A 72,089-nucleotide genomic window follows, 5' to 3' on the forward strand; every position below is an offset into this window, starting at 1 on the left:
GCTTTGTATTTAAGATGTGTACTGACTCATTTTCTCAGACAATCTATTTATTATAATTTGTTGACAGACATGGGAGGCAAACTAAAAATTTATAGCGTTTTCTTTTCCAGAAATCTTGCTTCATTTTAAGGCAATACTATACATATAGTAAATGTACCATTTTTTACATAACGAAAGAACAAAAAAGGCCAATCAACTCATGTAATTCATTTTAGACAAAATAATCTGAATTATCATATAATAGATATATTGAAATTGTAGAAATATGTTTCACCACTGGCGCAATAAATTTGCTACAGGTTAGCAAACTGGGCAAAAATTGGTCATAATCATAATGTTTTAATTTTTACATCTAAAGATATCTGCAATAATTTTGTAGTTAGTTCTGATATTTAGTTCTTATAAACTTTTTCAGTAATAGTTTCAAGTACATGTAAAGATTGATATTGGCGAGAAACTGACAATTAACTATAGGGTGATTTTTTAAGAGCTTGATAACTTTTTAAAAAAAAAAAACGCATAAAATTTGCAAAATCTCATCGGTTCTTTATTTGAAACGTTAGATTGGTTCATGACATTTACTTTTTGAAGATAATTTCATTTAAATGTTGACCGCGGCTGCGTCTTAGGTGGTCCATTCGGAAAGTCCAATTTTGGGCAACTTTTTCGAGCATTTCGGCCGGAATAGCCCGAATTTCTTCGGAAATGTTGTCTTCCAAAGCTGGAATAGTTGCTGGCTTATTTCTGTAGACTTTAGATTTGACGTAGCCCCACAAAAAATAGTCTAAAGGCGTTAAATCGCATGATCTTGGTGGCCAACTTACGGGTCCATTTCTTGAGATGAATTGTTGTCCGAAGTTTTCCCTCAAAATGGCCATAGAATCGCGAGCTGTGTGGCATGTAGCGCCATCTTGTTGAAACCACATGTCAACCAAGTTCAGTTCTTCCATTTTTGGCAACAAAAAGTTTGTTAGCATCGAACGATAGCGATCGCCATTCACCGTAACGTTGCGTCCAACAGCATCTTTGAAAAAATACGGTCCAATGATTCCACCAGCGTACAAACCACACCAAACAGTGCATTTTTCGGGATGCATGGGCAGTTCTTGAACGGCTTCTGGTTGCTCTTCACCCCAAATGCGGCAATTTTGCTTATTTACGTAGCCATTCAACCAGAAATGAGCCTCATCGCTGAACAAAATTTGTCGCGAAACACATTTCGAACCGAACACTGATTTGGGTAATAAAATTCAATGATTTGCAAGCGTTGCTCGTTAGTAAGTCTATTCATGATGAAATGTCAAAGCATACTGAGCATCTTTCTCTTTGACACCATGTCTGAAATCCCACGTGATCTGTCAAATACTAATGCATGAAAATCCTAACCTCAAAAAAATCACCCGTTACATGTTTAGGAATCAAGCACTGATCTTTTGGCTAGTCATTATGGATATGGTGTTGCCAAGATGGAACACAATTCCACTCCTAATGTCCAAAGCTGGTCTCTTCTGGGCGATTTCTTCGTTCAGTCGGTCTAATAGTTGACAGTACGGTAATTAAGAATTTTGCCGTAAGGGAACGGTTTATAGCGTTTTCGCATGTGTTGATATTACAGTTTTTTTTTTGCATTAACTCGTGTGCCAACCATACATCTGACTTCAGTTGTATTAATTAAATGGTTCTAAAAGATTTTTGTGCAATGTTTAGCTACTAATCATTGGAAACAGTGCTTAGATAATGGTCTGACTCGAAGACTTCAAAATTAACGCAACATAACTAAAATTGTGCCTGAGTGCATTTAACGGAATCAGTATTGGGGTCACTAGTCCCATTTCTAGCCGCCTGGCTTGCGTTTTCCCTTTAATGAAAGAAGAACTGTAAAATAGCTTATTTTTTCTTTAACCATTTTGACGCGGGCTCAAGTAGACCAAAAACTGTCGGATAAATCTTTTGTGTAACCGAACATTTTATACTTTTGCAACTCGGAAGAATCAAAGCTCAAGCAATTGTTTCAGGCGCAGATAAAACTTTATATTAAAGAGGTAAGATAGAGCTAAGTTAGGGTGCAACCGATCATTTTATCCTCCTGCAACTTGTCAAAGCCAGGGAAATACCTTAACCCTTAAATGCATGGTTTTTCCTTTTTAAATACCAAGTGTGTATTTTTTAAGTGGCGCGCCAAGCTGTCAAATTATTAAAATTAAAAAGTGAAATGTCATATCATGAAAGTTTGCATTCCAAAGTCAACACAGATATTTTTAGCACCTAATAAAAGTAAAAAATACTGTGTTTGAGTTACCGTTTAGAAATTATGTAAGGAAGAAAACACTGATGTATATATACATCATCATGCATTTAAGGGTTAAGTTGCAAAACTCTGAATACAACTTGCCGATATATTCAACAAAGAGTTTGTACGAAACACAAAACATTATACATACGTAGTATATCATATCATGAATATGCCACATACTAACAAAGTGTTCCCTGATATTCATTAAGATACAGTGTTATAAAGAATATTAATTTATTGAGTTTTCCAAATAATTCTTTGTCCAAGTGCATTTCCGCTAACGAAAATGCAACAGTTAAACAAGAAACATTTCTTAAGAATTTTTACGCAAGCATTTATTTTTAAGTTATTGCAAGCAAGCAAAATATTAGTATTTAAGAAAGCACAAAATAAAACGGAATGCTGATTATCGATTCAAACTTCAACCCAGTTGTTTAATTATTCGTTGTTCATCACTTCGGTGAAAAAAGTATACATCACCAATAATATGGAGCAAAGTCTCCCAGATGTTAGATATATGTATGTTTATTATATATATTATATTAAATTTTCGCCCAACTTTATCAATTTTAAGCACTAAGATCAGCACATTATCAGCAAAACACGCTTTCATTTTAATTGAGATAATTCACATGTTGGCCGCTATATGCGGTATAAAGCCACCTGAAAGTTCGAAAATCGTAGTGTTATGTATATGAGAGCGAAGGGAAGCATTGACTAGATTTAACCAATTTTTGACACACAGACATACTATTGTAAGGAAGAGATTATTTCTGAATTTCAATTATGTATCTCACACAATTAACAATATTTGTGGTAAAGAGTCAACTAAACTATAGGTGCTGGGGTCTCAATATTCGCTACAGTTTTTTTATAAGATTGAGATTATTCCTGCAAAGTTTTATTCTTTGAGTTTCTATAGGAATTGTGTGAAGCGAATAAAGCTATTGTAGTTTAAATGGTTAAGGAGATGTGCCCGTCAAACCTATTAGTAGGCAAGGCCACGACCACTTTTTTTACATTTTCATCGCACAGATGAGCGTCTCTACATACTGTGATTCCATGTCCTAAATTACAGTTCGTTATCTGAATTCGGTTATAGCACTTTAAACGGTTTCGATTAGCGGCGTTTTGTCGGCATGGCAGTGATCCAATTACGCCAATCTACGAACTCGTAATGTTTTTTTACTAAGGATGGCGTTTCAGCAAGATATCTCATGCAAGTTACAGCTTGGAAAAACAAGTCTAACTACGTATTTTTTAAACAAAGAACTATTTAAAACGTTTACAACTGCAAATACGCGATTTATAGCAAAAACAATTGTGGTAATTGTAACCTGCTTGTGAACTTAAAGTTTTCTCAGCTGTTAACTTAATTGATTTGACGCCTAGCTAAAAGTCGGCTACCATGGTCGCCATAGTGTATATATGTACATATCTACTCATGTGTATATGAAATCCAACAAATTGTTAGTGGATTTATGAAAAATGTTTGCATTCTGCTCGAATGTTGTGTGGAAAAATCACAATCACATAGCAATGTTTCTGACATGAACATATCTAAGAAAGATATACATATAAATATATTATACAACAAGTTAAATGCACAACAACAAATAAATTGCTGCTGACAAATCGAAAAAAGCGCCTACCGATGACAATCCAGACGAATGGAATGACAAAGTGTCACCTCGTACACAAAGAGGGGCAGGAGGTAGTGGCCATTCAGCTGTAGGCACTTAAGTAATCAGTAAATATTAAACATTTTTCTCAAAATAAGCACAGACATCCGAAGCAACAAACATACACAAATAACAACAATAACAAGAAGAGCGCGCGATAAGGAAATGGAATCATACCCACAGCGGTGGGCAAGTAATTACCGCTGCAAGACAAATGGACGGAAAAAAATGTCAACAAGAACAAAAACCAAAAATGGAAAAAATAACAACAAGTTAATTAAAAAGAGTTAACAAGTACAATATACTTGTCGGCGTAAACCAAGATGACGTTTTATTGTTCTTCAGTGACAGCCACAACCGTAAACTACAACTAGTAAACTCAAAACAGGCAATATATAAAAATAATCGCTGCCAACTGCAGCAAATTTGAAAATTGTCTAAATTTTAGTGAAGTCACATCTGACAACTTTGACTAACTTAAGATAACTAATTACTCTCTGGGGATGAAGAGACCTTCCTTAAAAATGTACATAATGGGTTGTCAAAAAGTCTTGCGGTATTTTTATTGAATTTTTTTTCTATTGAAATTGAAATGAATTTTTGATGACTCATGCCCACCTCTTCACCGATGCTACGGCTGCTACTATGCCGAAAGAGACTTTCGACCAATTCAGCAATTTTGTCGCAATTTTCGACGACAGGCCTTCCGGAGCGTGGCGCATCTTCGACCACCTCTACACCAGAAACTTTATTGGCGGCTTGAGATGCATTTTTGCCTTAATCGTAGTAGTACTGTAAAATATGCCGTATTTTCTCTTTATTTTGCTCCATGTTTGCGACGCTATAACTCACGAACAACTTAAAAGAAACGACAATCAATCAAACACGTGTTTTCGCGTGAAATGAGCTTTCCATGACCCGATGCGACGAATAAAACTAGAACTACGCGCTTTCAGCGCCAACTAGCGAAAATACCGCAAGGCTTTTTTGACCATAATAGAATAGAATGATAGCTTTGTTCTCCTAGCGGTTGTTTGTACTCGTATTACCAAAAACTAATCCAATAAGATATAGGGTTATGCATATGTAAATGAACAGGGTGAAAAGCCCATGCGTTTTATTTACAGTTTTCGGGTACTATTTTGTCACAATGTATTCGCCTTAAATTTTTTTTCAGATAATAAAAATGTCAGTTTCAATAAAATATGTTTTGAAATCAGCTTTCACCTACCTCCTCCGGCTCAAGTAGCGTTAAATGCGGCATTGATAACCGTATTTTTGTGCTTTTTTTCCACTGACGGAGATTCCATAGTAAAAGTCTTTAATTGGCGAGGCAAGAACAACTTTTAGTTGTCGGAATAAGTTTCCATTTTAAGTGTGTGGATTATATATTTTCTTAATTTCGAGAGTCGCCATCGTATAATATTATATGACTAAGTAAGTAAGGCAAGGTACATCCAGATCATGAGTGTCCTGATGTATGGGGTTTTTTTATGAGATACGCCCATACTTTCGACTGATATATATATACGAGAAAATTCATTTAGGAACTTCGCTTTTTGGCAATTTTTCATCACTTTTAGCACAAAAATATTCCAACCGAATTTCAATACTAGAACTCGGTGACTGACCGATATGTTCGGTAAAAGATGCTACATATTTAGTATGTGGGTCCCTGAAACGTTGTAATCTCAATTCCAAAATTTTTGAACGCAAGATTAAATACCCTTTACATTATTTGTGCAAAGTTTTACTCTAATAACTTCATGGATGTTTAATTTGTACATGCAATTAAAAATGAAAGAGTCAGACGAAATTTATAACTTTGTTATTTGAAAAGTATGCGAGGTCATCAACCGATTTTGCCCATTTTCAAAGTGTACACTAGTAATAATTGGATAACACTCAATAAATTTGGTTTTTAAAGTGGTCAGTAGTTCATGAGATATAGGATTTCACTGAAAAACGGGCGGTGCCAAGCCCATTGAAAAAACTTTTTCTCAGTTGGCTTCAGTGGTTTGGAAGATATGTAAATTTCACTATTTAGAAGGCGGGGTCACGACTATTTTAAAAAATCTTTAACCCACAATTGCCTCTCACCATTGTGATCCCTTGCACCAAATTACAGCTTTGTGTCTTAATTTGGTCCTTAGTTACGATAATTTAAATGTTTTGTGGGCGTAGCAGTAGTCCGCTTACAGCTGCAATACCTATCCTCCTTGGGTGCCTAGAAATACAATATACATACATACATATGCATGTATGTACCAAGTTTCAGCAAGATATCTTAATTTTGACTGAAGTTGTTGCTTGCTCGAACACACGAACGAAGACACAGTCACTCATGTTTCGATTCCTCTCATCCTGATCATTTATAAACATACATATGTATGTATGTATCGAACCCTTTATCTAACTCGATTTTAGTTTTAGATGATAGAAACAACCGTTAGGTGAACAAAACTGTTATTATTAATTTGGAAGTCACGAGATGAATAGATCCAAAAGCTCTCATAAGGCCACTATGCTTTTCGGCTCACTCAGGCGTCTCTCAGGCTATCTGCCTTGCAGCAACGCACCAGCCAACTGGACAGGTGTACTTGTAAATGAAAGTCAATTGAGTGCGCTCAAGCAGCCATACATAATAATATATCCTCATCCACATATGTTTAAATTATAGTAAACATCAACCGCGGGCGAAGACAATGCTTTTCACATAAGCTCCCTTACTGCTCTGCAATTTCCTTTCATTTCATCATTTCGCACCCGACGGTGGCAGAGAGGGTGTGAGAGACGCATAGTGGGCATAGCTGATTTGTAGACAGCTAGAGCGACAGCACGTACTAGAAAAAGCGAGCGAAGCGCCTGGGCTAGTCGGCGCGCAAAGTGGCGGTGGCAGCGCACACATAGTATGCAACACAGTCTAACGGCGGCATTGGCAGTGACAGTGTGACAGCAGTGTCAAGCGATAAAAACATCAAATACCAAGCTGATGTTTACCTACAGCGCGATGAAATTGCCACGGCAACTTGTTTGTATTGTTGTTGGTAGCAACATGGTCGCTTGTTAGCAACTACATGCCACTTTCAAGCATTTTTAAGCGCTGCGTTACAAAAACAACAGGCGCTTTATTGCTTTGACTTGTTGTCAAGTTGTTGAGCATTTTCTTATTGCGTTAACAAGCGACTTGTTAGTTTGGCGCGCATGCGTGTCGCGCAGTCGCATCAATCGGCCGGCCGGTCGAAGACTATGCGTTACCGTGTGTGCTCATTGTGTTGACGTTTGAACCGCGTGCAGCATTACGCTGCACTTTGTTGGCTAAAGACAGCAGCACTTTGTTCTTGGGTCGGCCAGTAGTAGGAAAATAAACGCTTTGTTTCAGCGCGCTTTTGCCGGACGAAGGCGCCGTTGGCGGCGCTCGCTTTTCATCTTTTCTGTATGTATTAGTATAAAATCCGATGTTATTCTTATTTATCTACTAGCATATGTACACATGTATGTTTATATATTATATATATAAAACTTGTATTTGTATTTGCCGACGTATGTTCGAGTGTGTCTTTTTTTTGCGTTCCTTCGGCGTTCAGCTGTCAATATATTAAGTACAGATTGCCTGAGAACAGATTTGTTATGTTTGTCAACTCATCGCCGTATTTATTCTTAATACTTAGTTCAAATATAATAACCAAAAGATGTTTCGAGATATTATCCGTTAAACGCAATTTCCTTAAGCCCCTATTCAATTTTGAATAAAGTCATTTGATTGTTGAAGGTGTTAAAATCTATAGAGACTCAACCCTAATGACCGCTTTTTGGTAACCAGTTAGCTTTTGGAGCATTTTTAAAGAAACTTACCTAAGGAAATGTAACCAATTCGGTTACAAAACAACAAGAATCAATTACATACAAGTTTTTTGATTATGCATAGGTAAAGTTAAGCTTTTATCTTGAAACTAGTAAGCGGCTCGAAATAATCATTATCAGCAAGAACTTTCCAACACTCCATCATCATTAAGACTTTCCAGTCAGAGTTTTATATACAATAAATACTCAAAGGCGTATTGATTTATCAGTCTAAACTATGCATACTAACACCAAAACAATACGCATTGGAATTGTCACAAGATCCTTAAACTCATGAATAACAATTCAACAATTTGCTACTTTTGAACCGATAAACCAATGTTTAAAAACTTAAAAAGAAACTCACTTACTATATCTGTGCTTCCATTAACTGTTGTATCAATACTAATCTTGCCAATCTTGGCTCCAAAGTTATTTCAAGCTCTTAAATGTATAGAGTTAATGGGGACTAGCAATAATGAAAAATCGTGCGATCACTGTACCATCCCATATCCCAATATTTTCTTTATCCAATTTATACATAACTCTTTCATTCAATATTGTGAAAAATAACGTTTCCATGTTTTCCCGTTTTTTTTTGTTTTGTTTTGGTTTTTAAATGATTTCCCTTTTGTTTCGTGCTTTCTATTTGTTAATGTCTTGCATTTCTTTGCATTTAGTCTGTTATTTATTTGCGCTTAAAATCAATTTCTACCGGCACTGTGCAAAGGAACGGTATACTTGTATACAAGTACATACGTATGTAAATATTGTACAGCTGCTAATGGTCGCTAAGCCTTCTTAAATAAGTAAATACGACTTAAGTAGATGTGTAGTAAATAAGTCAACGGTGTTTTACACAACAAAAAACAATGCAATAAATGCATATAAAGAAGCGTGTGCGGGCATGAAGAAACATACATACATGCGTACATTAATTTGTTTGTTTGTGTATGGAAGTGCGTGCGAGCGTTTACAAAGCCTAAAAGCCGCTGCCGTTCCGGTGTTAACAACAAAAATCAACAACAACCTTGAATGACAACAAGAAAAAAACATCATTGGTAAGAGTAATAGAAGCAGTATTAGCATCAACAGCTATACCTATTCCTTTTGACAAGATGCTCTTCCGGTCGTTACTTTTATTTCCGCTTATAACAAGCTGCCAGCTATAACACGCCAGTACCGCTCATAATACCTTCATAAAATATAGATTCTATTACCGGTGCTTTGTACTTTGGTGTTTTTGACACTCGCTGGCCATTGTCCGAGCCATCATTACTGCTTCGTAATTTATCCGCTTTCCGTTGCTGTCGCCTGTTTATCTTCGCATTCCATAATCGGCTCTACCATTTATTGTTAATGTTGCAGTTGACAATTAATCAAGTGGTCTTTTGGGTGCACCATAGTGTGCGTCACCAGACAATTTTCTTTATTGACGAGGAAAGTATATGTATAGTGTATAGCTATTGGCAATATTATGATGATCGTTAAGGTCACAATTGGCGTTATTTTAGAAAATATGTTCATACGTACCTAGAAACGCATAAATATACATACAGGGTGGTTCATATAGTAGTTATTTTTCAATAGTGAATTAAATAGTACATAGAATATTAGTCTTCGTCGCCTTTTTCTTTATGGATTCTTTGATCTACATTTATGAGTATTTAAATTCACATTCCATTTCCCATTGGGAATGTATTGGTTCAAGACGATATTGACAACAGCTTCTGATTTCCGGATGTGAATGCGTTCCATTCTGCCTTTTCTCAACGATCTCAGGCGATAATTTTGATTTTCAGATGATGAAGGCTTTTTATTCACTAACATACATATTTTTCAGATAAAATTGCTATTCATTTTCAGTACCTTTATCTCTAATCGAAGTATAACTTTCGTTTAGCCATTGTCAAAGGTATAGTTCTTCCATATCCGAATACAAAAGTACATATAAAGTCTATATACCTTAACTTTAACCAGAAGTCATGCTACCGCAATGGTATTCAATACAAACTCAACAACGTTACATTTCCAATGTCTGGTAAGGAATTTTCATTTCTCTTTTGTTCGCAAACTTAATTTTTATTATTTATTATTAATTTAATTTTTTATCAGATTTTCTTTTGCGAAACACTATCTGACTGAATACTTATGAACCAGCTTATACACGAGTACCCTTTTGGCCTTTTCTACCTCAACAAACTCACTTAGCTCTTCATTTACCTTTCCTCAGCTCACCTTCTTAGCCATTAACTTCATCTGCTCCCATTAAACGCCTTCAGCTGGTTCATATCTTCGTGGTGTTTTTATTGTTGCCTGGACTCTTTGTCCGCAACGGTACAAGTCCGTAAATTCTATTTGTAATGCTTACTTTGGTGAGCTCTTGCATCGAAAACTGAAAATAATTGCCTTTGTGTTAGCCACACTTTTCAGCTTTGGTTCCTGCTTCTTCGTACGCATAATTTTCAAAAACCAAAAACAACTACAGAAGTTGTTGTTGGACTCACCTTGACTCGCCCAATAGTTCTTGCTTGCATTGTTTGCTGTAATTTTTCAAATATTTTTTACAACTCTCATTGCTGTTCTTATTAAGTTTGATAGTGTTGTTGTTGCTTCTTTTTTTCGAAAGCAAAACAACTACGCTGTTATAAATAATGAAATGAATGAGTGACGAATGCATAAAGACACGGAAATGGCCTAGCAACAATGCAATAATCAGCATTATGCCAACGAATGGTAAATGAATGACCAATATGAAGTCGATCAGCTTCCCGGTCGTTGCTGATAAACATATAAACATACATACATATATGCATACATACATGGCACAAATGGTGATCGGATCATTTTACTGCTTCCGTGGGGACCCGTGCACAGCATCACTGGTGTTAGATTCGCTTTTATGTGGTTTCTGCTGCGCATTTGCTTATCAAATTACGCGCTAGTCAAGCAAGGGGGATGCAGAAGTTAAGGTTAAATGTACGAAATATGCAAAATATGCTTGAAATATAATGAACAAATCGTAGATAAGGAAATTAGATTTAACATTAATGCAGTGAGCGCGCAGAAATAATATAATGTTACTGGTATTAAATTGTGAGGAGAGAGAGCGATAATTTGTACTTGGAATGACTTAATGCCACTTACTTTAATTCAGTTCACTTCAAATCTTTTTCTTTAATAAAATTGAAATATTTTCTTTAAAGTAACATTTTCGGTGCAAAACATAAGTGAATGAAGTTCATTTGTTTCTTGTTAGAGCTTATAATAATTTTGCAGTTAACATATTAGTGGCAACACTACGGTTATCCATTGACGTTAGCAAAATTATACATAAATAATTTTATTTTGTAGAATTATGCATTGCTAATAAACAATTCAATTGCCCTCTTTATTAATTGGACAATGTCTACTCTTTTTGTGTAATATTTACAAATATTTGATCCTTTAATAAAAAGTTTTAACCAAAAACCCAGTGTCTCTATGATTTGTTAAGAGAACTATTTCGTGTGGAAATGCAAACAAGTTTGGAAAATATTTGTGTGGACGACTTTCTACTTCGTTTCCCAATTTCCGAACAATTATCCGCTATAAATATCAAAAGAAGCTATTATTATTTTCTCCCTTAATTTTCTCTTGACACTTTGATACTGAATTTTGTTTTGACTTTTCTCGAAGCTACATTTTAGAGGTGGTTGATATCATAACAAATTCTACTTTAATAAAAACCTTTGTTATACATGTCTTTGGATTTTGAAAATTCAATTTCGAGTATTTTTGAAAATTCAAAAAAAATCAAAAATGTGAGATTTTTAAATTTTCAATTTGTTTGTTTGATAAGGGTTGGAATCATGTCAACCAGGAACAACTGTAACTTGGCACATGGGATTGCAGTGAAAATGGATGAAATCAGAGATAACCCCGGTCACTCCCCATATAACTGTACTGTTCAAAACTGCTGAAAGCGCAATAAATCAATAACTAATTAGGCCAAAGACATTATATTTTAGCTCCGAGATGGTATGGTGTGAAAATCAAGCGATGGGCGTGGCACTGCCTCGTGTTTGGTAAAATCATTTATCTCGGAACCCGACCGGCTAAATTTAGAACCTAGCATTCTTCTTATATTCCTATGTCACAGAGTGGAAAAGGGCGAAATCGAACTACAACTGCGCCTACTTCCCATAAAACAAAATTTTAAATTTCATTTAATTCTTTCATTTTCCAGCACAAATCAAGAAGTAATTAATATAACGAGACAAAATTTTGTACTAATAGCTCCTATAAAGTATGCCAGCTTATGTCCAAAAATTATTCAAGTCCGAAGAATGTTGTTTAAACTCCTAGGTGCCGGATATGTGTACCCCAGTATCTCGACTTATGACCGAAAATGTGAGATATTTAATTTAAATTCAGACAGAATCCTTTTCGTACAATAGTCTTCCAGGTGACTTTACGCTGGATATAGTCAATATTTGAGTTATCCCAATGAAAGTTGCAGAACATGTTTTACTCATAACTGTATATCTTTGTAGCCCCTTAAAAATATTACCAGGATTTTCGAACATCCAGATGACTTTACTCCATATCTTTGGTGATTGTATGTGAAATACAATAATGAAATCCAAGAAACATTTTTTGATATGATAATGGATAATATATAACACTGTGTCATAACTACCTCATTTCCCTATAATAGTTTACGTTTTTCAAATAAATAGTATGCCGAATTTGTCGGTCAGTGTATGAGTTATATAGAGTGTATGTATACATAAAATTGCTTGATTTCGGTCCCCTGGTGGATGTTTTATATCTTAATGTATTTCCCTGGCTTTGATCCTAGCGTGTTGCAAGAATATAAAATGTTCGGGGTCACCCAAGCTCAGCTCTTTCTTACTTGTTTATATTTCGTTTTATTATCATTAAATGTCAACAAAAATCTTATAAAAATTTATATAAACAAGAAAATACGTTAACTTCAGCTGTACCGAAGCTAACATACCCTTCACTGGTGCATTTATTTTAGTAACTACATATGTGTCCAGTATGTATGGAAGCTATGTGCTATAGTACTCCGATCTGAACAATTTTGTCGGAGATTATATTATTACCTTAAGCAGTATTCCATGTCAAATTTCGTCAAAATACCACGTCAAATTCGAAAGTTTTCCATACAAGCCCTTGATTCCGATAGTTAAGTTAACTGATTTTCGGAGATTATATTTTCGCCTTAGAAAATAATCTGTACAAAATTTCGTGAATATATCTTGTCAAACGCAAAAGTTTTCCACACCAGCACTAGATTCCGATCATTCAGTTTGTATGATTACATATTTGTCTTAGAAAATAACCTGTGCCATCTTTTGTGAAGATACATTGTCAAATGTGAAAGTTTTCCAAACAAGAACTTGATTCCGATCGTTCAGTTTGCATGGCAGCTATATGTTATAGTGGTATTCACCTTCTTGAAGAGTAAATGACTTTTACAAAATTTCAAAACGATATCTTGAAAACAAAGGGACTAATTCGTATATTTACAGACAGACGGACAGACAGACGAAAATTTCAAAACGATATCTTGAAAACAGAGGGGCTACTTTGTATGTATACAGACAGGCGGATTTGGCTAAATCGACTAAGCTCAACATACTGATCATTTATATATATTTTTTATAGGGTCTCCGACACTACCTTCTGGGTGTTACAAACTTAATAGTATACCCGGTTCAGGGTATAAAAATATGAAAAATGCCTAAAATTGAGGCATTTAGACCAGAATACTCCTTATGCATTTATCACATATTTATTATCTGTTTCTTGTGAACAATACGCTATTTATCGGATATTCATTATTTATCTCTGTAACTGAAAGCAGAGAAATAGTCTCCTCAATACGTAGTAAAGTAGATATGAGCAAGTTGCTGAATGCTTAGATTACCCATTTATATACCAATTGTCAAGAATATAAATAGCTAATAACGAGCTACTGTTGTTTACATTTCATCATAGACTGAGCTGAGTATATCATCTCAACGTACATACTTAGGTATACAAATATCTGCTAATATTATATTTTCATTTTAGAAAATCGTTCGTCAGACGGATCCGGCACTTGGCGATACTAGTAGTACTGTAGCGAAACCTTTGACATATCATGTTTTGAAGATAATTGTGTTATGTATAATAAAAATATCAAAGGTTCAAACAAAAATTTGTTCAGCCCAAGGAAAAAGAAAAGCCAAATGACAGGAATTCATATGTTATACAAAGTCGAGTCTTTTTGACATTTTATAAAGTGCGCTTAATCTGTGTACGCATTCTATTTTGATATATTTCTGAATACACTTTTGTATATTTTTAGCGGTTTACCCCATACTGTACTCTATTTGCTGGTCTGTCAACTGTCAAGATATCAAATGGCAACAATAAATAAATAACCCAGTGAACTCTATTAGAAACAGTACCGCCACTTAAAATTTTCTGTATGCACCAAATACGAGTATATACTAATGCTATATTTAGACCTTAAAATACTTAAGTGTGCCCCATATACTTGGATGAGGGTATGAATACAAGGTACCTTATTATAAACTATAAGTATATGAAAGAAACAAGTTGTAAATGTCCAACAAACAAAAACATTCTTGAACCGGTATGATATGACTTTAATTATAATTCTCCGTATATGCAATAACGCAAAAACCCCAATAAGATAGTTCTAAGAAACAATAAGGTACTTATGTATCCCTCATTAGAGACAAAACTCTCGAACAGTTTTTTCAAGTAAGACGATCTTAAAGCATCATATATTATTTAAAATTGCAAAGCTTCCTGATGAATCCAAAGTACTATAAATGTGAGATATCATGGGGTTAAACTTTCACAGCGTTGGATATTACTTCGCTGTGTTGCAATGTAATTTTAAAGTTCGTCCTTTGTTTTTTTTTTTTGCGTCGCTAGAGGCTAGTTATCTATATATATTGCTATATAATATTTTTGAATACATTATGAGATCTTCTTCTCATTGTCGTATCATCAGTTTCTCATTTTCTTCTTTATCGTGTTCTTACATTTAAAACTCAGAGGATGGAAATTTTTAATAAAGCATATTTTCTGAAAGAAGTATGTTGCCTATTCACTAATAGCGATATTCGATTGATCTTTTAAATTATAATATACATACATATACATATAAGTAAATGTAAGAGGTGTGTTCAAAAAGTATCGCGAATTTTGTGTTTTTTTCAAAAATTATTTATTTATTCATGAATATCTATTTTGTCCCCTTCAAAGTAATCCCCATGAGATATTATACACTTGTGCCAACGGTTTTTCCAATCTTCGAAGCACTTCAAAAATCATTTTTTTTTTTTATCTTCTTCAGCTCCTCCTTCGATGCCGTCTTTACCTCGTCAAGAGAAGTGTAAGGTCGTCCTTTCATGGGCCTCTTCAGTTTAGGGAACAAGAAAAAGTCACAGGGGGCCAGATCTGGGGAATACGGTGGCTGCGACATCATTAGTGTGTTGGCAGAGGCGTTATCGTGGTGCAAAAGCCAATTTTTGTTCTTCCACAAATCCGGGCGTTTCTCGCGGATTGCTTCGCGCAAATTGCGCATAACTTGCAGGTAATATTCCTTATTGACCGTTCTTTCCTGTGGCAAGAACTCATGATGCACCACGCCCCTGCAATCGAAGAAAACTGTCAGTTACGATTCGCGATACTTTTTGAACACACCTCGTATACATAGGCATATAAATATGGGTACTTAACTATATTAGTTTGCCTGCATATTTTACCATATTTATGTATCAGTTCTTAAAACTACTTGGCAAACCTAGAACCCCAATCGACCACAAATTGAATTTTACTTTTTTCGAATCTCAAAAAAAAGAAAACAAGAAACCCATTAAGAAGCGACGAGTGTTTTAAAGTAAGTGATTATGACGCACTTGACACATTGAGTTAAGGCACTTGAACATACGAATTTACTACACCATTAAACAAGGAAATATAATGCTAAACCTCAAACTCAAAAAAACCAAAAACACCATAACTGGAAATTTTAAGGACACATGCGAAAGTATTTACTACATACATATGTATGTATATTTGACTATATGTATATATGTGTAAGCATGGGGGATCATAGATACCATATATCCAATAGATTATTGAGTCAGCGATGACATCGTTTATGTCCATGAGCACGCCCATGTGGCAACTACCAAAAAAAATTATATTTTTCAGATAATAGCAGCATAAACATGTCAAAAGGTCGGGTATAATGGAGATATACCTAAAAAAAAAAACAGAAATAAAATTAATTTAAACCACAAAACAGCAAAAAAGGGGAAAAAATAAAACGAAAGGAAAATAAAAAAAGTATATAAAGTGTGAAAAGAAACAAAAACATTTATTTATGAAAAATATCAATTTATAACAATAATAAAATTAAGAAACAAGAAAAAAAATTAAATACATAATTCAATTAAATAAAAAACGTGTAATTATATTTTAGAATTAAAAATATTATACAACAAAACGAATTAAAAACAAGTGAGGAAGGGCTAAGTTCGGGTGCAAAAATCAAAGCTTTGAAAATACCTTAAAGTGTAAAACGTTAACCAGAGGATCGGAATATACGCAATTTTATATTAATATATCCTTATACTATATATACATAACTCATACACAACTCTACTGACCGACATATTAGGCCTAAGCTTTGTTAGAAGGACGAAAATCATTATATGTAGGATATGTAAGTTGGGGTAGTATTGACCTACTATTATCATACCAAATACTAGAAAATGTTCTCTGGGTTTTATTAAGGTCCTTCATATAAAATCACCAATCATATGGAGCAAAGTAAACCGGCAGTTCGAAAATACTTGTAATAGTTATATGGGGGCTAGGTAAAGTTTTCGCCCAATTGTAACTATTTTAGGCACAAAGATATACTGTTATGAGCAAAATACGTCCTGTAATTGTCATTGAGATAGCTCAAATATTGGCCGATATATCTAGTATAAGGTTACTGAAAGTTCGAAAATATTAGGTATATGGGGGCTCAGGGAAGTATTGACCCGGTTTAACCCATTTTGATACACATAATTACTATTATCAGAAAAGGATTCTCTGGATTTCAATTGCTCATTTGGCCAATATTTTCGGTAAAAAGTCAACTATAAGCACTGGATCCACAGATTCAGTACCCAGGGGCTCGAACAATTTTGGTTGGATTTGGAAAATGTTTTGCTATTACGTGGCTACTTTAAAAGAACTCTTAGTGCAAATTTTTATTTAGTTATGGCACTATGTAGGTTTTCGGTTAATGGCGACTTGTGGGCGTGGTGGTAGTCCGTTTATGACCATCTACGTACTCGTAATGTTTTTTTTTTTACTAAGAAACCCGCATACCAAGTTTCATCAGTTTCATCAAGATATCTCAATTTTTACTCACGTTATAGCTTGCACGGACAGGCAGACAGTCATCTAGATTTCAACACTCCTCGTCATGCGTAATCGCCCACAAATCACCATTAGCCGTAAACCTATAAAGTGCCATAACTAAATACTAAATTAAGATATCAAATTCTTATTTGGCACATGGGATCGCAGTAGCCAAGGGCACCTGTGTGCAAAAAAATCTAGTAGGCGGGCCTAGCCCCGCCCTCTAATAAGTTTAATGTATATATCTCCTAAGCCACTTAACCTACAACATCAAATTCACCCAGCACGAATATTACGAGAATTCCAACCGAAAGTGTGAAAATGGATGAAATCGGATGAAAACCCCGCTGACTCCCCATATAACGGTACTGTTCAAAACTACTAAACGCAGTACGTAAAAATTTGCCATCGAGATGGTATGAGAGGGTTTTATGGGAGCCGGTGTGAAAATTGTAGGATATGTGTGGCACCACCCACATTTTGGTGAAATCCCAAAACAAACAAAAAAAATTGGTGCATAAAACTTTCCACAATTTTAAATTCCATTTGGTTCTTTAATTTTTTCCAGTTTACAAATCAAGAAGAAATTAATAAAACGATATAAAACCTTGCGCGAATAATGCTGATCAAGCCCCTAGGAACCGAATATTTGGAGCCCAGTATCTATAGTTGACTTATGTTGGAAGATATTGGTCAATGTCTGAGATATATAATTGAAATTCATTCCGTATGTCAAAAATGGATTAAATCTGACCAACACTTCCCTAAGTCCTCATATACCTAATAAAAAGTTAATGGAACTTCCGGGTGACTTTGGACGGCATATGTATATCGACCAATATGTGAGTTATTTCAATGAAAATGGGCTGCCACATTTATTGCACGATAATGCGCCGTCTCATCGATCGACGCTTGTGACCGATTATTTGATTAAAAATCACATTTGAACCATTAACCACTCCCGTATTCACCTGATATGGCACCGTGTGACATCTTCCTTTTCGGAAAAATTAATTTGACCATGAAAGGAAAGCGTTATGCAGACGTAGAGGCCACTCAAAAGGCTTGCAACGGCATACTAGCGGCCATACCGTCCAATGAGCTAAAACACTCGTTTGACATGGTTTGGAGCGCACCCTGTATATATAAAATTACAAAAAAGAATTGAAACTGCTTACAAGGAAATTAAAAAAAATAGTGAATAGTGAAGTTTTATTAGTAAAAAATTATTTAAAATAATTAGGATGCCAAAAATTAATTTAATAATTTAAGGAAAATTATTTAGAAATAAAAAATTCCTTAATAAAAAAAAATTCCAAATACTGGAATTAAAAATTAATATAAACGCTTCGTTTTTATAATGCATATGTATGTACGCACTTTCATTTTCTGCTATACATTTATTATATGAATGCTCAAACACAAGTGTCTAACATTTGTTGCAAGCATTCTAATGCACTTACACTCTTTTTCCGGTACGTCAAACACTTATGAAAACTTCTTTTGAAGTCAACTGTAAACAAATATACATACATGTACATACAAATGCATTTATTGCCACTTAAGTGCGTTTGTGCCACACTATGTGTAGATAACAGTGTTTATATTACATTTAATGCGAAAACAAAATCCTTTACAGAAGAGAGTGCGCCCTAATGATGCTCAACTCATTAACGGCTTTGCTGATAAGAGGTGCTTAATCCGCCAACCACATCAACAACAACAGCAATGCTGCGAATACTTGTTGTATTATAAAAAAGCGAGTGGAAAAATAACCAGCACACTTCAATAGAAAGCAAAAACAAATTAATAAAAAACCAAAACCGAAAAAAAATCACCGTTAATCGTTGGGGTGTCGGCAATGCTTAGGTGGTTATTGCTGCGGTATTGCCAGTAAACTGAGCTAATAGCTGGGCTGGCGGCTGACGATGGTAGGTGACTGTGGCAAGTCTAATTATGCGAATTCATATCTACAGCCAGACTTCAGTGGCAAACAAGCGCGCACACACTTATATATGTACACATTAGGTCTCCATGTGCTTCAGTGTTGTTGCCACCTTAACGCTTCACCGTTACGTATCCTTTCAATTAACTCATTTAAACGAGCGTCGTGGATAATGATGCGGCTGCTGTGGTAAGGCGAAGGCGTTGATAACGTCACGCGGTACGATGATGACACACACATTCATACATAGGTGTGTAAATAAAGTGAGGAAGGTGTTAAGAATCATTAGTTTGTTGTTGCGTTGGCTCTTGGGCATTCTTCTTTGAAGGTTAAATGTTTTCATATCGTTCATATATTGTTGTTGTTCTGCGCTAGCAGCGTCTATTTAATTATGTATGCGCGGTTCCACTCGTGCAAAAGCAAAACACAGCCATTTGTACATATACGTATGCCGTTGAGTATATATTGAAGCATGTGTGTGTGTTGAATATTGTGGTTTTACAATTTCTTTCGCCATAACGGACACCCAGCACACATATACAGGTTTTTAGTTAGGGGCAAATTATATCGGAATACGACGAGCCCCAGTTTAACTTTTAAATTTTAAATATGTCAAAAATTAATGTGAGCATCCAATCCATATTATTTTAACCTACCCTATCCACGATATCTATTCCAATAATATCCTTTCATATCCTATCCTATTAAGTTATTTCTTATCTAATACCGTCTTATCCAGCCCAATCTTATCTTAACTATCTTACCAGAGTTTTGGAATTTCAAATTGACTTCGAACCTTACAAATAATTCAACTTCGATGAAAAAATAAAATAAAATATACCAATAACAAGAGAGTCTTTAGTTTCGTGCATAAACATTGAGTCCTGCCGATTAAACATACGTTAACGGATGGTGTTGGAACGCTCACATACAACTGTTAATCACGTCAAGTAATCTTGCTAATAGTTCAACTTCGTGAACAGTCGATTGTCATTAAGCAACCTTTTCGTTCTACTGTTCTAGAATCCAGCCGCTTTAAGTAGGTCCGAAAAGCATTGTCAATTGAAGATCCTGGGGACAATTTTAATATGCATTTTTAAGAGAGTCTTGCCGTGAAAAATAGCACATATGAGTTACAATAAATGTGGCTGAAAGACGTAAGACCTTAAACGTGTTTTTCGCAATTGGACTCCAATTAAAACTTATTCCGATGAAAAAACTTTAGATTAACTTGAAGTAATTAATGAAATTGAAGATGTTCATGTGAAAATAGAAATTCCCTTGTAGTTTGAGCCTACCAAAATCTAGCTGTTTTCTGAATTTGAATGATTCCAAGCCCGAACCAATTATTATATGTAATACTTACCTTTAACTTAAATTTATATATCGTTCCACCTCCGATTTTTACTGTGCATATATCATTTAATTATAGCCTGTGTTATATTACTTTTTTGTTTACTGTGTTGAATAACATCAATTACTCTTTTCAAGGGAAACGTAATCGATCTCCTATCACTATTTGAGTAATAAGTTGACTGGGTATTGCGAGCGACTCTTTTGAATTTCTAAAGCACATACTCGAACTCGAAGCACATACACTTACATGTACTTTTATATTCGATTGGCAATGAGCACTTTATACTTGAATGCACGGTTAGTGGCGTCCTTCAAGGGCTCACAACACTTTATGTCAGGCTAATATTAGATTAACATTTGCTACTTAATCGCGGAGTCTGCACACGCGAATTCACACTTACAGACTTATTTGCATTTAAATATGTGAGAGTATGTGGGTGGGATCATACTTTCACTTGCGGTGGATGCGGTGATTATTGCTGTTGCCACATGATTGATGCATTAAGTACCGTTGTACAAATATATGCGCAAATGAACGTATATATGTATGTACCTCGGCCTATGTATATTCGACGACAAGGGAGCAATTTACTGTTTGAAAGTACCCGCGTAAATGAGCGTTTAATTGGTATTGAGAGCGATATTTTTGCATCATTTATGCTTTAAAGGTGCTTGTTTGAATTTTTTTATCGAAAAAATGTTGAAGTTTTGCTGTTGGTAATTTGTCTCATTTATGTAGTACTGATTTTTTGAGATTTAAGCCTTATGTAAATGTTAATCATTGGAAAACTGTCAGAAATCATCTTTAATCTTCAAAGCGATGTCTCTGTAGTTGAAAGATTATAATGTTAAGTGACTTCTCAAAAATTGTTCTAGGGGCTCTTTTCATAAGGAATCATACAGTTTCATAAGTGACCAAAAATGATACTATGATACATATATCTTCCCAAAGCGTCCAAGTATCAAACTATTGGTAAATGGAAACTATATATCTGTAGTATATGTATATTAAAGTAGTGTCGGAAAATTCGGATAGTGGCCTAAACTTCGATGTAGCGATTTGGAACCATTTATAATATGAAGTCTTATATGGGATTACTTGTGTCGGTGTAGTCATGACCAATACTTATTCTACGAGTACGGCCGTCCATCTTCGTGCAAGCGATAACTTCAGTAAAAATTTAAATATCTCATTAAAATTTCGTACATATCTTCCAATTGAAAAGTAAAGTCCTCTCTCGACGAACAAAGACCAAACTCTATAATTTCCTCATTATTCTTGTCCTTCTATATGGTGCAGTGGCGTGGATAATGACATCATCTGAAGAGACGGCATGAGGAGTGTGAGCGAAAAAGATTTTGCGTAAAATGTTTGGTCTTATGCGAATTAAGAATTGAATAGAAAGAATATAAAGATGCACCATCAAATATAATTCAACATCAGCCTTTTGTTTACAAAGTTTGAATATTAGGGAAAATTTTATTAGTTTGGCCAAATAGTGAAAATTAGTTGTCTATAAAAGATGGTTTTTATTAGGACTAAAATAAACGGTAAAAATATATACTTTACAATAGGATCCTCTAATAACGATTCGTTTCTCCTTTAGCCTCAATAACTGTCTTAATTCTTGAAGACATGAAACTCACAAGGACAAATCAATTGATATTTTCTTATGTCGAGACCATACGAAAATGGCTCTAAAATCATTAACAATTGTTTCTTTTTTTTGTTGGTTTCTGGTTAGCAACTTCTCACTTCATTATGTGACACAAGTGGTCAATGGGGTTTTAATTGGGTCAGTTTTCTGGCCAATCTAAGTGTTGAATAGTTAAATGTAATGGACTATAAAAATCCATGCTGAATGGGATGATATACATTAAAATGGTACGGATTATTTACACAAGATTTGTTTACAATCTGAACTTGGCCATTTTGCACGATGGCACGGCGCTGAGTCATCCTGGCAGGTTAGGCTACTAAACAATTGTTAACCAGTGTCGCACATTTGTGTAAATTCATTATTCCATCAACAAGATGTAGCGGTCCCAAAACATGGTATGAAAAGTAGCCCTAAGCATTTGCCTTTGAGGAATCTTAATTTTCTTTAAAATACAATTATCCTGGAACCTCTCACTAATTGTGGCATTTTGACAGGGCATTTTCCATATATGGTAAACCCATATCTCTAAGGCGTCAGGGTATGGTTTCGACACTTAAATTCACTTGGTGAAAATCGCGAAAGCTTAAACTTATTTCAGTAAGTTGTTTGTTCTCTCAGTCGATTTTCGAGAACAACCTGACAAATTCTGACTGCTATTTGCCGAGAAGATCACTTTTCTTCTTCTTATGCCAATTTGCTAATTTTTTGGTCATGTGTATTTCTTCTGATCATTTGGCATTTTGCACAACTTTTCAAATACACAACCAAAACAGGACTATGATTGAACAGTGTTTGTAGTGGTCGTAAAAGTATATGCCTTAAACATTTCATTTCGCCTAGATTTTTGTTTCAACACTCTATCCACATCTTAGACGAATGCCCGAATCGGGAAAATTTTAGCAATATCTGGGTTGGTCTGCTTTGTAGTTTTAAATTAAATAAATTGGCTCCACAAAATCATCTAAACAAAAATAATAATAAGGTACGCGTCCAGCCACTTGCCGGACACCGTCAACAAGAACACGACGTAAATGCTCCCGACGCTACAGCAACGATGTTGCAACAGCAATGGCCTGTCAGCAAAACAACGCAGCATGCCACAGAAATAATGCCCTTGTGGCATGCAGCTGCATTTTAGACCTAAGCAAACCTAAAGGTCAGCCATACAAAAACACAAACAAATGAAATTGAAAATTGAGCGACTGAGAGTTAGTTCCAAATAAGATTGAGTGAAAGAGAGGAGACAGGAAGCGCTTTGATGCATTTCAAATTGGCATTGAATGCACGTCTGTGAACTTAGTGTCTGCAGCGACCTCTTCCGGCGCTTCCACGCTGAGCATATGCTTGCCACCCGCTTCACTCTGAGCACAGAAGCCACGATGTTACTCACGGCATGTCAAAAATACGCTCTGTGTGCTCTCTGTTGTCCGTGAGTTGTCAGCGCTAATGTGCAATCACAATCTCTCCTTGACTTTGATGACCAATTGGTGAGCATTCACCGCAAATGCAGCTGCCTTTTTGCCATCAGTTACCTGCTGTATGTGCTCCGGTGTGCTGCCTGCTAAGTTGTTCTTCTATGCACTCGTTACACTCTCTGAAACGCTTCTACAGCCGCTCTCAAACTTGTTTTTCTGCTTCTGCTTGCAATTGCACGAGCTAATCGACGCTCCGCGGCGGGTTTTGAGCGTGCAATTCACTCGAAAAACTACAATGAGGGTTGTTGTTGGCATTCTTCGTACGTTGCCGCTTATTTTAAGGCAATTGCTTGTCGGTTTGTTTGGTAGCAAAATTATTTACGCTTGGCCGCTTCTCCATGGGCCACTACAGCACACCGAGGTGTTGTTAACACACTCAGATCGTTCAAGTTTTAGTGTAGTTCGTTGCTTGGCCGCGTGCGGTTGTAAATTTGCTTAGCTATTGGGGAAGAAATTAATTCGAACAGTTTCGAAACTCAGCAAAAATTAATACAAAAGCCGTCTATAAATGTAGAGCACCTATAGTTCCGAGATCGAGAATCGAAAAGTGCCAAGTTTTCTTTCGTATTAGCAAAACCGTGATTAAAGCGAACACTTGGATTATCGCTCACGGTGCAGCTATTGCACAGAATTTGGAAAACATTTCTAATAAGTGTTTAAAAAAATATTATCAAAACATAAACAAATGATCATTGAATGCTAAAAATTGTGTTGAAAATAATATCTTAACTCAAAATGAGTTTGTAATAAAAAACCATGAATATTTGTGAATTTTACGCAAGTAAATAACTCTATAAAAACAACAAAAAATAAAACAAAGCAAAAGCATCGAAAATATTTGTGTTTGCCACGGAAATGAGTTATTAGTGGTTTTGTGTTAAAAGTAGTAGTGAAAATTCAAATTCAATCAAATTGCAATTAAATTGCGTGGGAAAATTTGGAGAAATCATAAAAATCGCATGACAATTGAGTTTTAATGTGCACGAGTTACTGCTGGACAGTTGGAAAAGGTTGGTTGTGGTGTTATGAGAAGAAAAAAGTTGTATTTAATTTTTGAACATTTCGTAAGCGCTCAAAATATGTTGATACGTGAAAACGGTATTAGTTTATTAGATTTAAAAATAATAAAATTTCAAAATTTAAACCTTATAAATATTGAAGTTGTCAAATGTAAATATATTAAAATCTTTAAGGCGTAATTTTTGAAAAGTTCAAATTTTTTTAAACAATATTTAAAAAAAGTGTTATTTAATTAAAAATACAAAATTAACAATAATATCAAAAATCACTAAGCAGTTTTCAAATTTTAAAATTTTGTAGAGGAATCAAAATTTATTATTTGTATTTATAATATTCAAAAGGCAATGAAGTCTACACTAACATCAAAAATCCATCCCAATGGGTATTAGGAAAATTGTGTTTAAAAATCAAGACCTAACCTGGGCCAGTTAACGCATAGATTTACATAATTTGTGGAAATTGTATTTTAACTAAAAATTCAGAGTTCAGCACAAACAAAAAAAATATAATACTCAATTTGATAAGTTCTTGATTGAACCTTGTTTGGTTTTAGTTTCCTTGCAATGAGCATCAATTTCATAAATTGTTGAAATTTTGTTTTCTAAAATAATTTCTGGAATTTTTATTTTTTTGTTTTAGTAAAATTGAGCAGTAGGGCAACCAATCTGTTTTTAATAATCTTACTTAATATTTCTGGAAAATATAGTAAAAAAATGTACTGGTATATCCATATAGAGAAAGTCAAATAGATAAAAAAAAACTAATGTGTTTGACAAAAACCCTATTACTGTAGAGAATTGGTATGAGGAATATAAAAACTACTAAGAAAAAATGATAGAGAAGAAACAAAATATTTATACTGAAAAGTTTATTACAGGAATAACATGAATTTCACTTTTTATTAATACTATTTTGTTTCACAATTTTTAATGTTGGAAATTTTGAAAATTCATATCTGTGATCCCTTGAAAATATTGTATTTAGAATGATTATATATTTGTTGCTGAAATAAAATTAAACTACAATAAAGTTTCTGCAGTTTCTTAGAAAACTGTTATGGAAAGTAATAAGTGTTGAAATCTTGATCAAATTGTTTTTTTGTAATCTTGGCAACAAATTGTGTGGCTTGTGAATGATACCATTACATCAAAAAAAATTTTAATTTTAATAAAAAGTTTATCAATTCAGAAAATTTGCTACTAGTTATGTTTTCAGTTCATAGTTTGACTATTGTGTTTTCTTTTTATTTGTGTATGAAAACGTAATTTAAAATAGTGTTAAATCACTATGTTTAAATGATTGTTGTAAGCGACAAAAAATAAGTGCATTTCCATTTCAAGTAGAATATTCAATTAATAAAGACTACAAAGTACATAAATAAATTTGTTAGTAAACCGGAAACTCAACTGCACATAATTCACCATTAACACACACACAAAGCAAAATTTTCTCTGCCTCTTTTACATTTTCCTATTTTTATAACTTTTGTGCATTACTTATCTGCTACATTTCCATACATTTCACATTGAATTAATTTACTGGACTTCATCGCATTATTTAATTACCCTTTCTTCTTTTTCTTTCTAATAGCAATGGAACGCTTATAAAATCAACACTCATTAAAAACGTGACGTATGAAATAGAGCAAACCTTAAGAATAACAACAACTACATTAGGAACCACAGTTTAATAAGGAACCACATACACACACACGTATACACCACAAAATGTTGCAACTCAAGAGCATTACCTACATTTCGCTGCTCTGCCTGCTGCTCGCCACCAAAGCTAGCGGTTTGGCTAACTGTCCATCAGGTTGTCAGTGCGATGACAATACCTTGATCGTGCAGTGCGGTGAGGGTCAATTGGATGTGCTGCCGATTGCACTTAATCCGTCCATACAACGCCTGGTGATTCGAAACAACAAAATCAAGACGATAGACTCTTCGATACAATTCTATGTCGAGCTGACCTTCCTCGATTTGTCGTCGAATCATCTAATGACCATACCGCAGCGCACCTTCACCTATCAGAAGAAACTGCAGGAGGTGCATTTGAATGACAATAAGATCGGCGCAATCAGCAATAAAACATTCATTGGCTTGTCGGCCGTAACAGTATTGAATTTACGCGGCAACCTCATTTCCGAGCTACATTTGGGCACCTTCACGCCGTTGGCTAAAATTGAAGAGCTGAATTTGGGTAAAAACCGCATTGGCTTTGTGGATCCGAAAGCGTTTGACGGTTTGTCGCAGCTGCGCATCTTGTATTTGGATGACAATGCGTTGACTTCGGTGCCCGATCCAGTTATTTTTCAGGCCATGCCCAGTTTGGCGGAGCTCTTTCTCGGCATGAATACTTTATTGAGCGTACCGGCAGCGGCCTTCCAAGATGTGCCGGCCTTAACGCGTCTGGACTTACGTGGCGCTGGGTTACGGAATATCTCGCATGACTCATTTAAGGGTTTGGAAGCGCTGCGCCAACTGGATCTTTCTGACAATCGCTTGACGCGTATACCCACCTTCAGTTTGAGTAATTTGGTGCGTTTAGAGGAATTGGCTTTGGGTCAGAATGATTTTGAGGTGATTGTTGAGGGTGCATTTGTTGGTTTGAAGCATTTGAAACGCTTAGAAATCAATGGCGCTCTAAGGCTGAAACGCATAATGAACGGCGCGTTCTCGACCAATGGCAATTTGGAGTTTTTAAACCTGTCCTCGAATAAGATGTTGCATGAGGTGCAAGAGGGCGCGTTGAGCGGTTTACCCAATATGCGTCATGTCATATTGAAAGCAAACGCGCTCACCACACTCGCAGAAGGCATGTTTCCATGGCGTGATCTCATCACGCTCGATTTGTCGGAGAATCCGATATCTTGCGATTGTCGTGTCATGTGGCTGCGCAACTTGTTGGTGGAAAAGAACGGTACAAACGATGCGATCTCTGAGGTCTACTGCGCTTTCCCCGAACGGCTGCACGGTGAAGCTTTGCGTAACTTGAACCCGGCGCTTATGGGTTGTACACACACCGATCCACGCAAGCAAGCTTTGATTGGCGCACTACTCGTCGGGTCGGCAGCCACGATCACCACCTTGGCGCTCATATTGTATCGTTGTCGCCGCAAGATACGCGAATACATCAGCAACGGTGTTTGGGGTAACTCCGCTTTGGGACGCAAAGAACGTGAATACCAGAAGACTTTCTGCGATGAGGATTACATCACGCGCCATCAGCATCATCCCTGCAGTCTTGGTATACACTCGACCTTCTCGAACACCTACACCCCACATCATCCCGCTGCACGTCATTATGGCTTCTGCACCATGCCCATTAACGATTTGAACGCGCCAGAAGCACAAAAGAATCTGCAACAGCTGCAAGTGCCCACTGCCACAGTGTTGAGCGAGAAGAAGGCACTACAAACCGGTATTAGCATTGACGATTGCGCATCATACTCGCTACGGCTTAAACCCTGCAACGGCAACGTTGTGGAACCGCAGCCGAGCGTGAACCATTACACGAAACCGCAATTCGCACACTCCGCCGTTACGCTAGATGTCGGTGAGTCGTGTTACTCGTATGCCGATGTGCCAATGATGCATTCGCCCGCGGTGAATACATGCGAAGCACGCCAACACCAGCTGCGTCTCACGCAAGAGCACTTCAACCAACAGCAGCAACAACAGAAACAACAACAGCAGCAGCAACAACCGTCGCTGCATTATGGCACTTCATCACGTAGCGATTGTGATGCGTCTAGCGAGGTAATGGATGCCAATTATATTTACAGCAACACACACTATTCGATGCCGTTAGAGCAGGGACGTTGCGCCAAAACGCCCACACCACCGCCAATACCGCCAGCATTGCCCTTACGTAATGGCATAGCGACTACGGGTCGTCGCTCCTTCATGAGCGCCAATACACAGAAGCAACAACAGCAGCAGCAGCAGCCTTGCAACAACACAATGCGTAATCCCCACTGATCGCAGGTGTTTAGTGTGGGTAATGAGCTGCCGCTGGCTGTGCGTTACCCTACCTATCACCATCCGAAGCTGAGCTTGCACGCTTAGTGGGCGCCAACTGTGATGTGACCGCGTGTCGTAGCGTAAGCGTATTATCAAAACGGGACTTTTAGATATGGTATACAGAGGGACGTTAGCGTGTAGGAGAGATCACGAGATAGAATTTCAAGTATTACTACTGGGGACCCTTAGTACATAAATAGTGAACCAACGAATTATAGAACATAAGTAACTAACTCGTATGTAATTAGCAAAAAAGATAATAGGTTAAGTCCGTGCACTGAAAAGTATCCTTTGGAACCCAGACTTTCGAGGAGTGAAATTGAAATTGAATTTCAAAATCAAAATGGTACTTTTCAAAAAATTGTACATAAATATTAATTTAAAACAACAAAAGCACTTAGTTTTGACGAAGGAATCAACAAATCGGAAGACACAGCATTAATTGTAAATAAATTATACAAATTGTACTACTTAGTTCATAAGCATTATCATTATTATCACTTTTTTGTTTCGAAAAAAAGCACTGACTTAAATTTTAGTAAAGGTAAGTATACCGTTAAGCGAAAACTGTACTTAACCGTTAAGCAAATGTAAATTATTTTATAAAAACTGTTGTTTAGTTAGTTTATTTAGTTTTAATACAACAACACAACAATAATTTCTAATAGTTAGAAGAATATTTAAATTATATATAAAACATCGGTAAAAATCACAAAATTATCATAATGAAGTAAATAAAATATGAACTTTTTTGAATAAAAAATAAATAAATTTACGTTTTCATTAAGGGAAATGATTTGGACTATACTTTGAAAAATGATAGGTGGTTTATATATTTGTTTACTTCGATTTCGGTAATCAGAGGGTTTAAGATGAGTAGGTGATTACCCTTCTGCATCCGAGCCTAGTTCCGGGGCTGCCGGTTTCGCCTCTAGGCAGGCAATGGCGTGGGAATTTGCTCCTCGCAGGTGCTAAGGTTATACCGCCTTTTGAACAGGGGGTACCGCGCGAAGGTGAGGTTGACGTTTGGGAGGGATAGGCTATATAGTCGCTTCACCAACCCCATTTGCCCATTTTTGGTATTAGCTGAATGGGATCCCCCTTAGGTGGTTTGATTATAAAGGGTGATTTTTTAAGAGCTTGATAACTTTTTTTAAAAAAAAAACGCATAAAATTTGCAAAATCTCATCGGTTCTTTATTTGAAACGTTAGATTGGTTCATGACATTTACTTTTTGAAGATAATTTCATTTAAATGTTGACCGCGGCTGCGTCTTAGGTGGTCCATTCGGAAAGTCCAATTTTGGGCAACTTTTTCGAGCATTTCGGCCGGAATAGCCCGAATTTCTTCGGAAATGTTGTCTTCCAAAGCTGGAATAGTTGCTGGCTTATTTCTGTAGACTTTAGACTTGACGTAGCCCCACAAAAAATAGTCTAAAGGCGTTAAATCGCATGATCTTGGTGGCCAACTTACGGGTCCATTTCTTGAGATGAATTGTTGTCCGAAGTTTTCCCTCAAAATGGCCATAGAATCGCGAGCTGTGTGGCATGTAGCGCCATCTTGTTGAAACCACATGTCAACCAAGTTCAGTTCTTCCATTTTTGGCAACAAAAAGTTTGTTAGCATCGAACGATAGCGATCGCCATTCACCGTAACGTTGCGTCCAACAGCATCTTTGAAAAAATACGGTCCAATGATTCCACCAGCGTACAAACCACACCAAACAGTGCATTTTTCGGGATGCATGGGCAGTTCTTGAACGGCTTCTGGTTGCTCTTCACCCCAAATGCGGCAATTTTGCTTATTTACGTAGCCATTCAACCAGAAATGAGCCTCATCGCTGAACAAAATTTGTCGGACGTAAAGCGCGAAACACATTTCGAACCGAACACTGATTTTGGTAATAAAATTCAATGATTTGCAAGCGTTGCTCGTTAGTAAGTCTATTCATGATGAAATGTCAAAGCATACTGAGCATCTTTCTCTTTGACACCATGTCTGAAATCCCACGTGATCTGTCAAATACTAATGCATGAAAATCCTAACCTCAAAAAAATCACCCGTTAGAAAAAAAATTAAATTCAAAATAAATAAATAAAACCAAAGGTTAAGGCTAAACAAATTTTGAAAACAAAAATATTTAAATCAATTAAATTAAAGTAATTTTCGCAAAGATTGAATGCTATTATTAAAAGAAAATAAAATTATCAAGAAACTGATATAAATTCTTTCAGTTAATTAAATTATAAAAAATAATTGTTTAATTGAATTATTAAACAATAAAAATTAAAAAAATAAAATAAACAATTATTTTATTTATTATATTATTATTTTATTTTCTTGGGGTTAACACAAAATAAATGTCTCCTGTTGCTTGCTTTCGAGTTTAACATTTCCGTTGGTAGCAGCGTTATCTTTCATAAATATAACAAAATAATATAAAACGTCAACAACAATTGTTTAGACACATAACCTGCAGGACTAAAATTACACGAAGAACTCCACAATAAACTGCAGGTTTCAAATTTCCCCATAAAACAGGTACATGAAAGAAAGCCAATACAGCTCTTCCAAACACACGCATACATGTAGATCTAACTAAAGACCTGAGAAACACACGTCCCTACATGACCACGCATATATTTCGAGCATTTCGCCGAGGCGCTCCAGCTGTGCAACGGATTGTGTGAAATTATCGAGAACTATTTTTGAAAATTGCAAAGAAATTAATAGCTCATCATTTCGAAGGGAAGTGGAAACCAAGATCTTTTATTGCTTTTGTTGTTGGTAGGCTATCGCCAAGGCTCTTGGTGGGAATGTGTTTTTTTTCTTGTGTATTTTGTTTTGTCTACGAAATAAAGGACGAAGCAGCACCACAAACACACAGCCTTAGCGACTCTTGTTTAACTAGCCCCAGTATGTGAATGTGTGTTAGAAATAGAAAGAAGATATTATGCGGACATTGTAACGATTATGGATTTGCGGGGTTTCTTATAAGCACCTTGAGATTAAAGCGACTAGTTTGGAGAAGAATAAGATTTCAGTGCGCAATTGTTAATGTTGTAGGCTCTTTAGAAGTGATTAGTTGACCTTTTGTAGACCTTGAACATACGAGTATATGTATATACACACTATATAATAATAGTTTATTGCAATTTTTCAAATTCAAGCGCGCAAGCTAAAGGTCAACACGCCGGAATGCGAGGCTTCTTGATAAGGAAATGGCGTATTTTAGATTCCATTGATATACTATACTATTAAGTTTCTAAAATTGTCTATTTATTATACTTTAATATTTTCGCAACATGTTGCTACAGAGCATAATAGTTTTGTTAACCCAGCGGTTAATTCTGAGAAAATGAGCTGAACTGAGTTCCGCATGACTGTCTGTCCGTTCGATTGTCAGTCCGAAGCATAGTTGAGCCTAGCCGGAACTACTCCGATAAAAACGTGTTGAAAAGAACGATAAGCATATAAACAAAAACGTCAGAAGCATTAAATTTTACCGTAGAACTGCATACTTTTTGCTAAAATTCCATTTCTCAGTGACTGCTGGGCAGATTTCTATAAAATCGTATGCAAAACATTTTATAAAAAATATTGGGTCACGATTCAAAAATAAGCAAAGCCGCCGCCACTTCCTATAAAACTACTGTAAAAAAATCCATCAGAGTCTTTCATCATACAATACATAACTAAATGAAGCAGTAAAAAATATATTTGAATATATAATAATAAAATAAGCGCAATCAGTCGAAAGTTATATGTTCCCGAAAGAAATTTCCTAACTTTCTCGGTGCATGCTCTCTATTCTGCCGTTGCTATCTTACCTAATTTTTAGGGGCAATGGGCTAGGGGCTAAATGCACTACAACAAAAAAAAATTGGAAGAAAAATATACTTTTAGATACATATATCGTTGAACATATGGATAACGTTTTAGTAGTTATCAATGGCTGCACTTTCGAACCTTTTTCTCCGCTGAAGTAGGTAACCTGATCCAGTCTGGTGTCTTGTGCCTGAGCCTAGGTTTAATTCTTTACATTGGTTTAGAAAATAGTACAAACCCTATGTTCAATTCGTGTACACTATTTAATGGCAGCGCCTACAATCTACTTCATAACAGGCTATAATTATGAATTTTTTAATAAGTTTTTTAATAAGTTTAATTTCGAATTTTGAAAACAACTATTTCTAACTCCTGCATTCCTTTACACCAATCCACACGAGCCTTTTTTTGAGCGATTGCCAAATTGTGCGGGATCCAACGAGAACAAACCTTTTTTATGGCCAGGTGTTCATGAATATCGAATGTATGCTGGTGGGAGAATGCATAGGCATGCCTCTATATGAAGGTATGTTACATGACGGTCTAGCATTATCAGTTCACGTACGGCATCGCTGTTTTTGGACGACCTTCACGGAATTCGTCTTTGAGCGAGCGTCGGCCACGATTGAATTCGTTGTACCAGTTTTTCACAGTGCTATAGTATGGTGCTTCATAGCCATACAAAGATTTTAGTTCATCGATGCATTTCGCACGAAAATGTTCACGAGTTAATTCCATTTTTTGACCGAGATGAATTTTTTAATTCCCAGTAAATAAAACAATTCACGATTAAATGACAAAACGTTCTGAGTGATGTTATGCTAAAAAATGTCAAACTTTCCGATGGAAATGTCAGATTGTACCTGGCAACACTTAGTGTTGCCTAGGCCAGAAATATATATAGCAGGCCTCGTAAGATGTTATGAATATCCTTCAGTCCTCTTGTTGTGAGGTATTTCGGTAGCTCTCCTTAATCGAGCCATATCTAGAAAACCAGATGGGATTTGTAGAAAAACGGTATACCATCGTGTTTGTAGCAATAGCATTTTACTACATTTCAAATTACGAAGACTTTTGCAAGCTTAAGCTAAATTTTTTAATAAGTATATTATATATGTATATGTATATATAATATATTTTTACGGCTTTACAAGAAAATTTAACAGTGTTTAGGGGAATGAAATACGTCTTCGAATCAATAAGTAATTAAGCACAATGAAATATGCAATAAAGCGCTTATCGATTATTCAAAGTCTCAATCCGCACGGCGTTCAGACCAAATGTTTGCTTTATAGGGCCGCAGTGACTTAATTTACTACAAAAATATATTTTTAGTATTTAGAATAATAAAAGGGCGTCACATGATATGAAGAACACCAAATAACAACATCAAGACTTGATTATATTGAACTTTGTTATTTCGAAAAAATTCATATTAACAATGATTTTACAGAAATTTCACGCTCAATAAAAGCAGAAAAACTTGCGTGAATGTGGAATAACGAGCGCATTATTTCCTTATGAATGAGATTATGAATTTATTTTTTTATTCAAACAAGTATTGCACCTTTGACTGCATATTCTTTTCAATTTAATTTATTTTTTTCCAATAATATTTATTTTTTAATGATTTCAATGGCTTCACACTCATCGTTTTGTATGTAGATATAGTTACATATATGTATGAGTATATGTCTGCGCACCTATCCATGCCTTAACCTTTATTTGCCTGCGTGGCGATAATGTCTGCAATTATTTTATTCTCATTGCACGATAATGAACAATTTTCAAGCTGCTCTAATTAGAATAACAAACCGAAAAATATGATTTGTAATTATGGATTACACAAACAAAAAATAGGGGAAAAAATTACATAAATAAATAGACAAAGCAGTCGTGAGCGAGTCGGAGGTTGCACGAATGTGCTTTACACAGCGGATCCGGCGGGTGTATAGAAATTCAGCAAGGCACACAATAAAAAGTTAATTGCAAAAGAATTTGTTTTGTATACACACACACACACAGATGTACGTACGTACATAAAAATACACACGTTCAAACAATGGAGTAAAGTGGCATGCAAACCTGTTCGTGGCTGCCACATCATGAAATTAACGGCTGCGCTGTTTACAGTAATATAGTAAGCGCGCTTGATTGACTGACTGACTGCGACCTGTACGCCCGGGAAGCTTGGCGTTTAAGCCACAACTGGCGGACAGACAGTGACTGACTCGATTGTCAGTGACTGTCGGTGATTGTGTTTGTGTTTGAACCTACCTGTTTGTGTTGTTGTTGTATTGTTATGCTGCTTACTTTGTTATTATTGTGCCATTATTTATATATTTTCATCCACTGATGGCGTGAAGAAGTAGAATAGAGGAGATACAGCCATCAGGCATCACTGATAAGCAGTAATCCAACAAAGAGACAGAGAAAAATCTTAAAAAAAAAGAAAAATAAACTGTAACAATTGCGCGAGCTGGTATGCTTTAATTTTTGAAGTACACCATTAATGAGCGTTTTCAACACAGTCATCATTTAATAATGAAGCAAACTTGATTCTGTGTGTACATGCAATACAACACTTGTGTACATACATACATATGTACAAGTGCAGTTACTTATATTAAGAGGGGCGCTGTCGAAAAAAAGAAAGGCAAATGTTCGAAGCGCGATCAAGCGATCAGGCGCTCAAGTCCACAAGTCGTCAATGGACTAACAGAACACTTTGTAAATCGATTTTATATTGTTCCTTTTGAGTTGCAGTGGATAGTGGTGCAGAACGATAAAATATGGGCAGCTTTTTTCTGGCCACGTTGTGTGACATAAACAGTTCGGCGGTTGCAACAAATGACCAGCTCTTGCACACATATTCAGTGATGTACTCGGCGAAGTAAACTTTATATTAAAATAACAAAAAACATACAACAAAAATAAAATAAAAATAATCGACTTTTTGAAAATTCTAGCCCCTTAAGTATACATAGTACATTCAAAGTATATTTAAGACTATATTTGCGATAATTTTTGTTTTCTAGACCGCGTTTAACTTCCTAGGGTTTAAAAGATAAGGGTTAAGTGCCAGCTTGGGCACAAAGGTACTCATGTCAATTTTATTATGAAATTTTTATTACAATCTGATCTGGTTTAGAATTGTGTCACGTAAATAGTAGGTATATCTAAAATCCTATTTCGACCATTATCAAACTAGTGTTAAGTTTTAATTCAAATTGATCTGGTTGTGGCTGAGATATGAGATTAGTTGGTAAGACATGTATATTGAAAATATAAAGTTTTGTAGATTAATATATGACGTAATTATTAAACTTCATGTTTTTCGATTACCAACATTCAGTGGTCCGTCACTCCGATTTCGCCTATCTGGAACATCAACATCCTTAGAGGATTAATTAAACTTTTCTAAAAGTAAGCAATACATTGCTTAGTCTTGTAAAACAAATGGACAAGGTGCGTTCCAAAGTAAACAGAACTTAAAAAAACACAGAACAAATGCTTTTTTCGTCAAAATCAATTTATTTTATTTAAATATAAATAATAGTCTCCTTCTGCTTCAATACAGATTTTTGCATACCAAAAGCATGTCGGACGAGTGTTTTAGCCCTTTGGCCGGTATGGCCGCCAGTATGCCGGTGCAAGCCTTTTGAATGACCTTTACGTCTGTATAACGCTTTCCTTTCATGGGCAAATGCATCTTTCCGAAAAAAGAAGTCGTACGGTGCCATATCAGGTAAACCCGTATTTACAATGGTTAGAATGTGAGTTTTGGTCAAGTAATCGTCCTTCGAATGTTGGATTCTGAGAAATTTTTGGCCGTCAGTAAATTTTTTCGGAACAAAACGTGCACACACCTTTCTAAGCCCAAATATTCGGTAAAAAAAACCTAGATTCAAAAAGTCCTGTTTACTTTGAAACGCACCTTGTATTTTTTCTGTAGTCGAAGAAATATTACCCGACGTGTACTCTATGAGTAATAAAGAAAAATTAACCTTGCATAGAGCAAATAGTGGCTGTTCATGGCTCTTTCTTGTTCTCAGTGATAATACTTTGTCAATTTGTTATTTTTCGTAATCGGTATCCGTGGTCCATAACTGGTCAAAATTAAAGTCTTACCAAACACAGCACTTGGTAAATTGTGGCGTTACAAATAGCAGGAGTTTTAAATAGATTTTTCAGCGTTATATAATCTACTAATTAGCATTACGAAAACCAAAAAGAAACATAAAAATATTGGTCCGATTTTAGGTCAATTAGCTAGAGAATTATATAACTTTGAAGAGAAGTTTCAAGTAAAATCCTCATAAATTTATTACACATAGTATTAAAATAGACTCAAATCGTTTAATTTCATATATGGTCCTTAAATACTACAAATACTTGTCGAAATTAATTTTTGAATTTTTGAATGTTTTTACTCCTTTTATATCTAAAAAATAAATGTATTAAAAAACAAAAAAAAATATTAACTTCGGTTGCGCCGAAGCCATCACAGATGCATTTCTTTTAGTAACTATGTGTTCAGTTTGGAAGCTATATGCTATAGTAATCCGTTCTGAACAATTTTTTTGGAGATTACATTGTTGCCTTAAAAAATAATATGTACCAAATTTCGTGAAGATACCACGTCAAATGTGAAAGTTGTCCATAAAAGAACTTGATTCCGATCATTCAGCTTTTATGGCAGATCTGAACAATTTCTTCGGATATTACATTGTTGCTTTAAAAAATAACCTGTGCCAGGTTTTGTGAAAATATGTACATTGTGAAATGTTAAAGTTTTCCATACAAGAACTTGATTCCGATTGTTCAGCTTGTATGGCAGCTATATGTTATAGTAGTCCGATATTGGCAGTTCCGACAAATGAGCAGCTTCTTGAAGAGAAAACGACGTTTGCAAAATTTCAAAAGGAACACAAATCACGATCGATCGCGGAGTTATATGTATTTATCTTCTTCAGATTCAAATTGGATTAAGGTATATAAAACTATTTTCACAACACATTTTATCTGTTCGTCCCATTGTGCAGCATATCAATTGCTGCATATAAAATATTTGGACCTATGATTCGTTATAATTAAAACCTACGTAACGTATTTGTGCGTTTAAATTACACTTCATACACAGATAGACACACTCGTACATATTTACAGATCGGATCTGAAGAAAGTTGAAGTCGAAATTGAAGCGTATAAGACGTTCGACAGGTGAGGTGGAGAAATCAAGTAATCGGCCAAGTGCACTAAACCACACATTTATACATTTATATTCGTGGAGCGTTAAGGTAGTTGAAGTCATTTCGGCACTTCTGTTATTGTTACTGTAGCCATAATGCGTGATTCAGTAACTTTTTAATGTCGATGGGGCAGTTAATGCTATCAACAAGATCAAAAATGCGGCAATCAGAAGAAAAAATAATAAAAAATTATGAAAAAGCAAAAAAAAAAAAACAAAATAACTGCATTCTCATTGCAATGCTTTGACCGGAGCATTATATTGGTAAGAGGGAAAAGCTCAGTGATCACAGTGATTTTTGATCCATTTTCTCAAGTATACTTCTTTGTATAGATGCGAACCTTTCAACATTAACAACAATATCTCATAAAAGAGAGGAAACGCGGATGCGTTGAACGTAAGGCAAAACAAGAAAATATTTTATTTTCAGTTGCACCCAAGGTAGAATGCCCTTCACGAAAAATAAATATATTTTTCGAAAATTATAGTGATGCCTTAGACAATTAGTCATGCCAAATTTCGAGAAAATACCAAAAGGCTTTCCAATAAAATGGACATATGAGCTATTCAAAGCAAGTAAAAAGAGCTAAGTTCAGGTGCAATCGAACATTTTATACTCTTGCAGCTTGCAGGCTCAAAGCCAGCGAAATGCCTTAACCGATATATTCGGCATTGGGTTTGTTAGTAAAATGAAAATAATGATATTTATATAATTTTTATATGATTTGATTTTATATAATGATATTTACATAGTATATGGGAGTTGGGGTATCGTCGACCCGATTTTATATAGTAATTATTGTTATGCCACATACTAAAAAAATGTTCCCTGGGTTTCATTAGGGTACCTTACATACTTACTTTTCATTGACATAAATCGAATATTGACCGACAAAAGCAGCATAAAGTTCCCTGAAAGTTCGAAAACCTTTATATTAGGTATACGGAGCCTCAGGCAAGTATAAACCCGATTTAACCAATTTTTGATAAATTTACTATTGTCAGGAAAAGTTTCTGTCTGAATTCCAATTGTATATCTCGCGCATTGACAGATTGATAGATTGTACAAAATGGGGTTTGTAAATGAAATCGAGTGAGCGTGTTTTTCTACTTTTGCCTAAAATGAATAAAATCAGTAGAAAGTATAACTTCAAACATCCAGTTGACATTATCGCGTATATATGTAGTGGTGATGGTACTTATGTGAGGTAGCTTAATGAAACTCAGTGATAATTTTTTTCTGTTAATAATAACTGAACCGTGCAGAGTCGATCCGGTGCCATTCGCAGCACCTCGGACTGTCATATGGAACGATTTGTCGCTCGCGATCTTCGATTTATTGAAAGAACACCTCGGTGAACAGATAATTTCACCGTTAGACTTTATCCTGTGGAGATATGAAAAGTCTAAAGTCTATGCGGACAATCCCACATCGATTTAGTTCTTGTGTATCATTCGCCAGTTACCAGTCGAAATGCTCAAACTGGTCATAGAAAATTGGACTCAACGGTTGGACCACCTGAGACATAGTTGCGGCCAACCTTTCAAAGAGATAACCTTCGAAAAATTAATTAGAAAAATGTTCTTCCGTATGACAATAAACAATCCCCTCTAAATTTAAAGTTTCTGTATTTTTTCTTTAAAAATTAGGGAACATCGAAATGGATCACCCTCTACAAAAAAAGGTTTCCAAATTTACGGTTAGATTTATACCGTATACTTGTATAGGTAAGATATCTCAACTAATAATAAAAGTAACGCGACTAGCGTATAATATTGGATATATGTACTAGAGTTTCTTCTTCTTCTTTACTGGCGTAGACATCGCTTACGCGATTATAGCCGAGTCAACAACAGCGCGCCAGTCGTTTCTTCTCTTTGCTACGTGGCGCCAATTGGATATTCCAAGCGAAGCTTGGTCCTTCCAACGGGGTGGAGGTCTTTCTCTTCCTCTGCTTCCCGCGGCGGGTACAGCGTCGAATACTTTCAGAGCTGGAGTGTTTTCATCCATCCGGACAACATGACCTAGCCAGAGTAGCCGCTGTCTTTTAATTCGCTGAACTATGTCAATGTCGTCGTATATCTCGTACACCTCATCGTTCCATCGAATGCGATATTCGCCGTGGCCAACGCGCAAAGGACCATAAATCTTTCGCAAAACTTTTCTCTCGAAAACTCGCAACGTCGACTCATCGGTTGTTGTCATCGTGCAAGCCTCTGCACCATATAGCAGGATGGGAATTATGAGCGACTTATAGAGTTTGGCTTTTGTTCGCCGAGAGAGGACTTTACTTTTCAATTGCCTACTCAGTCCGAAGTAGCACCTGTTGGCAAGAGTAATGCTGCGTTGGATTTACAGGCTGACATTGTTGGTGGTGTTAATGCTGGTTCCTAAATAGACGAAATTATCTACAACTTCAAAGTTGTGACTGTCAACAGTGATGTGGGAGCCAAGTCGCGAGTGCGACGACTGTTTGTTTGATGACAGGAGATATTTCGTCTTGCCCTCGTTCACTGCCAGACCCATTTGCGTTGCTTCTTTGAGACCGATGATATCAATATCATCGGCATACGCCAGCAGCTGTACACTCTTATAAAAGATTGTACCTGCTCGATTCAGTTCTGCAGCTCTAATAATTTTCTCCAGCAGCAGATTGAAAAAGTCGCACGATAGGGAGTCGCCCTGTCTGAAATCTCGTTTGGTATCGAACGGCTCGGAGAGGTCCTTCCCGATCCCGACGGAGCTTTTCGTGTTGCTCAACGTCAGTTTACACAGCCGTATTAGCTTTGCGGGGATACCAAATTCAGACATCCCGGCATAGAGGCAGCTCCTTTTCGTGCTGTCGAAAGCAGCTTTGAAATCGACGAATAGGTGGTGAGTGTCGATTCTCCTTTCACGGGTCTTTTCCAAAGTTTGGCGCATGGTGAATATCTGGTCGGTTGTTGATTTGCCAGGTCTAAAGCCACACTGATAAGGTCCAATCAGTTTGTTGACGGTGGGTTTTAATCTTTCACACAATACGCTCGATAGGACCTTGTAAACGATGTTGAGGAGATTGGATTGGGCATAGCACACTTAAATCCCAATCGTTGGGCATGCTTTCGTCCGATCATATTTTGCAAAGAAGCTGATGCGTGCTCCTTATCAGTTCTTCGCCGCCGTGTTTGAATAGCTCGGCCGGCAATCCATCGGCCCCGCCGCTTTGTTGTTCTTCAGGCGGGTAATTGCTATTCGAACTTCTTCATGGTCGGGCAATGGAACGTCTGCTCCATCGTCATCGATTGGGGAGTCGAGTTCGCCTTCTCCTGGCGTTGTACGTTCACTGCCATTTAGCAGGCTCTGGCCATCGGTGACTAGATCACCTTTGGGGGTTCTACAAGAGTACGAGGTGTGTTCAAAAAGTATCGCGAATCGTAACTGACAGTTTTCTTCGATTGCAGAGGCGTGGTGCATCATGAGTTCTTTCCACAGGGAAGAACGGTCAATAAGGAATATTACCTGCAAGTTATGCGCAATTTGCGCGAAGCAATCCGCCAGAAACGCCCGGATTTGTGGAAGAACAAAAATTGGCTTTTGCACCACGATAACGCCCCTGCTCCCACATTCGTTGCTTGTGCGCGACTTTTTGGCCAAAAACAACACACTAATGATGCCGCAGCCACCGTGTTCCCCAGATCTGACCCCCTGTGACTTTTTCTTGTTCCATAAACTGAAGAGGCCCATGAAAGGACGAATGCATCTTTGGACATATCGTCCTTCTCTTACGTCGGGGCGTGGGCGCAAATCAGCGATATGTTGAAGAACCTCGCTTTGATGCGGATTGTGGCTAGACGTTCATTCTCCGGAGTGAATGATAGTACTCGGCGACGGAGTCTCTCTCCCACCACGAATCCAACACCAAAATTGCGCTCCTTTATATGGCCACTGTAATAAATGTCACAAGGACCTACTCGTCTCTGTCCTTGTCCCGTCCATTGCATTTCTTGGACGGCGGTGATGTCAGCCTTTATTTTCACGAGGACATCAACCAGCTGGGCAGTGGCACCTTCCCAATTAAGGGACCGGACATTTCAGGTGCATGCCCTCAATTCGTAGTCCTTATTTCGTTTGCCATGGTCGTCATCAAGAAGGGGGTCTCTCATCCGAGGCTGATTGTGTTTTTTTACGTGGCGGGTCCCAAACCCAGCGCACAACCCTAAGTAAGGGATATTTCGCCTTCTCACTTTAGCTCGCCTCCAAAGGGATGTTCTCTGGCTATCCAGAGGATACTTAGTCAAAGACCGGAAGTGGTGAGCAGCTTGAGCCATATGTAAAATAATCCTTTCTGGCCGCTCTGGCGATCAGAGAACTTTCCTCACTTGCGTGAACTTCCACACATGACTCCATCCTCCATGCTGAAAATACAAGGTCCGTCGCAAAAGAAACAGAACTTTTTAAATATAACTGTTTCTGGTGACGCCACCTATTGGTGGGTATATGAAATAAAAAGTTTGATCTCTTGTTGACATTTCGTAAAAATTTTATGACAAAAAGTGACAGCAGCTTTTGATCATCGGTCGTAAAATGCATTTTGAACAAAGAGCAAATATTAAATTTTGTTTAAACTTTGGAAAACGTTTACTGAAACACTTCGAATGATGAAAAAAGTTTATGGTGATCAGTGCCTATCCCGTAGTAATGTGCATGAGTGGTTTAAGCGATTCCAGGAAGGTCGTGAGGACGAGAGCCATCACCGAAAAAAAGTCGTCTTCAGGAGTCAAAAATAAAGACAATGCTGATTTGTTTTTACGATTCCGAGGGTATTATACACCGAGCGTTCATCCCACCTGGCCAAACGATTAATGCTGTGTTTTACCTTGGTGTTATGAAGCGTCTTTCGTCACGCATTCGTCGTGCCCGACCACAATACCGTGAGGCTGGGTCCTGGCGCCTGTTGCACGGTAATGCGCCGTGTCATCGTTCGACGCTTGTCACTGATTTTTTGACAAAAAACTCCATATTAACCATTAATCACTCACCCTACTCACCTGATCTGGCACCCTGTGATTTTTACCTATTTGGAAAACTTCATTCTCCCATGAAAGGACACTGGTTTCAGAACATTTCAGCTATCCAAAAGACGACGACCGATATTCTCAAGAGCATTCCGAAAAATGACCTCAAACACTCATTTGAAATGCTAATTGACCGGGCTAAACGCTGTATCGAAGCACAAGGAAACTACTTTGAATAAAAAAATATAACTTTTGAGAAATATTAATTTTGTGTTGTTTTTTTTAAACAATCCTGTTTCGTTTGCGACAGCCCTTGTATAATTCAAGAACGGCTGAATCGATTTGGTGAAATTTGGCGGAGAGGTAGCATGGAACCAGGGTAAGGACATAGGATACCTTTTATCTCTTTATGTCAAAATTTAATACAACTCATAAATACAAAAATTATATATCAAGTAATAAGCATTTGTTCAATATTCATGTTTGTATAAATCATTTGAATATATGCGTACAATTTTAAATAGAGTCTTCTCAAAAATAATACAATTGCTAAGTATTTGGATAGAGGAAATGAACTGTAACCAAATACGCAGTGAAATAGATTATAACTGGGTCTGTAATTAGTCGTTGAGTATGTATTATACCACGTGCATCTCAAAAGACTGATGTCATAACTTTTCCAGCCGAATTTTTCGTTTTTCCACGATTGCGCCTGTTTCCAGTTTAGCAAATACATATCGCTCATTTGCTGCAAGACCGTCATAAATCAAAAAACGTGATTTTTGAGTTAATGCTGCAGAATTGTTCGTTATATCATACTTCATGTTGAGTGAAAAATTCATATGAATACCTCTTATATGCTCCGCGTGAGAAGAGAATATATTTCCTGTTTTCCGTGTAAGGTTGGAGTCAGTTGAAAACTTTAAACGCGTTTTCTGGCGAATCGATTTTTTTGACTTATGCCGGTCTTGCAGCAAATGAGCGATATATTTTCAACGGCGGATTTCCCTAAGCGAAAATTCAATAGTGCTTTATAATTAGTATATTAGTATAATTTATGTAGCAGCCACCGTGAAGCGTGGACGGGTCCTCTTGTATATATATGAATGATGAGGATGACAAGACGAGTTGAAATCTGGGCGTCTCACCGTCCATCCGTGCAAGTTGAACCTTGATTAAAACTTGGTGTGCGCTTCCTCTTATCAGAAGCAGAAACCTCACCAGAGAACAAGGATCTATAACTACTTATTTCACACTTAATCCTCTGGGCATAAAGAAAGTCGAGCATACTACAATAGAAGATAAATAAAAACAATTTTTAATATCAAGAGAATATTTTAAATAATTTTTTTCATAAGTTATTCTTTCTCAGGTTTCTATAAGACCGCTCACTTATTAAAAATACTATCAACATGTAGAACTACCATTGTACCATTACAAAGGGGTTTGTTATTGCATTTATAATTCCCTTAAATTCGTTTAATATAAAATGGAGTTCATTATTTGAGGCCCTCACCGACCGCAGATTGATCGCGACTTTCGAAAAAAAACGTAAATCAGGTGGAGAAATCTTATGCGCTGAAGTAAATGAGAAAGCCAAATGCAATAAATAAATAAATTCGATTATTTATTTAATCACGCTGATGTGCTGACAATGCAACGCGGTAACTGCAATATATTAAAATATTTATTACCGTCAACTGCAGCGCATCCCTGCCTACACAAGCGCATATTAAACGCGCCAAAAGTTCTTCAGCATTGCGCTTGATTGCATTAAAATCGCCAAAGTATGCACTGGAGATATGTAGCAAATGTAGCAAATGCAGTTTGAAGCGGTAAATGCGTGTATGTGTGCACGAATTTCTTTGCGTGTGCGTGTGAAGATGCCGCGCTGATGCGTTGCGGTTTACATTGCGTATACGTAATTTTAATAAATGAGCTTGTATTTTATAGCACACACATACAAGTACATACATCAGCCATAATGATATGCATACTCATATATACATAACGCCTTGTTTGTGTGTAATAATAAAATAACAAGGTATTTAAATGCATGTAATGCCATTAAATATGCGCGTTTATGTGTGATAGCTGCCGGCCGCGGCACGCCAATGACAATAATGCAGCCTTTTGCATTCATGCATTTTGTCTTCTGCTGCTTAAGCGCCGCGTTACTTTCAGGCGCGCGCTCTTAACTTCATTTTGCGTGTGTTGTTGTCCGATTTTCGGTTTGTTTGTGACAGACTGACTGCCGCACGCAGTTGTGGAAAACCTTTAGTTGTGTTTCTTTTTGTTTTTGCTGTTGTCAATATGCTATAAGCGTAGCGCGGTTGTGTAATAAATAAATAAATAAATAAAGTAAAAAATTTCAATTAAAATTGTTTATTTTGCCAAGGATGCATCGCTGCGATGACCGTGAGCGCAGACGTAAAGCATATTTGAACTGCTGCTGTGCGCGCAACTGACAAAGCCATCGATCACTATACATATGTATATATAGTATGTATGTATTTATTAATGCGTTATATACACATACAAATGTATGTATGTACCTGAAAAATAGCGCAGGCTTAAGTGGTCGTCTGTCATTGGACTAGCAACAGACGCCGTAATCTATCACCGGGTCCAGTTTGTTTGGTTGTCTATCCAGCAATGTATTGGCTACCAGGACTGCATAGCCATTCGATACAAATGCACGCTGCGCACTGGACTTCGAACATTTTTTAGGAGGGGTAGCATCGGATTTCCGAAATTGTCGGGGTTTACTTGGACACATAAGTTATGGCTGCTCGTTCCACTATATGTATATTGATAAAATATTAATACCATATATTATTTTTATCCGTTAACTCTAAAATTTAGGTACAGATTGTACTCAGAAGGAGAAATATATCTCGCAAAATCTTATAATAAGTTTGATTTGAATCAAAATTTGGACCTAATATGGCTTCACCAGGCGTCCTTTAGAACTCATATCACAACCTAAAAAGTATATAAACTTGTTGAGAATTGGTTATGAATTATTTCGTTGCACGAAACACATAAATATGGTTGCGTGGAAATGTGAACCAACATAGCCTTATTTAATTCAAAATATGGTTTATAACCGATGTGAGACAAAATTGTTGATGGTCGAGCTTTTCTCGTACAATAAACGTTTTTTGTTTCTAGACGATAAACGGGTTTTCGAACTGCAAAAAATATATAGACTTCTTGTAAAATACTTATTTCCTCTTAAGAAGCGAATCGATTTCGTTTATATTCAGTATGATTATGGGTGTAAATGGCCTTTTTTATTTGACTTTACTAATTTTTCCAAAAACAATTGCAAAAAATATAAAAATTTTTCTCAAACAAATTCAATTAAAATCAATTTAAATCGCTTTACACAATTTTCTTCATAATTATTTTCTATTTAATGAAGACCCGTATGCGAAAACCCATGAAAACTTACAATTCATCAAAAGTTATCCGAGTTTTTCTCTCGACGCACGATGGTTCAGTAATAAATAAGAAATAAAACGTTTGAAAACATTTTATTCAAATTCAAATTCTTTATTAAGTAGAAAACAAAATATCACATTATAAACTTAAATAGCGTACAATGCACAGAATATGGTATATAAACCTTAATTCTACAACATTTTTCTTTTTGTTATCACAGATTTTATTTATTCTATAAAGGGTATTTCAGAGGAAAGTACTACTATATAAAAACCTCTGCTATAAATCTTACAAGCTAGTTTGTATTGTTCGACTAAATGGTGAAAATACTAAATTATTATTGATGTAGATTAGATACTAATATATTGTCAGAGAAAGCACAACGTATCACGAATCTGTCAGTCAATACTTGAATTTGTTCTGATATTAGTTTGATGTTGGAATGATTATGAAGTCTTATGGTAGAGAAATCCCAAGGAAGACCAAGCATCATTTTAAGGATTTTATTTTGTCTTATTTGCAGTTTTTTTAAATGCGACGTAGCGGCTGTGCCCCATGCAGGGCAAGCATATAAAATTATGGATTGGAAAACTGTTTTATAGATTACTAATTTGTTTTCTTTGCTCATACTAGATTTTCTATTAATCAAAGGGTACAGCATTTTTATAGCTATGTTGACTTTCTCTTGTATGTGTTTTATATGTTCACTATATGTAAGTTTTTTATCAAAAGTGACACCAAGATATTTCACAGAGCTGGCCCAAGGTAATTCGTGATTTTCCAATTTGAGCCTTGAGCTTGGTAAATAGCAAGGACTCCTTTTTCTAGTGAAAAAGATAGCTTGTGTTTTACTAGCGTTAATTCTAATTTTCCATCTTTTCATGTAGTTTGAAATGTTGAATAGTGCACCCTGTAACTTAGTTACTATGTCATTGCCAAACTCATGCGAATAGAAAATTGCAGTGTCGTCGGCATACATAGCATAATGACAATTTTCAACTCTTGGGAAATCTGAACAGTATAGTGTATACAACAAGGGGCCAAGTACTGATCCCTGCGGAACTCCAGCCGGTAGTTGGATCATGTCGGAGTATTCATTATTTAAACACACACAAAAATAGCGATTGGTCAAAAAACTTTGAATTATTTTTACAAGATGCAATGGAAAGTGAAAATTAACTAATTTATGTATAAGACCATTATGCCACACTGTGTCAAATGCTTTTTCAACGTCCAGTAATATTAAACCAGTTGACTTTTTGTTTTCGAAGTTTGACTTTACATGATTAGAGATACGTTTAATCTGGTGCGTTGTACTGTGAAACTGTCTAAATCCAAATTGTTCATTTGGTAATATTTGATTTAGATTTATAAATAGAGACATTTTTTGTTGAATAACTTTTTCAAAAATTTTGCTAAGGCTACTTAGAAGACTAATTGGTCGATAACTATCCGTAATATTAATTGGTTTACCAGGCTTTCGGATTGGTATGATTTTTGCAGTCTTTCAGGTGCGAGGAAAATATTGCAATTTTAGACAAGAGTTTATTATAAACGTGAAATACAGTATGGCTTCAGTAGGCAGATATCTTAACATAATATTTTTAATATCATCATGAGCTGCTGATTTTCTTAGTGGGGCTCTACGAATTAAATTTTCAACATATTTTTCGTCTACAAATTCAGACTCAGGAGTGTCTAATGGTGACGAAGTAAGTTGAGTTAATGTTGTGGTAACCAAATTTTCCTGCATTGGTGTGCTAAGTTGAGTTGATACTTTATGATTTTCAAGGAATTTATAAGCGAAGAGGTTAGCTTTTTCATTATTGTTAACAATGATTTTATCCTGATTATGTAAAGGAGGGATTTGTGTATGTTTTTTGCGTAGTATTTTGCAGATGTTCCAGAAGGGCTTACTTCTACTTTCAAGTGAGCTAAGCTTTCTTTTCCAAGATTCATTTCTGAATTTGAAGATTTCATTACGGATTTTTGTGGAGTATAAACCCGCTAATTCATGATTGTAACGTTGTCTGTATCTACACCATTGCCTACGGTGGTAATTTCTAATTTTTATTAGGTTTAATATAAAACCAGGTAGTTTTAAGTAAGTTTTCTGGGCTTTCTTAAAAGGTACAGAACTTCGAATTGCGATATTTATGCTGTCATAAAAGGTTTCTATATTTTTATCAACTTCCTCAGAGCAATTAACTTGTTGGAGATTTGTAGGTAGACTAAGCAGAGCATTTCTGATGGAGCGGCGATAAACTTTCCAATTCGTTTTATTGTAGTCAATTTCAAGATTTTCAAGCTGCGTGAAACTTAAATTAAGAACAAACTTAACAGGCAAATGATCAGAAAAGAATTCATTTAGCGCTGTTGGTTGTGTTAAATGGCTGGAAATGTTTGATAGTACCAAATCTATATTCGATGGTGCACACCTGCTGGACGATGGTACATACGTAGGGTAGTGTGAATATGATACTGCTATTGGAAAGAATGTTGTGAATTCGTGTAGAATATTCCCCCATGCGTTTGCTCTCGAGCATCCCCAATCCCGGTGCTTGCTGTTAAAATCCCCACAATGGATGAAATATCCGTTGACTCCGAAGAGTTTTCTCAAATCTTTTTTATATTTATTTTTAAGTTCCTGGGTATTAGTACCCCCGGGAAAGTAAGAGCTGAAAAGTTTAACTTTTTTGTTTTCTGATGAAATAATTTCAATTCCGATACTTTCCACTACTTCGGTATTTATATTAGGTACTACAGTAAAGATAATAGATTTCTTAACTAATATGGCAACACCGCCACCTTCCCTCATTTCTCTGTCCTTACGTACACAAACATAACTAGGGTGATAAAGTTTGTCTGAGTGCTTTAGCCACGTTTCAGAGAGCATACAAATTTCAATATCGTTTTTAACTAAATAATTAAATAGTTCCATAAATTTATTGCGGATGCTACGGCAGTTCCAAAATATTACTCTCAACTTAGATGTATTCATTACTTAGGAGTAGAATACAGAAACCTAATTGCTAATTGTGCAATTGTATTAAATTGATCGTATTTAGTTTTACATTCTCTTAACTTTAGTATAAGCTCAAAAGTTAGATCAGTGATCTCTTTTTCAGTAAAGAGGCTATTGTTATTTATATTATCGGATGTTGCGCTACAAGGTGAGCGCCAATTCTGCGGTGTTGTTGTTGTTCCAGCAGCGATCATTGAACGCTCCCCAGAGAGAGGTGGAAATTGTGAAAGAGAAAAGTCTGGCTTTGCTTGCATAGGCGCTTTTTGTAAAGGCCGAGAATGAGGTGCTGGAGAATTATTATACTTCTCTTTGATGCGTAAATACATAGCCCGATTTGGACACGTGGCGTCATTTGATTTGTGATTGCTATTGCAGTTTGCGCATCGCACTCTTTCCGTAGAGGTGCAGTCCGAAGTTTTGTGTTTTCCAGCGCAGTTCGCGCAATTTGGCTTCACAAAGCATCCACGTTCGCCGTGCCCGTACATTTGGCAGTTGCGACACTGAATTATTTTGTTTTTTATCTTGCGTTGGTAGTCCCATCTAACAATAACGCGAAATAGTGATTTTACTTTAGTTTTCAATTCTTGCAGCTTTACCGAACTGCGCTCAAAATGTACATATAAATAGTGTCTTTATAGTGTTCATATGATTTATTAACCATTTTGACCTCTTTGCACTTTAATCCAATGGAGATTAGTTCGTTTTTCACTTCGCCTGGCGTTTTATTTTCGAGGCCATGAAGAACAGCAGTAAATGACTTTTCATTTTTAAGGTCATGTGTAAAGAATTGACATGAGTTTTCTTTTAACACTTCTTTGATTTTGACGAATGATTCATTTGACTCACTAAGAATTTTTATGCCTATTGATATTTTCTTCAAGAAAAAATCTGATATGCCTTTGCTAATTAAAAGTTTTTTTAAGTAGTCAATATTTTGCACTAACACCTTGATAGGCGGAAGAACAACTTTTGGCGGTATATTATTTTGGGCACTTTCACTATGCTCCGCATCAATGTCTTCATCTTCAAGAGCTTGTAAAGGCGTCCAATAATTTCGCCTTTTCCCATGTTTCACACTTGGATTATCAGTGTCCGAAAGTTTTCTTAATTTAGATGAAGACATTTCGTCTTCTACTCGAGTAAACACTGCTCGTTTCACTTTTTTGTTTTTTTCTTTTTGCTTGATCACAGAATAAATACACGTCTGTTCACTGTACATACACTAATGTGAATGTTGAAAACATTTTAAATCGGCTAAGAGGTTGGCTTTAATTAAATTTGTTTAAGAATTATTGATTATTTATTGCGGTAAGTTATCGGTAATTTACCTTTCAACTAATCCTAGTTCAATTGCTAATAGTCCAACGAACAATTTATTTTACTCTCACGAAGAATACTGGAAAGATGTTTTCAAACAAATAAACTGAGTTTGTTGGTACTAAGAAAACATGTTTGTTAGAACACAATAGTTCATCGACGCAGGATCGTTAGAAAATCGAAAATCATTATATGTAGTGTATGGGAGTTGGCGTAGTATCGACCCGATTTTAACAATTAACTATTATCATACCATATACTAAACAAATAAGGAAGGGCTAAGCTTGTGTACAACCGAACATTTTATACTCTTGAAACTTACGAGAATTAAAACCAGGAAAATACTTTATTGTGTAAAACGTCAACCTGAGGATTGAAATCCAAGCAATAATTCCTTCTTGATTTGTGTACAGGAAACTGAACGAATCAAGAGGAATTTAAAATTGGCTATATGGGAAGTAGGCGTGATTATTGTCTGATTTCGCTCATTTTCACAATGTTAAATAGTAATATAAAAGAAATGTCACGCACTAAATTTTGTCGAAATCGGTCAGTCGGATTCATCACTCAATCAACTGATTTACTGTGTAAGCATTATTATTTTTATTAAGATTTACGGCAATTATTTCTCATGCAAATCCCTGGGTCATGGAACACTTCTGAATAGGAAGAGAATATTTATTACTTGCATAATATTGAAATCTATAAATATTATATATCGAGACTTTAGTGTTTAAGTTTTTCTGCTCTGATCCTTGGTTTTTGATAATTAGTTAGATTTGATTAGTTATTTGAAAATTAGCAATTGGATCTTAGCTTTCATTCCATTACTTGCTCTCTTAACCTCACATTTATCCTATACCCGCCCGTCGGTCTCTGAGATCGATCACTTACATTTTCGTGTTGAAACCGTTTCTCAGAATTGTTACGACGTCGTATCCGCTGCTAACTGTCATATTCCCTACACTTTAGTATACATGGAACTGTTTACACACTACTTATCAAAGCTGATGAGCTAGCAAGAAAATGCACCCTAGAATGGCTATCTGTAGAATGGGAACGGGTCGGTGCTCCTACATTGTGCATTGTGTTCTACTACTAGATAGGTGGGCCCCGCGAATGCTTGGCCAACGCTGGACCAGCGTCGGTCCTTGAGCAATCGCAAAAGCCTTTTGGCCCAAGGTAGATCGCAGGAGATCTAGCAATCTCTTTGCTCTCAGTAAGGCTAGCCTGTCATTAGTAGTGGGGCTTTTAACAGGCCACTGCCCTGTTGGCACACATGCTGTAAGAGAATCTTACCGCACGCTGACTGCCGAAGTTGTTTGGAAGAAGATGCGGTAGAAACAAGCCAGCACTACCTTGTTGACTTTCCCGCGTTTTGGGAGGTCAAGACTTATACACTTGGCGCCACATACCTTCAGACATCCTACCGAATTGGCTGGTGTTGATGTTAAGCGTCTGTGCAATTATGTATTGACTACAAAGCGCTTCGCCAATCTGTAAGTCCGAACACGGGAGTTCAATCTCTGATCAGACATAACCTAACTTAATCTATAACATTTTTTACATAAATGATCTTGTAATAGTATGTTTGCATGAATTATCACATATCGTCACCTGAAATGCATAATAACGTAACAACATTTTCGGAAATTTACTGAGGAAAAAATTAAACACGATACAAAATGGAACATGAGCGAGAGAAAATTTAAATAGTGGTTAAAACTGGTTTATATCTGAGCGCAGATCCTGAAAATTTTGAACATATGTAATATTATGTATGTACGAGTAATTTGAAGTAGTGAAGCGTAATCAATAAGGCACTCAATTTCGAATTTTTTGATGATACGTTATTTTGCATTTCAGGTGACGAAATATTATATGTGAATATGTATTTTCGAAAATTTATTATTGTTTAGGCTACATTTTACATAATGATGAACGGGGATCAGATCAGATTGATATTGTAAGAACCAGATTCCGTGTCTGATTGTTTAGATCCAAACGACAACGATGTTGAAGACTTTTTCAAAACACAAAGAGAGGAATACAAAGGTAAAGATATTTTAGACGAAATTTACGAGACCTTTAACGTTGTGAAAGGTATAAATAGATGGATCATGGCGCTATTTTATAGCACACAGAACGGAGCAGGTATTAAATCCTACATGATTTACCTATTTATATATCAATCCAAACAAGAAAATTAGCCGCAGAATTTCATAAATACTTATATACTCTGACGGAGAGCTCTGAATACATCCTTACGAAAACCATAATCCAATCGCTCGGAGGACTAAACATTATTTTTTTATTATAATAAGTATGTATTATATAGGTTTGGTCTTTTTGATATATACGAGACACTTCCTAACCATCTTTCTTGTTTTTCATTGAATTTAATGTTGTATTGATTTAAGTCAAATATGGACCGTCTCCCAACTAAGCTCCAAAAGGTTCTCGCGAGTCACCCACGATAGCTGGGCGATTGCTTTTTTCAGACGGTTGATTTTTAACGGCACGTGTTTGAATTAAGAATTTATAATAAATGAGTCCCTGCCAAACCAACCAAATATATAGCAAAACAGTTTTGACCGTCAAACCTGCTTTGGCCACCATTTTTTTCGCTTGACGTTATCATAACTGACCCAATCACTTTAAAAAATGGATTAATTACCATGCTCCATGAGGTATTTTGCCTTTAACTATGTGACACCTATGTAATATATGTATATATCGAGCTTCTTTTTGTGTTATTTTTGCATAAATGCAAATGATTCAAAAATGTGTTTTGTGCTATGTTTAACTCATGGGCAATCAAAACAGTGCTTACACGATGATCTTACATGACGATTCCCTTTATTCCATCAAAATTTTCGACCATATAAGTATTAAAATATAATATAATTTCCTATATTATAATTGATTTAAGCTTCGAAATTGCGTGAACTGAAATCTATTGCCAATACTGTTTCAGCATACATTAATACCACCCTCATATAGTTACATGTAGTAGATCTGTCAAAGTTGACATAGCTGCTAAAATTACAAATTTTTCTTCAGCAAATTGTTACTCTTATTTCGATAATAAATAATCGATACACTTGATTTAAATGTTAATTTCTGGTCAAGAGTACAATTCGAAAAGTCCTTCGGCAAAAGTTGATGCAATTCAAATACGCAATCAATTTGCTTATAATATACTGAACTCATTTAAAATAATTTTCTGCTTTAATTTTATTTATTAACGGGTTTTATGTTCTTTATATTTGTTGGTATTTTCGTTTTGCAATTATTTTATTTGCAGCAAATTAACGGTAAGCTGAAGGATGATATACTTTATACAAACATGAGTGTATATTTATATATGTCTATTTACGTACATATATGTATGTATATGTACCGTGTATGTATATATATATGGTATATGAGTATTTATGTATGAATACGAATGTATATAAAAATATAGTATGTATAATGTATATACTCGTATATAACGTGTGTTTGTACATTACATAATATAGCCAACGGCGGCTAAATCGTTAATGATGTGTCAGTTGCAACATGATAATAAATATCTGCATACAGTTGCATTCAAAGGCACATAGGTTGTGCATAAAATAGGGTGGGTGGAAAAGTCGAAATTTTTTTTGCTTTGAATGATCGTTTGAAAATTTACTCTTTTAAAATCTGTTTTGTTTTAATATTTAGTTATTTTAAAACTCAATTAAACAAAATAGTTTTTTTTACAAATGTTATAATCTTGTAGAAAATTTACAAGTAATTGGAAACGACATTTGAATTTTCCATAAATTAATTAAAAGCAAAACATTTAAACTGTAAGGCGGAGGACCTTTCCTTTACAATTAAGAGAGAAGATATCTCTTTTTAAGAGTACCAAGTGAAAAAATATTAATTTTTTTACCCACTCTAATATACCCATACATACATGCACATACATATCTACCCACTATAAACATACATATTTTGTCTGGGGTATCAATTCATTCAATAATCTGCAGCGAATTAAATTCTACGCGAAAATGACGCAGCTATTAATAATAATATGAATATTGTATTTTGAATGTTTTTGTTACTGTTGTTGCTTACACTCGAACACACATATTATTCACTAAGGGTTATTTTTGTACCTATAATAATTAAAATAAATATTACCATAAGCTATGAGATAATTGAAAAACAATTGAAAATTCAATTTTGGAACACTTACAACAAAAACATCATAAATAGCATTTACAATGAAATATTTTTGGTGTGAGAGCATACCAATGAGAACGACGTGAAGTTACAAATAAATAAAAAAAATCATTTTTTTTTGTTATTTAGATAATTCAATGCTATTTAATTTAACCAGCCACATGTACACAGCTGTGTTTGCATATCTTCACCGGTTTACGCCAATTTTGAATGACCCCGTTCAGCATTTCGGTTGTATTATCCTCAATATTGTTGATTGGTGTATGCTTTTGATTTAACATACTTCCAGAGAAAATAATCTAGAGGCGTTAAGCAGCATGATTTTGACATCCATTTGATTGGGCTATTTATCAAATTTAACGAGTCTCCAACGCAATACATCCATGTTTAGACGTGAAACATGAGGTAGTGCATCGTCTTGTCGGAAATAGAAATCGTTCACTTCGATTTCATCACATTCCAGGGGGAAAATTGGTAAACATCGTTTCGTAATGCTCGCTATTAATGGTAACGGCAATTTTTGCCTAATTTGAAGGAAAAAAGACCGATGATGCCTTCATACAGCAGTCCGCACTAAACGGCCAATTTTTGGGATGCAATTCCTGGACCACACGAACATTTTACACCCCCCAATGCAATAATTTTGTTTATTAGTGAAACCATTAAGCTAGAAATGAGCCTCATCTTGTAGACGATCTTTCGATGAACTTGAATTTAAGAATTAGTAATACATATATATTATTTAAAGATCAGTTTTGGTCGAATCGTTCTTATTTTCTCCACAATGTGGCTGTCCTTTCTGCGTTGTTCCATGGCCATTACGAGAACAACTCATCCTACACAGATAAAAATCCGAGTCCGAGAAATGCAAACGAACTATTATTGGAATACAGTTGGCGAAGGAGATTTCGCAAAATGTTACCATTATAGGTATCAATCGCCGGCGAGGAAATTTTTATTTAATCTTTCTAATTATTAAAGTTGGTGTTGCAAAATAACAACAAAGCCGTGTAAAAAGACTTGTTAAGAAATTTGGTTTTCTATAGCAACCGAAATATATAAAAGGAAAGTTTTCAAAGGAAATCTTCTTTACGGCGTAGAAATCGCTTACGTGGTTATAGATGAGCAACAGCGCGCCAGCCGTTTCTTCCTTTCGCAAGGTGGCGCCAATCGAAGCCATGTCCTTCTCCACCTGATGGAGTGGTCTCCCTCTTCCTCTGCTTACCCGGGCAGGTACTGCGTCGAATACTTTAGAGCTGGAGTATTTTCGTCAATTCCAACGACATGACCTAGCCAGCGTAGCCGCTGTCTTTTAATTCGCTAAATTATGTCAATGTCGTAGTCTATCTCATACAGTTCATCGTTCCATCGAATACGATATTCGCGGTGGCCAACGCGCAAAGGACTATAAATCTTGCGCAGAACCTTTCTCTCGAAAACTCGTAAGGTCGACTCATCCGATGTTGTTATCGTTCATCACGGTCGGGCAGTGGAATGTCTGCTCCATCGCCATCGATTGGGGAATCGGGTTCGCCGCCTTCTGGCGTTATACTTTCACTTCAAGTACTCATAGAAGGCATTTTTGGTCTCACCGTCCTTCTCTTTCATCGGGGCGTGGGCGTCAGTGATATGCTGAAGAACCTCGCTGTGATGCAGATAGTGGCTAGATATTCATCCACCAGAGTGAATGACAGTACTCGGCGACTTAATCTCTCTCCCATCGTGAATCCCAAACCAAATTGGCGCGCGCTAGTAAATGCTACCAGGACCTACTCGTTTCAGTCTTTGTCCCTTCCATCGCATTTCTAGGACGGCGGTGATGCTAGCCTTTATTTGAATGAGGACAGGCTAGCAGGCTAGCGACACCTTCCCAATTAAGGGACCGGACATCCCAGGTGCATGCTTTCAAAGCGCACTCCTTAATTTTAAAATTTTCATTGGAGGCGTTTACGTTACGTGGCGGGTCCCAAGCCCAGCGCACAACTCTGTATATATATTTTTTTGGCATTTGATACCAATCCATTTATCAAATTACTCGAAAATTCAAACCCTCATAAATCGGCAAAGCGCTTGGAGTCTGCCGCAAATATGTATGTTAAGTGGTCGATTATCAATCTCGGCTATTTTCCTAAGTTGTTAGTCGAAATCATGTATCAACCTCATATCAATTCAAAAGTCCCCGACCTAACATATAATACTAAAACATATTTTTTGCCAAAATTCGTATATTTTTATTCATCATAATTCCTTTCTAGAGTGATACACTGCTTAAAGCGTACCTCCCACTTTTCGATGGCATTATTGGAGTAGGATTTTGTCCTTTGCTTTAAAATAGACCTTAATATCATGTTTTTATTCGACGAAAATTTCTTCCAGCGAGCATTTTTTGAAATCTAAGAACAAGGAATAGTCACTGGGAGATGGATTTTTAGAATACAGTGAATACGAAAGCAATTCGAAGACGATGGACCGTTTTCCTTAACTGGTGATACGGTGCTTTGCCTTGGTGAAACAGCACTTTTCTTCAAATTCAGTCGTTTTTCGGTGAATACGTCGTCAATACAAATTATTCCATGCGCATCCCAGAATAGAGACGTCACAATCTTGTCAGCCGACTGTGCTGTTTCATCATGTACAGTCCACTCGAATGACTGTCGATTGTACTTCGGAGTGAAATGATAGAACCATGTTTCATCCATTGTCAGATGTCGATGTAAAAACTTGGGTTTATTTCGCTCGAATATCTCCAAACACTGCTCCAAATCACCAACTCGTTGTTGTTTTTGGTCAAACACCCGGGAGGCAGCCGCTTAGCACAGTGCTTTTTCATATACAAATATTCGTGTGATGGACACGTTCAGTTGATATACCTAGAGTGCCTGCTATCTCGAACAACTTCACTTCATGGTCATCCAAAGTTATTTTGTGAAATTTTTAGATATTTTCAATCTTTGATGGTTGATTTTCCTGGGACAGTGGTCATCAAGCCAAGCTTTTGCTTCAACCGTAAATGCCTTTAAAAATCAATATTTTATCAGCACGAGAAATTTCTTTTTATTTATTTTTTTTCATAATAACAAAAGTTGTTTCACTCAAAATGATATACATACGAGTAACTCACAAACTAATTATCCGATCGCTGTCAAATTTATACACGCGCCTTTTGAAGGTTTAGGCTAACTAAAAATGCGCTTGGACTTAATTCTAGTAGCGCAATCTGTATGTCAGGCCGTGTATATTTGACCTGTTAGAGTGCGCGCTTTCGGTGGATGATTCATTCATCGCAATAAGTCTTAACTGCCTATCAAACACTTAGAATTTGACACAATTAGTCTACAGAGATTGACTTGATTGGAAATCGAAATTTAACATTCGACGCTTTATTGACGTGGTAAGTTAACTTATGCTGAAAGAAGTGGTGCAATAAGGAATTGACTGTATGATCAGATCAAATTTTTGTGGTTAACTTTACTAATTTTTGTTACAGATAACCATATATCATCGTGAAAGGTAATCAAAATTTTGGTTTTGGTAAAAGGAAAAATACTCATTGTGGCCACCTATTATAATTAGTGATAAATGGTAAGCCGTAAATAAGATTAGCGTAACATTGTAAAGTTACGAAGGGATGTGAGCTACCAAAACATCGAAAGAAATGATAAAGCAGCTCTGGATTTAAGAGATCTGGTCAGAAGAAGTTTTCTTTGGAATTCAATAAAGTTCTTAACTGTCGGGAACTGCAAGCGCCAGGATACTTTATAAGTAGTAAATTAAATTTATTTAAAAACACGCAAAGTTTTGTAAGCACTTACTCTCGTTATGAATTTTGCAATATAAACATAGAAAAAATGTTTGCATCAAACACATTCGAATACGAAATCTCATTTACCTAGCCCCCAAAAGTCATTATTCTTCAATGAACTAACACAGCAGTTAACACTAACTGTAGCACAACAATAGCAACCAGGAGCGATCACCTCCTTTCACTTGTTAAGTTGTCATTCAAACGTTTATCGGCAATGGCACCGCAACAAAACGAAATGGAATGCATGTCAGTATGTACTTGTGTGTGTGTGAAAAATATCAAACACACACAAGCATGCATTAATCGCGCAATCAGGCGAATGGATATAGCATTAGACAAGCGTGTTGTTGCATATCACTGTTTTGGCTGGAAACAAAACCGCACGATGCGCCACAGTCACAGCTGTGCATGCACGCAACAACAACAAAACGAACAATAACGACAACGCTAGAGTAAGCCGCGTCACGGCTGCAGCATGTGTTTGCGTATGCATCATGTGGCATGCAACATTCAACAGCATTTCAACCGCTATACATTTGGCCAAAGTCAATTGACGCACTCACCATATCCATCCATGCTGATCTGTTTCAGCGGCAGCGTTGACTAGTCGGTTGGCCGCTATCTGTAACGCATGGTATGGCATGGTGTGGTATGTAGGTGCTTTTCGCCGTGCAACAGACGGATGTGGCCGAGTTGTAGGAGCATTAATAGGAGTGCATATTGACTATGGTGGCAAGTGCAACGATTGCCGTTGATCTAATGTGCCACCACTAGTCAACGAGCACAACAACAACAATAATAACAGCGAATTGTCAATATGCAACATGAGCGTGCAACCTGTGAACAATGTGCAGCTATGGGCTGCGCAGCGTTGCATAAAAGCAAGAACTCTGCGGTGCGCAGCTGTTTGGTCTGAGCTTGTTCGGTCGGTCAATCTGTTCATTCGAGTGAATGGACGCTCGAACGCATGGACCGGTGATCAGATGGACGGCACCGTTCGTCGGCGGTCCAAATGGGTGTGTTTATGCATTATTACTATTGCTGGCGTACCAGTTGCGAGTGCTGTTTGTTGTCGTTTTATATTATATAAAATGTTGTTGGTGTTCCTGCTTTGCAATGATGTTGTTGTTACTGTCGTTGTCGACCATTCGACCTCAACTGGAATGCACCACATTCTGCAATAAACAAGTCTCGGTCTGACATGGGCCCACCTGCTCTGTTGTTTCATGTTTAACCATACATACACACACGTACATACATGAAAACACACAACCATATGTATTTATGTTCGTTTGAGCTTGTGTGCCACCAAATATACATAATCTATGCGCTGGCAAGTAGCTCACCTCCAACATTGCTTGCACACACATGCAAGTGCAAGCTTATAGTATATGCATTGCAGATTTGTATGTTTGTGTGTATGTATAGCGCATGTTATGCGTGTAGACAAGTTGGAATTGCAAATTTCGACCACATGTTAGATTTTGTAATTGAATTCGTGGCAACACGCATTTTGGCTTCGAATCAGCTATTTTGAATTATTGAAATGCAGTTTGACGCATTGCAATGGCTCATAGTTTTTGCATATACACACCAACTGCTTATGCGAACCTTCTGCATTGCTTGCTCCACGCTGCCTTTGCACTCGTTGGTGCAACATGCAAATAGCCTTCAACCAAAATGTTGCAAATGAACGTGAATGCCTCAGCGTGGTCATTTAAATGTGTATTAGTGTGTGTTGCATACTTTGTTTGCTTATATGTATATGTATGTGCGTGAATTCGTCGATTAATCAGTTATTCGCCATGTAGCAGTACATTTATTATAAAATGTTGGCAATGAATTGTTCCCATCGTGTTGGTACTTTTGGTCTATAACAGCAATGAAGTCAGACGACATGAAGGAATGTGCATATATGGTTGTATGAGCAAGTAAATGGTACTAAACATGGTGATTGATGAAATTTTAAAGTGATGAACTGAGTACAACAGAAGGTGTAAAGTTTCGAACAAAATGGATATTCTCCATCACTTGGAGGGAGGCACAGTAATATAGATAAAGAGAGGGAAGGATAGAGAGAGAGTTACAAATGGGTTGTATGTAGTTGTTGTTAAATGCCGTTAGAACTATACTAAACTAAAAGGGGCTATATGTGGGTACATAGTGAAAGGATTCTTGTTACTTAAACTGAGTTATGTGATATGCTCTTTGTGGTGTTGCAGGTGTAATCAGATTTCATCAATTCTAAATAAGAACCGACAAATTTAGTCAACGTTGCTTGCCTAATCTATTTTTGCTCAATGCCGTATATATTCAAGACTACGGTCACCTTGACTTTAAGCTTAACTCTAAGCCCTTATTTTAGTAGTCGGAGTTAAGGCAGTAGATAGGAGGTGAGGCAGACACTGATTTTTGTTTGATGAAGAACTGGTCGAACGGCAGTACTTCCAAAAGTAGTTTTTATGAATACATTAAGTAGCTAGAACGACATCCTTACATGTACAGCTTAACTTGTTTAACAGTTTTGGTTTTGTGAAAAATGCAATCAAATCTAACTGACGGACATAGGTCCATTTTAACCCCAGCGTGTCTATTTAAACAAGGATAAGCTTTGAAATCAATAAACAATACAATACAACCTAAAATAATTATCTACTGAGCACTACGCTTGAATTTTCCTAAAAGCAATGTCTAATAATTAAAAGACACTTAAATAACGAACAACGAAGCCGTAGCCATACCAAAGAACTATCCATTATTTGTTGGAACCTTGTTTGATATTTAAACAAACAGTTATGAAAAGTAAGGAAAGACTAAGTTCGGGTGCAATCAAACATTTTATACTCTTGCAACTTGCAGGAACCAAAGCCAAGGAAATGCCGAAAGGTGTAAAATGTCAACCAGAGGATCGGAATCGAAACAATTTCATATATACACATATGTATATATGTACGTATATAAATGGGGGCTAGACCAATTTTATCTATTTTAGACACTGTTATGAGTAAAAAGGGCTGTGTAATTTTAATTGAGATATCATTAACTATTGACCGATAAATGCAGTATAAAAACACCAGGAAATTTGAAAATATTTATATTAGGTGTTTGCGGGCTCCGGAAGGTATTGACCCGATTCAACCCATTTTTGATGCACAGATTAACTATTGCAGGGATAGGATTCTCTCTGAATTTCAATTGTATATTGCAAACTTTGTTCCATATTTTTGGTCAAAAGTCAGCTATAAGCACTGGGGTCCACATATTTCGCACCTAGGGACTTGAACAGTTTTAATTGGATTTGTGCAATTTTTGATCGTAAGGTGGCACACTTTGTGGGCATCATTTGTGCAAAGTTTATGACGGTATACTCGTATTAAGTGCTTTTTGATTTGAGAGGTAAAATATGAAGTCGAATTTAAAATTGTGCTATATGGGAGTAGACGTTATTGTTGTCCGATTTCGTTCATTTTCATACTATGACATACAAGGTGCTTTCCAAAGTAAACAGGACTTTTTGAATCTAGCGCCCCCTGGTGGCGCCATCTATATTTCGAGTGGTGCATTAAAATCTGCTATCTTTATCGATTTTCCAGTGAGAATTGGCTGAAATTTCATTGATTGGAAGTAAAGTTATTGCGTTTTAATGAATGTTTGTGTTATCGGTACGAAAATGAGCTTTGAAAAAAGAGCCAACATGAAATTTTGTTTCAAAATTGGTAAAACTTATACCGAAATGTTCCAATTGATGAAACCAACTTATGGCGATGATTTCAAAGTGGTCGTGAGGAAATAAATGAAGATCAACATGTGGGCCAATCAAAATCAGTGATCACCGGAAATTGCATCGAAACTGTGCGCGAATTCATCAAAAATCGGCCGAAAACATCATTAAAATTCATGAAATTGGAAATAAACATCTCCAAAACATCGATTTATCGCATTTTGACATGTGGTCTTACGAAAGGTGTGTGCACGGTTTGTTCCGAACAAATTGACTGACGACCAAAAATTGCTCAGAATCCAATATTCGAGGACGATCATTTGATAAAAAATCAGATTTTAACCATTAACCACCTGATATGACACCGTGCGACTTTTTCCTTTTCGGAAAAATGCATTTGCCTATGAAAGGAAATCGTTATGCAGACGTAGATGGCATTCAAAAGGCTTGCACCGGCATACTGGCGGCCATACGGGCCAACGAGCTAAAACACTCGTTCGACATGCTTTTAGCATGCAACAAGCTGTACTGAAGCGGAAGGAGACTTTTATTAATATTTGAATAAAATAAATTGATTTTGCCGATAAAACTGTTTGTTCCGTTTTTTTAAGTCCTGTTTACTTTGGAACTCACCCTGTAGTAATATAAAAAGAATGACACGTACCAAAGTTTGTCGAATGGATATATGGGATTTCACCAAAAAGTGACGCTGATTTGTCCAAGTTGATGGTTGTAGGCTTAGTGGTTTAGGAGATTTGTACATTAAACTTCTTAGAGGGCAAGGCAATACCAATTTTCTGAAAATTTTTTACCTTCAGGTGCCCCTTGCTGAGTTAGAAGGTTATATCTTAATGTAGTGTTTAGTTATGTCACTCAATTTACAGCTTGAAGAAGCAGAATATCTTGAAGCGAAGATAAATTTTAAACAAATAGTTTTATCATGACTAAATTTTAATTTTATAGAGACCATTCAAAAGCAGTTTTAAGGAGAAAATTCAGCATCCCGGCTGTCGCCTACATGTTCGATCTTTCCTCCTTAATTTGCAACAAACATCGGAACTGTTACTCTGGGCACTTGATTTTATGTAACCGGATATAGTAAACCTTAAAGTAAACTATCCGTTTCGGTCAATGACTGATTAGTAGAACATATTGTATAACCAGACTGGGCTCTCAGTCAATATTTTTTAATAGGAAAATCAACTTTACGGAATATTATTAAGGTTTTATAAGTGTGTTTACTTTAAAATACTTCTCCTTGAAATTTGGATGACAGTTAGACTTTTGTAATTCTACCTAAATTACCTTTTAACAAAATTAGTTGCTCTCACTTAGAGACTGTGTGTGAAAGAATGCGGAAATTCCATGGTGTCTGTGTAGTAGCGATTTCATGCCACACTCGTTGCAGTGGTTAGCCAATATTCGCAACAAAGCGAAATTACCTGAAACGTATTTCCCACACTAGATGCTCAGGGTTTCTACAATGCAGAGCTCTTCTATTTTGCATAAAGTCGAACAAATATCGTTCTAAATTCACACACACTCACCCGAACTAAGCTTCGGTTGTGTAAACTTTTTCACTAACTAAAAGTGTCTTGCATCTATCAGTATTTTGATCAGTCCTTCCTCCTCTCCAGCAAACGCTCACAAACCATTTTGTTATCTTAATGATAGATGAGTACATGGAATAGATTTTCTCAGCTTGCACTCGAGAAAAAGTCATTTGAATATACAAATTTTTTCATGTCGCCTTTAATTGATGATTAAAAACACAGCAGTAGTTGGCCACCACCAACTACAACAAATGTAAAGTGGTAGATTTAGTTACATTATGAGTATATGTACGTACAATGCCAGTTCTGTAGCAAATCAAAAGACAGGCACCAACCGATTTCGTGTTCGCCAGGTGCATAAAAAAGCACACGAAGTTTAGAGAGGAGCAGAGGAAGTGGGCATGCAATGAGACACTTCTAGCGATGGCCAACAGGCAGAGTTAGTCGATGCTGTGTGAAATGCTGGTGTTAAGCTGCTGAAGTGAAGGCTTGATTTAGACCATTGTTTAGCTATATGCATTTGTAAATGTGCAATATATGTGTGTACGTGTGTTGTTGTGCTTTGATTGTTGTACGCTGATACGCGCTGATCGTGCGCTCTTGTTGTTGTAGAGGGGATTGCAATGGGAGCGAGTGAACGGAAAACTGGTATGACGACATTGCTTGCGGCACAGCTGCTGTTGCAGCTACAAACATACGTACTCAAGACAGGCGCAATATGTGGCAAACAGCGATGCAAGTGGTCAGCAAGATCGTTAGAGTGGCAATAGAAGTTTTCTAGAGCAATAACAAAGCACAGGTAGAGCACAATACTTTATAAGCAACAAAAAATTACTACAACGATAAAAAGAGCAAACGAAATATGACAATAGCAACAACAACAATATAGTAAAAAACAACAATCAGAAAAACTAGAAAGTACAACAACATTAAAAAATTAAATAACAAACACAAAAATAAAAGAAAAACAACTACAACTGGAAAATGAAATTACAACAACAATGGATAATAAAAACCTTAGAAAAAGCAAAGCAACAACAAATATTCGTAATACAACAACAACAATAAAAGGTATCAACAATAACAAAAACTCGAAGAGCCAAATACCCAATCATTACGGTTGTTGTACATCAAAAAGATTTATTGCAACTTGACGTTGCACTATTTTTCTAGCTTGTCGTTGATGCCACAAAAGGCGTGTTGCACGGCGCACACTCGCTTTGTTGCTGTATTTTCATACTACTTTCGGGTGGAGCTAACTTTTTGATAAATTTTGATGTTGTCTTGTTTTTGTTTTTTTTTTTGCTGGTGGCGGTTCAAAGTTTATTATGCACCGTTGTCAACCGATTTGTCACCGCTGGCGTTGCGGTGTGATTGCAATGTTGCGCACCTGTGCTATGTATAGCATGTACAGCTTTCCGCCGACCGTCAAAGTTTTCGACAGCAATGCGGCTATGTTAATTTTGTTGCAAGCAAGCGAAAAAGTTCAACTTACAGGTCGCATGGAGTGTAAATAAAGAGAAAAATTAAGAAAAGGAAACAAAATGAAATAAAACTCATACAAACATTCATATGAGTAGATAATAAAAGCATGTGTATAAGGGAGAAGACAAAATTTCATTGAAATATAATATGTACATTATTTTGCGCAGTTAGAAAATTAGTATCCTCAAGGGGGAAATTTCAAGAGCTTGAACATACTTATTTTTATGTTTTACAATTATAAATGGACAAGTCGGTCAACAATCTTTGTTCTAAATTTATAAAAACGGCTGTAAAATTGAGACTAGTTTAAAAAGATAGATTAATTAAAACTGTGTGGAAAATCGATGCTATTATGGGTTCAACATTTTTGATAACGTCCACCATAACTTTTTTGCCGAAACGAAAGCTTTTCATATTGAATACATTTAAAGTTTCTTTGTGAAAAACTCGTCGTAAGGTCCAAATTTTTTGACTAAATACTATCCAGAGATAAAACGCGCTCGTCAAAATCAGTTAAAAAATTATACATGCTTATGGTTGTAACAAACTGGGCGGTCGGAAGTGGGCTCGCCATTAACCCAAACAAAACAGAAATGGTTTTATTCAGGATGCAGAGAAATATATAGGGCTCATCCCTGATAAAAAGGTTTCATGGAAGCCGAATATCGAGGAGAGAGCAAAAAAGACATATACTGCCCTATACTGCTGTAGATGAGCTATTGGCAAAAGATGGGGCCTCTCATCGAAAGTGGTCCTCTGGCTCTATGATACCACAGTCAAGCCCATCTTGTTCTATGGAGTCTTTATGCGGTGGAGAGCTTTAGAGAAGACCACACTTGCAAAAAAACTCGAGAGCGTTTAACGGGCTGCGCACATCAGCATGTGCGGTGCATTAAAGTCCACCGCAAACCATGTCACTTAATGCAATTTTGAACACAACGCCCGTGGACATTGCCGGAAGGTGCATAGCCGCGAAGGTGACTATCAGACTCAGAGAATTTCGATTCTTAAAGGAACGCGTATCTGGACTCTCGGATATCCTCAAAAACTTTGACTGCATCCCGGATCATCTAGATCATGGAGTCGCCATATCGAACTTGATTTGCTGCTACGGAGTGCATCCACCTTCAGAGAAGTGACCATTCATTCGGAGAGCAGAGCGGCAATACTAGCCTTGGGTTGGTCGAAGAATGTCTAACGTCGCTATCTATAGCAGCTAGAGTTTTTATGATTAGACTGGTATGGGTGCCGAGCCACAGCGGAATCGCAGGTAATTGCAAAGCTCATAAGTTAGCAAGAAAGGGCACCGTAGAATCATTATCGGTAGAATGGGAACGGATCGGTGCTCCTGTATCCTCTTGTGTTCTACTATTAGATAGCGGATACTTGTCCAACGCTGGGCTAGCATCGGCACTTGTGCGGTCGCGAAAGCCTTTTGGCCTAGGATAGATCGCAGGAGATTTAGTGATCTCTTAGCCCTCAGTAAGGCTAACCTGTCTTTAGTAGTGGGACTCTTAGCAGACCACTGCCCTATTGGCATACATACGGTAAGAATGGGTATCTTACCGGATGCCGACTGTAGAAGTTGTTTGGAAGAAGATGCGGTAGAAACAAGCCAGCACTTCCTTCTTGACTGTCCCGCGTTTGGGAGGTCAAGCCTTAGACACTTGGGGCGCATACCTTCGAACATCCCGTCGAACTGGCTGGTGTTGAAGTTAAGCGTCTGTGTAACTATGTATTGGCTACAAAGCGCTTCGCCAATCTGTAAGTTCGAACACGGGAGTTCTTTTTCAATGGCATCACAAAGGACTACATTATTAGTCTACGTGTGATCTCTGATCAGCCATCTAACCTAACCTAACCTATGGCTTCCCTTAACTACAATGATGCGATTTACCAAAAATTGTTTTCCCAATGTAAAAGAATAACTTTTGAGGCTGCCATGTGAAGTAATTTACCATAAGCATCACCCAATAATTCATCAGAAACAATATTCTGAAATGTTTTTTGAATCGCAAAAATCTGGTGCCATTAAAAAGAAATCCATCTTGAATCACTTAAAAATTAAGATTTAAAATGAAACAAAAAAAAAGAACAACACATTTTTTGTAGAAAGCAATCAATTAATTATATTACGGTAGACGTAAATGCCATCGGCAGCACCCAAAAGTTGTCAAAAGTAAATACTCTGCAATACAAAAACAAAATATGTACCAATCAAACTAAAAAGCAGTTCATACAAAACGCAATCTAGCAAGAAGTGCCGCAGCAACAACACCGCGAAGTGAAAGTTACCAGCTATCACCAATCGAGTAACAGCAAACAAAAACAACAACACAAATATCCCAGCAACGCGAGCGATAGCCAAACAACCGCCACCAATCAATTTAATCTAATGTTGATCTGATGCTATCGTTTACCCTTAAGTTAAAATTCATTTGAATATCCCAACATCCTATTTCAATTTAAATTCAAATCCGCAAACGTGCGCTCATTTCGGGCAACGAATAAGCTTGCCATCACCGCCAACAACAACAAAGCGAGGAAAACTTTTGCCATGCCACGACGCCCTGCATTTGCCACACTTCTATGCTGAGAGAGCAGAGAAATGGACGAATATGTACCTGCAAAGGGTACTACCAACTGTGTCCTATGTTGTGGCATGAATGCCACTAGCGACTTCCCTTCGACTACATGCAGTATGCACATTTTTGATGTGGCGCAGATAATCGGCAATCTTCTTGCAATGGTTACACTGCCACTCAGCCGGTATGCGGTTACCAAATTTAGTTCTCAACCAGCTGTAGATGAATTGGACTTCGACTCATCTCTTGCCGACACTCTCACACAAGCATTGTTGTACATAAGCAGTTAAAAGTGCATGTGTGTTTGCAAGACTCCATTGTAACTCCCCAAAACCCACCACCCACTTCTGTCAACCGAGCCGAAAGTCTTTCTGCCGAATTGCACTATTCACCGTTATCTAGTGTGTGTGTGTGTCAACTACACATTGTCCTCTAGTTGGCCGCAAAACGCTCGGCAATCGCATGAAAAAATCGCACAAAAAATAGAGATAAAATAAAATAAAATTTGGACACAAAGAAAACCTTATCTAAATCGTTTTCTGAAATTTGAATTCTAATTCACTTGCCAACATCAAAAAATAGTTACTGTTGACCTAATCTTAATTGGATTTTTTATATTTCATTAAGTTGTAGTAGAAGAATAAACAGAAGTTAAAACATACTTGTACTGTCAGGCAAATGGGGGAGACAGCTGATAACTTCATCGTGGAACTTAAAGTTGGAGTATGCAGTTATTTGTTTTTATAAATTCCCCAAAGTTTTTTTTTGTTTAATATTCGGTGTGCCAAATAAATATATATTTTTACTTCATGCATTGGGTTGTTCCAGCAAATTTATCAATAATGCGAATTACTAAATAAATTTTTCTAGACCCTGAGTGCCAATGGGACAGTGTCCTGTTAAGACACCTATTATTGCGGTCATGTGGACCTTGTTAATAGCTAATAATTCCAAGAACCTTTTTCGTTTCATGCTATGCTGGAAGGCCTTCGCAACCTCACAAGTACTGGTTGCTCACCCCGCTTAGTGAGCTCGCTCGAGGTCCATAGATCTAGCGCCTGAGTACGCGGAGGCAGCAGAACGTGGAGCAAATCCTAACGGAATGTGTGTGAGGGTATCATTTCTAGCGAGCTCATTGGCATTGTAGTTTCCGACGATTCTGCAGTGGCCTACCACCCAGCCAAGTTTAATAAGATAATCAACAGCAAATCTAACAAAAGTCAACAGCGAATTTAGCAAAACTAGTAGGGAGCTTAGAGTTATAGCAGAAATGCCGCAAAGCGACTAGTCTAAAAGTGTTGCTAATTCTTAAATTTTAAATTAAATTTTTACTTGAAGACATTTCAGAATTCGGGATCAGTTGTATTTCGTATATTACCAGGGAGATTTACGAAACATGTGTAGCGACCGTTGAAGCCAATCTGCTTCGATGAAGCATTCAAAATCAGGTCACGATTAGATTTTTTCGTATGAAATAGATTGAACCCTCATATAACCAAGGATCATATGAAGATAAATACATCTAAAATGTAATATTTTGGATATACTAAAATTATTTACTATTTGTGGTACACTCTTTGCGAAGATTAACAAAGTTAACGAAGTTAATAGTTTCTAAAATCGTCTTTAAGCCAACAAAAATACGAACTCACAAAAATAGCTTTAGAAATATGCCGGGCCCTAACCGCCAAAAAGACGTAAGCACCATGATTATCGATTTTTGTTTTTTGATAAAAATCGATAGTTTTCGATCATTCGCATCATCTCACAAAATACCATAGCTATAAAATGAACCGTTATGATTTTACAGCTAAAGCAATTTAGACGTATGTACATATTTCGTTTGTTTACATATTTTGTTACAACGAAGTGGTGCTTACGTCTTTTTTTCTATTCAAAACATTAGTTTTGATTAGCGGCAAAATCGCAAAATATTTTACTTTTTATCAATGTTTGTGCAATATGGAATTGTGTCAACAAGTGGTAAGTGCACTGGGTTGTTTTTGTAAATATATTTCGATAAATTTCATTTTATATTTTGGTGTTGTAAAACTTTATTTCAGATTGCATTCAAAAATGGTCTTGTTCCATACAGCGATACTGATTCTAATCATTCTTCTGAGCAAAAACCTTATTCACAAACAGAATCCAAAAATGATATTGAAGAAGACACATGTGTGGGAAAAAGAGGTTACAGAAACAAAAGAATATTACCTAAGAGATTACAAAATAAAAAATAACGTGATACTAGTGTTCAGCCGAATCCTTGTATAAATAAAAAGTGTGGAAAACTTTGTGATGATAAGTTCACCGAGTCAGATCGGTTAGCAATAAATGAACATTTTTGGGGCTTCGGCAACAAAATTAGACAAAAAGACTGGCTCCTTTCGTGTATAACACGGTTATCCATCCGAAGACGAAGAGGTGATAGTAACAGAAGGCAATATACATATAATTATGCCATTAATTATAATGATAATACTATTAAAGTGTGTCAACAGTTTTTGCTGAAAACGCTTCACATATCGGAAAAAAAGTTAAGATTGGCTAGAAACAGTGCGAGTGGTTTGAAAAGTTTTAGTGAGGAAAAAAAATCTACGCTTCATAATAAGTCTGACGAGTCCAAGGTTGCACTTTTAAAATCATTTATTGAACAATTGCCAGCAGTTCCCTCGCATTATTGTCGTAATAAATGTAACAAGCTGTATCTTCCTCAAGAATTTCGCAATATAAAAGGATTATATGATTGCTATACCAAGCATTTAAATAATATTAATCAAAAGTCGTCACTGTTACCCTTAAGAGTCTTCCGAAATGTTTTTACAAATAGTTTTCATATCGGGTTTCACTTGCCTAAAAAAGACAAATGCGTAACTTGCGAAAATTACAAAAACCTGGACAGCGAAACACAAAACCATTTAAAGCAAACTGAAGAATACCAAACACACATAAGAAACAAAGATAAGTGTAAAGAAATCTTTTTAGAGGATCAAAAACAAAGTAAAGCCAATTCGTCCTTCCTATGTGCTAGCTTTGATCTCCAAAAGGTTTTAAATACACCACATGGAAAAAGCATAACATTATTTTATTCTCGAAAGTATGCATACTATAATGAAAGCGTGTATGAAAATGGCACCAGAAATGGTTATTGTTTTTTGTGGGGAGAAGCTGACGGAAAAAGAGGATCTAATGAAATTTCCACTGTGGTCTTTGAGTATTTGAAAATTGTCGACGAAAGAAGAACTCACTCTTCAGTAAGTTTTTACTGTGACAGCTGTGCTGGTCAAAATCGGAATAAAGCTATGCTTTCCACATTAGTATTTTTTCTTACAATTTCGAATTTTATACACAACATAAAAATTACGTATTTGTTACCTGGGCATACTATGATGCCAGTTGACTCTATACTATTGAGGCATTTACTCGCGATAAAACTATTTGGGCCCCTAGTGAATGGTATACCATGATTTCAAACGCAATAACTAATCCCGAAAATTATAAATGCGTTATAATGAATAATTCTGATTTCAAAGATTGGAAAACATTTTTTCAAACTATGTTTCCCACCTCAATCTCTTTTCCAAAATTACGTCCTGCTTCGTTAGAAAAAAATAATCCTATCATGAAACTTAAGTACGGATATTTTGACGATTCCAAAATTGAAGAATACGATCTTAACTCCATTGCAAGATCAAGACGAAATAATTCTTTAATAGAAAAGGGACCTCTACGTTTATATGATAATTTATTAAAAATTTCTTCAAAAAAATACAAAGATCTAAAAACACTATGTGATAAAAACACAATACCTACAAGATTTCACAGCGAATTTTTAAATTTAAAATACGATGAAATTATTAAAGATGTTCTACCTGAAACTGATCAAGAAGACAATTAGTATTTTCTAGAAAGCCAATTATTTTTAAAACTATTCAATTAAAGTTTAAAAACTATTATTATTTATATAAGTTTGCAGTTAAAATTAATTCTGTACTCTAAAGTATTTTTCATATTAATTTTATTTTTTATTGACACTAATGAATTTAAGGTTAAATTTTGTACACGAAAAAATTTGAAAAATTAAAAAATTAAAAACAGAACAAAGT

At 36.3% G+C, this 72,089-nt stretch overlaps 1 protein-coding gene across 1 annotated transcript; it reads left to right on the plus strand.

Annotated features, from left to right (window-relative positions):
* The first annotated feature begins 24,008 nt into the window (after nucleotides 1-24,008).
* On the plus strand, nucleotides 24,009-29,241 carry LOC105224099 (insulin-like growth factor-binding protein complex acid labile subunit). The gene is made up of 2 exons (XM_011202086.4): nucleotides 24,009-24,718; nucleotides 26,319-29,241. The coding sequence occupies exon 2, from the start codon at nucleotides 26,456-26,458 to the stop codon at nucleotides 28,709-28,711; it is 2,256 nt and encodes a 751-aa protein (XP_011200388.2). The 5' UTR covers nucleotides 24,009-24,718; nucleotides 26,319-26,455; the 3' UTR covers nucleotides 28,712-29,241.
* The last annotated feature ends 42,848 nt before the right edge of the window (nucleotides 29,242-72,089 follow it).

Source organism: Bactrocera dorsalis, chromosome 5 (assembly GCF_023373825.1).
Source record: "Bactrocera dorsalis isolate Fly_Bdor chromosome 5, ASM2337382v1, whole genome shotgun sequence".
NCBI lineage: Eukaryota > Metazoa > Arthropoda > Insecta > Diptera > Tephritidae > Bactrocera > Bactrocera dorsalis.

Excerpts from the sequence above, each read along its gene's own strand:
- LOC105224099 (XM_011202086.4), top strand. The coding sequence starts at position 26,456 with ATGTTGCAACTCAAGAGCATTACCTACATTTCGCTGCTCTGCCTGCTG.